We start from the raw sequence: 72,089 nt of genomic DNA on the forward strand, positions 1-72,089 counted from the left end.
TTCCTTGGATGAATGATCGTTCAATAATTGTTTGTAATAGCTGATTTTTTTCCTATAATTGTATGACTGTGCTAAGAGAGCTACAACAATTTGCTCATGCATTTATAAACGTTTTGCATGGTTCTTTTATGTTTGTGTTTGGTATCGTAAGAAACAGTGTCGATTCATGTAAATGCTGTCAGAATGACGTCAGCATTCAGTTAAAACTCCTTATCCCTAAGACCACAACTAGCTCCAGTGTTACTCGTTCGCGTGTTTCTTCTCACCATCGTTCATCCAACTGTTCAACACATTATAGGACGAGAGTAAACATATGTAATCCACATTATACTCAGTGTATAGTTGTATCTGTCCAATAGTGCTTTGTTGTTTATTACGTGATTTTTTTTATATAAAAGCTCAATTCCATTTACAAATTATCTATTCGTTCTTTCGCTGTAGAGGTAGTTTTCGCAAATTAAAAGTTAAGGACCATATCCCGCATACATGACAGAGATGTAGTTATCGATTAATTTGATAGTTCAAAGTATTATTGGAGGAGAAAATTTATAATGGTGACAATGGTGGCAAATATTTAAATCAAGAGATCAAATTAAGCCATAAAAACCTGACGTCGAGTTTTCTATATTTTTGTTTACTTCAAATTAATAATACCTTATTCCATAAGTAAGCATCATACAGCTATGAAAGCACATTACTGATATCAAACGTTTAGCGGGTCGTAAATCTCCTCATACACATGCTTGACAAAATGTGAATTTATTAAGCACCACCTTTGACTTCGTCCCGATGACTTGCTGTAGGTTCGGCAATTGCTTCAGTCAGCCTTGTGATGTCTGGTGGTTATCTTTCATTGTTGTTAAGATGACGTTGTTGTCAGGGAAATGTTGACCTCTTGACCATCTGTATGTCTGTTATGTGAACTGACCAGTGGCTTTGGTTACCGTGGCTTTAACTTCTGGGTGTCACCAGTGTTTATGTTATCCTGTAGGTACTGCAGGGCACTCACAGTGTCTTTATTTTACGTCTATTGCTTGCTAAATATCGTTATCGTCACGTTTTACAATCACTATGATATGATGATATATAATAACACCAGTATAACGCAAGGTACCACAAAGTTGAAATAAAGTTACAAATCTATATAAAGACACAAGTTACACAAAAAAGTATATTTCTCATATAACAGAGACGATGTGGAATTTAACACATAAGTTTGACATATTGGGCAGAAGGTACTGAAGAATCAATTTGTGGAGTGTTTTATAATGTCCAAATACATTTTACAGTTCTCTTTCCACAACTGTTCGTTATGTATTACTCAGATAAGAATATGTGTATTAACATGTGGTTCTACCATAAGGAAAAACATACGCTTTCACGTGTCTTTGTATCCCTCTCAGAAACACGAGAACATTAAGGTAGAGAGTCCCACCACAATTCTACCGTTTATATTCACGGAAACCTCATTTTCCTAATGTATCTAGGTTTTTTTTGTGTGTGTTTATTTATAATCATTCGTAGGTTGTGAACATTTTAAGGGAGTTAACTACTGTATTTTGAAATTATTCTCAGTAAGGTTGCAGAAAAGTACTAACATAACAAATATCTTAACTGGGGCCTGTTCGTTTATGCGGAGCAAACGGTTTGGCCGTTTATTAATGTAACAATTTCGAGTATAAATCCTGGCGGACCTGCAAATGTGTATGCAGGCCTTGCAAGGCTTTCTCAAGGCTCGCCTGAAAGCAGCATCAGATTACTAGGTCCCATCTTATTTAATAAACGAATAACAGTGGTCCGATCGGTTTGACCGTTTAAACGAAACCGGCCCTGGTAGAGCAGTGGGTAAAGTTCCTGCTTAATAATCGAAATGCGCAGTGATCGAATTTTCGTGTGAATTTTTTTATTATGATACATTTTTCGTTGATATCAATTTGCTTTAGTAAATGGGCAAGTAACTCCAAGTTAAAAAAGACGGAACTGCATTAGAGGTACAAGTATAGCGTTGGGCCTCTCTGCCTTAAGAATTGTCAAGATGAGAATTCAATACTCTGCAGTACAAAACATGTCCCGCTTATCTTTTTCTAGGCTGTCAATAAAAACTAATACATTACACTTAGTTGGTTGTTGTCTGTTTTGAATTAGAATAAATGTTTGTTTATTCTTACACATGAATACACATGACAATGATACAATGTTTAATATGCACGTGACAATGACGTCCCGTGCATATTATCCACGTGCATATCTTCCACGTGACGATGATACACAGAAAAAATTACACTCAAATGGATATTGATGTTGTGGGTCGGCATTCATTTGATACGGAAGAAATGTATGCTGATTCTTTTAATGACGAACTTACTGATCAATTCCTAACTCATTAATTTTAATGAACTTTCAAAATTGATATATATATATCGTCTAAAAGGCATTCGATTAAATAAATTTGGGACAAAACTTTACAACCAGATCGTAATTAGCAACAATTTGATGGGACATTCCTAACACAATAGGGCTGAAAAGCTGCTGTTCAATAAAATTCAACACATTCAGCTGACAATACATAAATATGCAAGACCACACACTTGTGTTTTTCTAACGAATCAGAAAGCACGAGTTCATTGCGCGGACGAATATATTAACGAGTGCGCGGAGTGTGTGATCTTGCTTTTATCGCACACCTTCCGTATTTGGTAGAGATCGATACAAAGATTTTATAAGCTTTGATATTTTTTGAAAATACCGGGAACTTTTCCCGGTAATTGGGATTGACAAGGGGATTTCCATAAAAAGTAGTTCCGGCTAGTTGGTAAATACAACATTCCGTATTGCACATGTGCAATACAGAACCTTGTATTTCATGGTCTGAATATTGGTTGTATTACTATAACAAGATTCAACAGGTATGTGATAAATAATGCGACAATTCTGAGTTATCGATCATATCGAAATATTTATTAAAGATCACAACATGAAATACAAAACATACATCTTTGTATATTCAATCAATATATCACAGTTAGAACGCCCATGTATACACACGTCAGTGTATGCTAACATGCACACACTCGCCCAAGAACACATGCATCGACTGATTTTTGCATTTTTAATGAACCTAAGGAGCATACAGACATATTGGAGATTCAACAACCCAGGCAGCTTTGTACCGATGGGGACCAGCTGCATTGCAAGATGAATTGATAAAAATTACAGTTTTTATACCTACGTAATTAGACCATGTTGAGAATGTAGTAGCGTGAAAGAGAAACACGTTGAATAAACGCTGTTTGGAAGTGAAACCAAGACAGGGATATATTTCTATATATAACATAGAGATGTTCACATCATGTCGTATTCTTTCAAAAGCTCCTTTCTTTCTAAAAAAAAAAAAAAAAAAAAGGACCAAAATATACATTTACGTTTTTTGAAGCATGTTTGTTTCATTTCTGTACCACGATACTCTATTGTGAAGTACACGAAAGGAATATTTATACCTCATTCCTATACTGCGATACACTTTCGTGGTATATTTTATCTATATATACACACAAAAAAAGGTTTCATTTGTGTACAACAACGATTCACAAATATTAATGTTTCGTATGTGTACAGTGGGAAAAGATACTACGATCCATAAACGAAATAAAAAAACACTTCAAATATGGCTTTGGCCTTCACGTCTCTGGTGTATTTCACTCATATCATTACGTATTAAATTTAAATAACTATTTTGAACTCTGATAACCTAACCCATAACGACATTATTGATCATAAGGACAAGTTATCAGACTTGAACATGAAACAGGTTTTAAATTGTTAATGTAAAGGTGTAATCACCGTGCTAGCCGTATATTTATAGATTCAGTGTCGGGTAAGGTAACATTTCTGTTTACTGTGACAAGTATGTTACATTGTACAGCATGCAGAAGTGCTATCTTGTAACAACCACCCATGTGTGCAGTAAGGAAAGCGCCAACGAGGCGGAAATGTTTCAACATTCAAATAGAACATCTTAGTAAGGATATAACATGAATACGGGCAAATCATAGTCTGTCGTCGTTGATCTGCAGTATACTACACATCAAAGTACAAATCATTATTCCTATGCCGATACAGTAAAAGTGATTGCAGTACTTAAAAGGATATGAGGATACTTAAATGTAATCTGATCTATTCATGACCAATTATCGTTCTTCGTGAAAAGAGCAAATTTTGTAATCGATGATACAGTGATCGTTTGATTAGTTGGTTTATTATTGTCAGGAGGGGCGGTAGCTCAATCAAAAATTATGTCAGTAAGGATCGTAAGATTCTCCTACCTGTCTAGGAACTGTCTCTAAGTTTACCTGTTCAATATTTCTCTATCACTCCCTGGGATATTATTTCTTTGTCACCCCCTAGGTTATGACCGCCATGACATGAAAAACAACCTGTTCTATGACGTCAGGGGAACAAAGCAAGCTGCAAATCAGGATAAAAACAGATTACAAATGCTAAAAACTATTGTTTTCATATAGTATTCGAGTAAAGTGAGAAACATAATCACTCTTTATCTTGATTGTGTGGGGGAAAAATCGTCAACCCTCGGGGCCTTAATGTAATTTCTTAGACAAAGGGAAATCACCCTTTAGTTTAGATATTTCTCTGTCACACCCTTAACGCAGAAGAAGATTTCTTAAAGAATGTTAGCCCAGTCAAATATTATATCGATAACAGATCAGACAGAAATTATTTGGATTGTAGAAGGATTGTTAGCTCAGTCAGGTTTATGTCGATAATAGAATGATTGTTAGCTCAGTCAGGTATATGTCGATAACATAAGGATTGTTAACTCAGTCAGGTATATTTCGATAACAGAAGGACTGTAAGGTAAGTCAAGTTTATGTCGATAACAAAAGGATTGTTAGCTCAGTCAGGTATATGTCGATAATAGAAGGATTGTTAGCTCAGTCAGGTTTATGTCGATAACAGAAGGATTGTTAGCTCAGTCAGGTATATGTCGAAAACAGAAGGATTTTTAGCTCAGTCAGGTATTTGTCGATAATAGAAGGATTGTTATCTCAGTCAGGTATATGTTGATAACAGAAGGATTGTTAGCTCGGTCAGGTTTATGTCGATAACACAAGGATTGTTAGCTCAGTCAGGTATATGTCGATAACAGAAGGATTGGTAGCTCAGTCAGGTATATGTCGATAGCAGAAGGATTGTTAGCTCAGTCAGGTATATGTCGATAACAGGAGGACTGTTAGCTCAGTCAGGTATATGTCGAAAACAGAAGGATTGTTAGCTCAGTCAGGTATATGTCGATAACAGAAGGATTGTTAACTCAGGCAGGTATATGTCGATTACAGAAGGGCTGTAAGCTCAGTCAGGTATATGTCGATAAAAGAAGGATCGTTAACCGAGGTATATATCGATTAAAAACTCATTTTTTTTTAGCTCATGAAGATATATGTCGATTCAAAACGGACCGTAATAACACAGGTAAAGATCTAGCATGAATAAACATATACATTTATCCACTTTGAGGTAACCTGTGAAGGCGATAGAGAAGCTTAAGTAAAATGTGCGTAATGTAAAATAAAAACGTAAATGTTTGTTGGTGACTGGAGCGTGACCACAGATATGACTAATTGTGTGTTACCTTAAAAACACTTAGCTGTCAAAAACGTCATAGGCAATTTATTTAAAAGGTATTTCACCTCCTACGATATCACATCGTCAACAAAAATCATATAAAATAATTCATACGAAATTTACATGCAATAAGAAAAAAACAGGAAACATTGCAGTTATTTGGTCTGTGTAATAGAGCACACCGCCATAGGAGTAGACACAAAATACACATTGGATCATCTTGTGGCAGATGACGTCACACTTAGTTTTGGATATTGTACGGTATAGTATAAAAGTGATCGGTCTGTAATTGCAGACATTTACTATCAGAAAAAGTTTTTATATTATAGTACAATCAAAATTCAGGTCCAATGCATGTTAATATTAATATTATGAACTTATAAGTATAACCAACGTACGTTTCCCTCTAAGAGAAGATTTTTACAAAGTCAAAAACGTTTTATAATCTTGAAAAACCTGTCTCAATTGCAACATAAGCTCACCTACACGCGTATTTTCTCTGTATCATGCATCAAACATAGAACGTTCTCGACTTCACTATTTCATACACTTATTTACACCTGTACCATACATCAGTCACAATTGTTATACCCTCCTATACTCGTATATACCTGTACCATACATCAGTCACAATATATACCCACCTATACTAGTATATACCTGTACCATACATCAGTCACAATATATACCCACCATTACTAGTATATACCTGTACCATACATCAGTCACAATATATACCCACCTATATTAGTATATACGTGTATCATACACCAGTCACAATATATACCCACCTATACTAGTATATACCTGTACCATACGTCAGTCACAATATATACCCACCTATATTAGTATATATCTGTATCATACATCAGTCACAATATATACCCACCTATATTAGTATATACCTGTGTCATACACCAGTCACAATATATACCCACCTATACTAGTATATACCTGTATCATACACCAGTCACAATATATACCCACCTATACTAGTATATGCCTGTATCATACATCAGTCACAATATATACCCGCCTATACTAGTATATACCTGTATCATACTTCAGTCACAATATATACCCACCTATACTAGTATATTCCTGTATCATACATCAGTCACAATATATACCCCCCTATATTAGTATATACCTGTGTCATACACCAGTCACAATATATACCCCCCCATACTAGTATATTCCTGTATCATACATCAGTCACAATATATACCCCCCTATATTAGTATATACCTGTGTCATACACCAGTCACAATATATCCCCACCTATACTAGTATATACCTGTAGCATACATCAGTCCCACTATATACCCACCTATTCTAGTATATATATCTATCCTACATCAGTCACAATATATACCCACCTATACTAGTATATTCCTGTATCATACATCAGTCACAATATATACCCACCTATTCTAGTATATACCTGTAGCATACATCAGTCACAATATATCCCCGCCTATACTAGTATATACCTGTAGCATACATCAGTCCCACTATATACCCACCTATTCTAGTATATATATGTATCATACATCAGTCACAATATATACCCACCTATTCTAGTATATACCTGTACCATACATCAGTCACACTATATACCCACCTATACTAGTATATATCTGTATCATACATCAGTCACAATATATACCCGCCTATACTAGTATATACCTGTAGCATGCATCAGTCACACTCTATACCCACCTATTCTAGTATATATATTTATCATACATCAGTCACACTATATACCCACCTATTCTAGTATATATATTTATCATACATCAGTCACACTATATACCCACCTATACTAGTATATATCTGTAGCATACATCAGTCACAATATATACCCACCTATTCTAGTATATACCTGTACCATACATCAGTCACACTATATACCCACCTATTCTAGTATATATATTTATCATACATCAGTCCCACTATATACCCACCTATACTAGTATATGCCTGTACCATACATCAGTCACAATATATACCCACCATACATCAGTCACAATATATACCCACCTCCTATACTAGTATATACCTGTACGATACATCAGTCACAATATATACCCACCTCCTATACTAGTATATACCTGTACGATACATCAGTCACAATATCTACCCACCTATATTAGTATATACCTGTACCATACATCAGTCACACTATATTCCCACCTATTCTAGTATATACCTGTAGCATACATCAGTCACAATATATACCCACCATACATCAGTCACAATATATACCCACCTATACTAGTATATACCTGTACCATACATCAGGCACAATCAAATATAACCAATCTATACTAGTATATACCTGTACTATACATCAGTCACAATATATACCCCCCTATACTAGTATACACCTGTACCATACATCAGTCACAATATATATCCCTATACTAGTATATACATGTATCATACATCAGTCACAATATATACCCACCTATATTAGTATATACGTGTATCATACACCAGTCACAATATATACCCACCTATACTAGTATAGCCCTGTAGCATACATCAGTCACAATATATCCCCACCTATATTAGTATATACCTGTACCATACATCAGTCACCATATATATCCCTATACTAGTATATACCTGTATATACCCACCTATACTAGTATATACCTGTAGCATTCATCAGTCACAATATATACCCACCTATACTAGTATACACCTGTACCATACATCAGTCACACTATATACCCACCTATACTGGTATATACCTGTACCATACATCAGTCACAATATATCCCCACCTATATTAGTATATACCTGTACCATACATCAGTCACCATATATATCCCTATACTAGTATATACCTGTATCATACATCAGCCACACTATATACCCACCTATACTGGTATATACCTGTACCATACATCAGTCACAATATATAACCACCTATACTAGTATACACCTGTACCATACATCAGTCACAATATATATCCCTATACTAGTATATACATGTATCATACATCAGTCACAATATATACCCACCTATATTAGTATATAACTGTATCATACATCAGTCACACTATATACCCCCCTATACTAGTATATACCTGTACGATACATCAGTCACAATATATCCCCACCTATACTAGTATATACCTGTAGCATACATCAGTCTCAATATATACCAATCTATACTAGTATATACCTGTACCATACGTCAGTCACAGTATATACCCTACTATACTAGTATATACCTGTACCATACATCAGTCACGCTATATACCCACCTATACTAGTATATACCTGTATCATACACCAGTCACAATATATACCCACCTATATTAGTATATACCTGTATCATACATCAGTCACACTATATACCCACCTATACTAGTATATACCTGTATCATACATCAGTCACACTATATACCCACCTATACTGGTATATACCTGTACCATACATCAGTCACAATATATACCCACCTATATTAGTATATACCGGTATCATACATCAGTCACACTATACACCCACCTATACTGGTATATACCTGTACCATACGTCAGTCACAGTATATACCCTACTATACTAGTATATACCTGTACCATATATCAGTCACACTATATACCCACCTATTCTAGTATATACCTGTAGCAAACATCAGTCACAATATATACCCACCTATACTAGTATATACCTGTACCATACATCAGTCACAGTATATACCCACCTTTATTAGTATATACCTGTACCATACTTCAGTCCCAATCTATACCCACCTATACAAGTATATACCTGTACCATACTTCAGTCACACTCTACCTGGCCTACAACAGTATATAGTAGCATGCGTCAGTAACACTATAACTCTAACTACATAACAATTTACCTGCACTGTGTATAACTCACTATGTAATATATTAACAAAAGTAGCATGCATCAGTGACAAGATATATCGACCGACACTTCATACCTGTAAAAATGATTCATTCTCAATATAAAACCACCCAAATTCTGACATTTAGCGTCTATCATTACCTACACCCACCTACGCTGTTAGACAGCATGCATCACGCACATCTGTAACATCCCTTTAACTAATAGAGGAACGCTTAACTACATATATGAGTGAAGTCATAGGTCAAACGAAGGAATAAAACAACCTAAATTAATTACGGTAGATATATTTAAAACAACCTTAACAACCTTCTTAAGATATCCTTAGTAGCCAAGAGTGAAATTGTCATCTCCATGTATAATTCTTATTATTTTTTGCAAATCTGAGTTTTGTGAGAGATGTAATATTAAAATGTACGTGTAATCTGATGTTGGCATTCATGGTTCCTACCCGCAACATATTGTAGATTGGACACACACAAGTTTTGAATGTTTATTCACCCATACCACCGCTTTTACTTCCCCTCCCCTAATTCCCACTTCATTTCCCCTTCCACACTCCACACTTTGCCCTCACAAATCCCATCAACTTCCCTCTCACACACTATACTGCCAGCACAACGCCGTTCTCTTTCCCTACCATACTCCACTAACACAACGCCGTTCTTTTTCCCTCCCCTACTCCACCAACACAACGCCGTTCTCTTTCCCTCTCCTACTCCACCAACACAACGTCTTTCTCTTTCCCTCCACATTCTGCTAAAATAAATTAGAACAATATTGTACAAACAAAATTATGAACATTAAATATTTTGTGTATTAAACAGTTTTACAATAAATATCACAAATATCAAATAAAATGTACACGATTTCCCTCCTTTTTATCGAAACTATTTCTAGGGACGCTAACACGTTACGGACGTTTGTCAAAGAACGCTATTCAACACGCTCGGTCCTACATATAATTGTCGTGCTCTGTAGACTGAACGATGTCATATTTACAATAAAAGGCCTGTTTTTATCAATTTTTATATGAAATTGTAACCAAAGATCATGCACATTGCTGGACAAAAACGAATAAAAACTTTTAACATAAATAACATAATAAAGTGAGCGAAAAAATCGTTGTTTATGAAAACACGTTCATTCGTATCACAGGTTAAACCAAAAACACTTTATCAGAGAGATTTGTTTTTGAAAAAAGTTTGAAGGAGGCACGGTACTCTAGTGGTAGGACACCGGGCTCGTGATCGAAGGGTTGCGGGTTCGAGTCACGGCACGGCACTCTGTTGTATCGTTGAACAAGATACTTTACTCCGCTTGTTGCAGCCTACTCTGCTGTAAATGAGTACGTGGTTTGGCAGTGCTAGAATTGTTGAATGCTAGCTATGAGCGCCGAAATGGCAGCACCGGCTGTATGCTCCCCAAGGAGTTGAGTTAAACTTAATCAAATTGTCGCAAAATTAGTCAAAAAATCATTATCAAAATAATTTCCCTCAGATTAAAACATCTCCACATTAAATTTCTAAGAGGAAGAGATAAAAGATGTTACTTTTTTTCTTAACACAAAGTACATTAAAGTTCTGTCAATCAAATTCTACCACTTTTTTATCCTTATATATGAAGATCATTTATAACAAAAGTACACAAACTTTGCCAAAAAATGATGAGCTAGCATAATTAAATGTTTATGCGGCGTATGCATAACTACACAGCGGCCCTATGAAGTTCCGCGCTACAAATTCTGTGCCACATGGCCCAATATATGTACTCTGTTACGAGGTCAGTCATTGACCTATTTGCCGAAGAGCATTACTCACGCACATGTATAATGTTATCAACCATTACGCATTATAACCGATAATCGCAAAACAAATTAAGTTGAACCCCAGAGTCACACATATCTTCAGATCAATTTCTAGGTGTCAAACACCTGTCTAGAATAATTTATATCAAACAAGAGATAACAATATCTATCTTTATCATGACGTTTGACAAGGATTTTTACACAAACGCTAGATATCAAACATATTGAACACATTATCCAAGCAAAAAAAATACCCGTATATTCTCTCTCTCAGTTTCTCCGTTTTCCTTTCTATCTTTCTCTCTTTTAATTCATGCTTCATTCTTTGGTCTTTCCTCTACGCTGTTTTCCGTACTTTAGCATTTATGTACGCACTGCCCTTGAAGGTCAAATAAAGTGTCTTGTTCCTGATGTTGGCAGTGATCACTACTAGATGTACTGAACGTAACCATTGGTTCGTCCTCGTCGAATTCGGAATGTGAGATTCTACTTATGTCCCCATTGTGGCCGTTATTAAGCAGACATTGTGAAACTTTGCTGCACACTTTCTGGTTGCTATTTCTGTCTTTGTGACTATGGCCGTTGAGATGTTGGTGGGATTCCTTCGATTCACCAGAATTTGAGTTCGATACAGCCGACTCTCGCCGTGTACGAGACATAAACGATGTTATTGTATTTGACTTCCGGTTTATACTCTCACCCCCTGTATGAGAAAGTCTGTATCTTCTCCACTTCTTCCGAATTTCCGATTGAACCTGAAATAACAAATGGACACGTACTACTTAAAACATCAACACCTGTTTCCTTTCATTGGAATTTGAACGATAATTGACGCGGTATTTAAGTGGAAAATATATTTTCTAATTTAAATTTTAATGAAGTACTTAGACAAAACTGGAAATGTAGGCCGTTCTTAAAGGAATGTCAATATATTTAACTATCATACTTCAGTCAGCTTAATAGAGACGTTTAAAAACATTTTGAATGAAAGAGTAAATCTACAACTGTTATAGCTATATGGAAAAAACTCCCTTCTTCATAGATAACAAAAAAGAGTATTTTCTGGTTACTTCCCCTGTCAGAGTATTCATCTCTAACTTTGTTGTAAGAATTACTCGATAGCAACATTTAAATTACAGGAGTTGTAATAAATGGGTCCTGAATTCGATACCTGTTTTTTTTTAAATAATTGATTAATTAACGTTTTGTTGAATCACAATTTATAATTTTCTGTTGAAATGACTTAAAAGATATTTCATAAAAGTGTCAATGTAATAAATATTTTTCAACTTTGTGATTGACAAGTCCCTTAAAAAGCTACACATACAGAACAGTTTGATTTTTTAGAATTAAAAAAATTATAATACAGTGTCCAAAATATATAAATGCATATGTTACCTCTCCGTTTAAGAAGCAAAACAGCATAGTCACAAATAAACCCTGTGGAACAAAATCATCGACATGTCTTACAGGTTAAAATATAAATAACCTATGATGTTTACATACTACAATAAATCGCCATTTTTATCAGTGATGGTTGACGTTATTACATGTATCTAGCTTGATGAATCATTCTTCATTAGAATGTATTATTGTGTAGCTACTGTCAAAGCTGTGTTTAGAGATACAGTCTGAAAATAGTTCAGAAAGGATTGTGTATTTTTTTCTGTTTTTATTTTAAGTTTCTTCTCCATGATAACTCATAACAATCGAATGCAGACATTTCTTTGAATATTCCTTAAGTTGTCTTTATGAATTACCTTTTGCTAATGATTGTATCCGTCCTTTCGTATTGCAGAGTTATCTGCTCTTGTGAGCAGGTATTGATTGTTACGTCATAAGTTTGTGTTAGACAATTACGTCGTTTTCTCAAAAACTGATGACGTTACTCTCACAAACAAATGACGTAACAATCAACACCTGTTATCAAGAGCAGATAACTCTGCAATACGAAAAGACGGAATAGGATAAGTTCCATGAAGGACTTGTTGCGCAATGACAAAAGAAGATTATACTAATATCGTCCGATTATAAACTCAGTAAGCAGTGTAGATTTAAGATTGACTTGCCTGGAAAGAGTTAAAAAACATCTCAAAATACAATTTGACGAGTTCTGCCATCTCACTGACATCTTCCGGAAGTCCCACGAATATAATGTAATGGACGCCGAACAGAGGGATCAGCACCAAGGTCGACTTCGCCAGTTTCCTGAAGGTCAATATCAAACTATGTTACCAAACATGCATGATGATGAAAGCAAAATTAAATCATACCACTTTTTGAAATATAAGTACAAACATGGAAATTGAGAAATGAATTCGAATACTGAGTGCTGTAATTGAATCAGAAATGTATAGCATGATCGATGGATTGCCCTGTATATAATGTATATAGTGTCAAATTGTTTCCCCTCTCCACTGGAACTAGCAATACTTGTGAGCTGTGTAACAGAAACTACATTTTTACTTTTAGCGTAGGTAACAGAAACTACATTTACTTTTACTCTAGATGATAGAAACGATATTCACGTGTACGCTAGATGATAGAGACGGTATTCACGTGTACGCTAGATGATAGAAACGGTATTCACGTGTACGCTAGATGATGCAACTAACGTTAGATGTACTCTAGGCGATACCTGTACTTTAGATGATAAAACTGGCTTCACGTATGCTATAGATGATAGAGACTAGCTTTAGTACTCTATAGATATAAATATGCTTAACTTGTACTAAAAGAAGCAGAGCAAGCTTCAGCACAGCAAAATAGATTATTTTAATGTTCAACAATATCAAAAACATAATTAAAGCAGTTTTAAGAAAACGTTCATAAAGCGTCATATAGTTTGATTTCATTGCGCAGATGAAGTATGAGTCATAGTATAACTTAACCATAAGTATCCCCGCGTACAAATAGAGCGTGCCTCGACCTTTGTCTGTACTTATCATTTGAAAAAGTGGTAAAATTTTACCTTTTTTTTTTTTGTGTGTGTATTCCGTCTTTGCGTATTGCAGAGTTATCTTCTCTTGGGAGCAGGAATTGATTGTTACGTCACTGGTTTGTGTGAGAAAATTTCGTCGTTTTCTCAAAAATTGATGACGTTACTCTCACAAACAAGTGACGTAACAATCAATACCTGCTCCCAAAAGAAGATAACTCTGCAATACGCAAAGACGGGATACCTCTTTGCTAAATATAATTGCTCAATAATAACTGACAAATAAAAGAGTTCCTGTCAAAAGGATCCATCATCAATATATAACAACAATTATATTGACATAATTATGGTGTTTAATTTTCAACATTATCAGTAAATTTTATAAAAACATTTTTTGGGGTATTTTGAGAGATATATAGAAAACGACAGCAGTGCAAGGGAGACAACCCTTTGAATTTAAATTCCAGGAGATAAATTTCAAGTTATTTTTTTAACCGGGGTCCATTGGACACAACGTCTTGTTCACCTGATAGAACTTGAAACAAAGTTTAATTCATGCCAAGAATATCGATCAAAAGTTGTTTTTGATGTGATAATACGACGAATGGTTCTAACGCATTTAGCAGATATATTAACTTTAAAATACCTTGGTTCATACCTGTAATTTATATAAATATTTTATGATGAAATCTTTGTGAATTGCTAGTTTTGTTTACAAAATACCTTCTAAAATCTAGATAAGTATCCAACTTTCTAATAATGTTGGCAGCAGCATATCTTCTTTAGAAGACATATTACATGTGGTGCGCAACTAATACCATCACCTTATACTACAATGTGTATCCAGGTAAGCAAATGTGTTGCTGGCATTAAAATCATCGAAAGAAAATGTTCAGAGAAATGACACTAAACAATAAAACGTGTGCAGGAAAGTAAGAACTGAACATTCTCTGAATATGACAGCAATAAAACAGCAGCAAACAGCATCAAATAGATTAACAGCATCAAATGGATTAACAGCATCAAATAGATTAACTGTATCAGAAAAGATAAAAAAGCATAAAAAACAAGAACATGAGAAAGTTGCAATAGCTTTCGTAACATAACAATGTGTATTGATAGACATTTCTGTTGCATATATATGACAATATACTATGCTAATTATAGTTCAAATTAGGTTCAATAATGTAACGTAATCAACACAGTTGTAAAAAAGCTTACAATAATTAACACACATTATTTGATCACTTTATAATTTCTAACATTAGTGGTCCGTATATTCATCTTAACTTTATGCTAATTTTATATTGTATTTATTCTAAAAGAGGCAACGCATGAAATTAGTAAAAGAAACACTGTAACTAATATTACGAGAGACAACATGAACTAAAAAGAATATGTGCATCATACAAACTACGTTATACTTAGAAATCTGTAAGTGAGTCACCTGCAATTCAATGACATATATTAGTACGTCACACGTGTCTGTCAGGGGTCAGGGGTCATGCTATGTGTTCAATGTGCAATGGTCGTTATCATGAGAAATATATTAGGAACCTGTCTGTGCTCTATTTTTCAGATAGGGAAGTTGTTGGGTGATGGAAACAAGAAATATCCGCCAAACTTTTAGTACATTTACTTCATGTGATACAGTTTTACAACACTCGAAACAATCTTGAAAGTCATAATAGGAGAAATCCAATGTAAAATCGACGTCCCGTTTAAAGCACTGTTTGTGTCGCCGCCATTAGATGAAATTGTAGAATATTGACAGCTGGTTGCTGCCACAGAATTTAAAGAAGAGGTTTCGGTTTTTAATATAAAATTGTATCATTTTGTTCAAATAATTAAGGAGGTCTTTGTATCAGATTAGTATAGACAGATATAAACTCCATATTTTGAAACTGTAAATGCATCACTCAGATTAGGTGTTAGTAAACAAGGCAGGCTATCCACATGTTGGTTACATGCTGACAGCGTTTTCATTTGTTAACTTTAACCCAACAACATGTGCAACGTTCCAAGTCCTTGCGACGCTATACTATGTAATATTTGTTTGTTGTGATTTTTTTAATGCTTCCTACTTTTCGCGAAACTTAATTGGCGTGGTATAAATTGGCATTTCAGGCATACTATAAGGTTATAAACAGGAACATGAACTCAAGGTAATCGATTATCATGTAAATCGAACGATACTTTTCACATCTTAAAAGATACTCTGTAATGTAAAAACGTGTGTTGTTTGACAAATTATACATGAACCGACAGGAGTTATAGAAACATGATAATCAACTATCTTTCGTGGAATATTACGATTTAGAGACGACAATTATTATATTCAGAAGTAAAGTGGCAGGAACAGTGTAGATTATACAATATATATATAGCCTATTCTACCGTCAATTATGCTATCCACAGGATATCCACATTCGGTAGAGTACTAGCATGCACATATAGATTACATCTACATTTATCAGTAAAAATAATATATAAGACATGGCAATTACACTGGGTCATGCTGGTATATCATTACCTATCTGGGCTATACATGTACATACTGTACATGAGGTTTCAACTATCGACAGTCTGGTGTCAGAACTAATTATAGGGTTATATAAACTACCGGTTGGGACTATCGAGGTGTATGACAACAGACATATACAGGGGTTACACGGACAAGATTTAGATATACATATACATATACACGAGTGTGTTTCCTTTATTTGTATATTCCGTCTTTGCGTATTGCAGAGTTATCTTCCCTTGGGAGCAGTATTGATTGTTACGTCACTTGTTTGTGAGTGTAACGTCATCAATTTTTGAGAAAACGACGTAATTTTCTCACACCAACCAATGACGTAACAATCAATACCTGCTCCAAGAGAAGATAACTCTGCAATACGCAAAGACGGAATATATGAATGCAACAATTGAGATTAAGGATATCAATGACATTTTTTGAAAACAAGAGCATATTAAAATATACAAAGGTCATACAAGTTTGTAACAATATTTATAAAAATGTTACAATTTAAAGTCCATTAGTAGATTAATAAGGATACCTACTTGTACCTGAATTGTCTCGCCTCAAAGGTGTTGAATGCTTTTAGCTTGGTGAACAGTATTCGTATAGTATTAAGGAAGATGACGAAGTTTATCTGAAAGTTGACAAAAGAAAGATCTTATCTAATACTGACATTGGTTAAACACATAAGATAACAACTAGAACTAAAGTCAATACAAAACGGCCCAACATATTTATCTATTTACGAATCCTTACAAGTACTTAAGGTCGGGAGAAGGAAAATCTAGGTATAAATATCCAAAATATATATTCACATATATATATAGATACGGTTTGAATACAGCAAGTTTTAGCGTACATTTCATGTATTCCGTGTCAGCGAATTGATTCCAGTTCCGGGATAACAATCTGCATAGCAAACCACCCTTTTTTATCGTAAAAAATAAATAAATAAAAAAACCGACGTAAATAATCGATTTTAACAACGCAATGAATCGTTTCAAATAGCAAAAATAATAAAAAAAATTCTTTACACTATATTCGCTACATATGATGTTTATCCAATGAGACTGCTCATGTGCTAGGTTAACTTTACAAACCGGAAATTTTACGATAAGTCTATCATCTTTATGTAAAACGCTGATTACTACTTATAAGTTTGCTACATAGGGGAAGTAACTCTTTTATTCAATTCTCCTTTACAAAAGTTGACCGACTATTGATTATTACATTAGTAGCCATACAACTGATCAGGATGATTTGCATCGATGTAGTGTAGGTAAACACAATTTGTTGTGTTACATGTCTAATAGCAGCCATGTGACGTAACAGGTAACACAGAATGATGTCATAGATTCCAAGGCAAGGGTGTAACATTAAGGTATTTCGCTAAAGCTCGTTAAGATACTTTTACGAGATGTTAACTCTTTATAGTCCTTTATGATGGAGAAGTATGTACTCATTGTATATTGTGATTTTGAGTCCCACCCCCAACCCCCGCAAAACATAGTTCTTTTTAAGTAAAAATTGATAATATCATGTGAAAACGACGTCGTATTTACACCATTCTTAACTGTTAATACTGTTATGAAAAAAGACGACGTGATTTCGCCTAAGTTACCATATCTGTTTACATTGATATGTACATTTATAAGCATTTAAGATAGAAATACTGACATTAATTCAAAAAGACATGTTATGATAACAAGACGTCGTAATTTCGCAACTGATAGCATGATTTTAATATTGTCATATACAAATGACGTCTCAATTTCATCCTAGTTAGCATGTGACAAAATTATATGAGTAATTAAGGATTGCACGCTTCGGATAATACAATTGATGTTAGATTACAATTTTCTATAGTAATAAAGAAAATACCACCTTTGTTAACGCCATACGTTACTTACAACGACAGATGCCACGATTGGACCCCTCATTATCCAGAAATATCCGGCAGTAGGATTGGTATTCCAGCACCTAAGAATTATAATAGAGAAAAAGTTTCCAAATAATGAATGACAATAATGACATCTCTACAACAAACTACTTAACAAACAAGACTAATTTCATATCTCGATCGTTTATTTTCATTTCTTAAATAGAAATATTCCAGCAAATGTTCCCGCTTATATAGTTTAGATGTCACGGTTGGTTCGCTAAGTACCAGGATTTCCCCGTCATGTGTAACAGTAAACAAGTTATCCAAGGTTGTCTACCAGTCGGGCTTAAATCAACGCAGAGGAAATGGAACAATGTCTTTTAGATATAATATCCAACTATGCATTTGCTACACTGATCAAAACGTGTGTGCTACATTTTATGATACTAAAAACTTACAGTAAATCCTCTGATGTAGATCGTACGATAACCCAAGGTACCACGAACAGGACAGGTGATACTGCAATCACAAAACGCCACTATCTTACGGACTGTACATACGTACGCGTAAGCACTTCCTTTTACAATGTGTACATATCTCAAAATCACAGTAAGTATTATAATTATGATTGTATGGTTTCTTAGACGAAGAACGGGCATGAACATGATATAACAATGCCTGATTTGTAATTTCTCTTAGTAAGTTTGATTTGTTAATGTAGCATGTTTATATACATAGTCTAGCGTCTGAAAATCAAATGTTAATGTAAAAATGAACTTGTGTAAGAAATTCGCTGATGTATGAAAATCAACTTGTGTTTAAACATCTTCTCGTGTATGAAAATTAAATGCGTGTGAAAATCAACTATATTTCGTAGTTATAGAGGAAAGAAGTCGATCGAAGATTGAAAATATTTCTACAAAAATATGTTTTTTAAAGGTACATGCACAGTATTGTTCATAATGTGACTTTGTTAATGTTGTGAAAATTCAAATCAAACCGCAAATATATAAACTGGCGAAAATGAGTAGTACTCACCCCATCCGAATAAAACGAACCAGACGATGCTGCTCCGCTCTGAGAACACGTTGACTGATATGAGGGTGTGGAGATACATGCCTTCAACAAATATCCACATGTAGTTGGTGCCGAGCAGGTAGTGGAACACCGTGAAGAACAGTTTACACTGCCAGTGCTTTTTAAAAAAACAGCAATAATCAGGTTAGCATGAATGTACGTTTTTTCCTTGTAAAAAAAAAAAAAAAAAAAAAAAAAAAAAAAAAAAAAAAAANATATCAAACACGTGGGTAAAATGTATTTAGTTTTATTTAATTCATAACAACGAAAGGTACAGCGTTATGGATGCTTTCGTGTAAGAGAACACTGGAGAACATAGAGAATACCAATACGGTTTGGCATGTGACCCAATACCGTTTCACGTCATAGACATATTGTGAACACTCAAAGATATTGAAACTTGTTAGAATTAAAACACCCAGAGAGTTAGAATAGATCTCCCTTTGTTATCTTGAGTTTAAATTCCATGGTGGCGCATCTCGGACAAATATTTGAACGGGACAGTGATGCATGCCATCATGAATGTTAAAAAGATGCAACCCAATCCATATAAACAGATTTAGTATCATAAAAATAAGTAGAAACTTAAATGATATTCCTTTTAGGTTAACTAGGGAATATCTTTGAATGAATGTTCCGTCTTAGTCTGTCTTGTACTCTGGTAATGAGTTTTGAAAAAATAATTATAAAACCAATAAATAATAGCCTAAAACAGGCTCTTTTAAAATAGTGCAAGACGATGGCATCATGAGCTCTAATTTAAATCGCCATTAAGTTAAATGTATCATCGCGTTAAAGTATATCTGTATGGGGACTCTTACCAAACATTTTTAAAAGATATAATATGTATGCAATATATCTCGCAATACATTTTATAGAGTAACAAGGTGATTTCTAAGGTTTAATATCTACTGTCGATTCTTCACTTCATCGAAGAATTGTAACGGAAATTTTCAAAATTCGATATTGATTCAACGGAAAAAGACTCTTAACACAGAAAACTCTCATTTGCTTACATTCAAAATTAAAAAAAAATCAGCCCTACTATAAAACTTTTCTATGGTGATGTAACTTTTGCAGTAGTTATACAACACCTGAGCCTAGAAACGTGAGATGATCATCCCAAGGGAAATACGACGACAAAAGAATATGTTACTCCTATGTGACGAATACAGAGAAATTTCAATCCGACATCAGGATTTTAGCAAGGAGGCTTTTTCAAGTGATGTCTTCAATGTTGACAGTTAATAGTTCTTTCTCTGTTTACACAGAATTCATTTAATTTTGTTTAAACCATAATTTTCTACCGTGAAAGTAATTGGAATGGCAAAGCAATGTTCCGCGCCATCATCAATACCGCTTTATGTATCGGACTCAAATGTGGTTGCTGACACAATCCTGTTCTGATACAGTTTCACTGCATAAAGTAATGATGCAAATCTTTTATGCAATGGTGTCGATTCCAGATAAAGACATATGTAACATGTCTTTTTCTTGTTTGGTACAGGCGGATTTATCATTTTTACCAGCGAAAAGGGAATTCATCTGTTCGGGATAATGAATGGCCTAAGCATAAGATATGTCTGCAATGAAGTTGACAATGCCATTATGTTCAATGGTCGTTGTGACCCTTACCGTCCCCTCAGGTATGAACTGGATTGCGCCAGTGTGCGTGGTTGTGACGTCAGCTCGGAATCCCACCCCTTCCACCAGCATGTTCTCCTTCATGAAGGATATGGCCGCCCTCAGCATGAACGACACGAACATATTAACGTGGATGGTATTTCTGGGGCACCGTAGCTTTCTGAAAGGTCATGTAATATTCGTCTTCATTTTATCATAATTAATGTTTCTGTAAATTTCTAATGACAATTATATGGGACAAAAGAATCTAATTAACAATGTAAGTTTCTTTGCACTTAGTTTCAGACAATTTGTCAAATTATCTAGCATGAAACATGCATTACGGCTACACACAGAACGTTTTGATATGTACATGGACATTTTTCGTTCGTTGTACAAAATCCATCTACGGACGAATATTTTCCTGACGGCACGTACAAATATGAAATTTAAACCTAAAAAGGAGACAACATAGTTGTTTTTAAGTTACCTCGGACATGACCAAGACCATATCATTTTAAATTGAACAAACATCAAACGATATCAACCATACTTAACGGGAGACACAGTCCAACAACAAATACCTGTGTGCCAAATTATTATAACACTTTAAAAACAAAATGAGAATCATATCTTTTAAACTATTTCCCTCGTGTTGACATGCATAGTCTAACACCATCCCCGCTATTCAATACTACAACTGACTTTTTCACAGTATTTGTAAATTAAGCATGAGCGGCATCATTCATTCGCCGAGGGAACTTCCATTAATTTAACTCCCAGTTTCTGTCTGTTCCACTTGCTCATGAAGTTAGCCAGATTACCGCCGCAAGTGTGAAAACATTTACGTCCAGTTTCGCACATTTTAGCATGTATTTACCCGTTTCAATTGAGACATTTGTTAGAGCATAAATAGAAATAAACAATTTTGACAACCTAAAACATTTTTATACATTATTTTTGTCAATGGAGATTTTCAGCATGCATGACGGACTATTTTTTTCAAGACATGGATTATGTGTAGACTTGCACACGCTCCAGTATAGCTTTTGACTGATGATATACTTACACATGCTACATTGATCAGTACAGGTTTAATTGAAACATAAAGTTTGAATATATTGTTTGCCTAAATCTAATTAAGCTTACGCTACGCCGCTTATAAATCTTCTGCTAGCGTGCACACAACCTGCATCATATCTTACGCTACCGTACAATTTTATTTTTTTCAATCTTATGTCTACGTCACTAACATTCATTAAGTCTACTATGTATACCATGTACGTACCGAAAGTAAAGCATGATCGCCACAGCCATCACCAGAGACACCAGTGAGGATCCGTACCCTATCGTGTACATCATGGTGATGCGATGCATATGTTCCTACAATGAAGCACCAAACGTAAACACATTTGTATATTTTTTTGTATATGGTGCATGGTTTTCATAGAGATTGAGTGAAAGTATATGCATAGCATAAAACAGATTGTTAGAATATAGAAAACAAAAACATATTTCAAAGATTTCAATGAGTGCAGCAGATCTGTTTTCGTCGCTTTTGTGTTCCAAAGTAAAGGACACGAAAGCAAATCACATTTCTGCAGGGAGTTCCCTCATTAGTTGCCTCTTACACTATGAAATGGATAACAGCTTATATGTTTTTTCCTCAATCCCCGATCCGTACTCTTATTACTCACAGCTATGAGGGGACTGATACTCACAGCTATGAGAGGATGTCCGCCGTTCCTGTGAATACACTTTGAGTAGTCAGACCACGTGGTGTTGTGGACAGGATGTATATACCACGTGCCTGACTCTGTACACGTCCGAGAGGCTAACTCTGTAAAGAAAGATCAGGTTTCAAATAATTTGATTAGGGTTTCACGAGCACTTTTTTTCATCGAAGACACTACGAACTGGTTATGTTACCACATTAGGTTTTAACCAGCCAATAGTGTTCCATTTCATCTCAGGAACTGTTGTCTCCTCGGAGGCATCCTCGATATCAAGAGGTTACGTTCACTTTCGCTCTCTGCACCCCTGGAAAATGTCATAGCAAAATTGAAGGTTCTGTGTACGCCACCTTGTTGAGGAAACAAGAAGATTAGTTCGATTCTTTGATGTACATCAAAAGAATCTCGCCGTCACGTAACGGTAAAAAAAGACAGGCTTTGAAGTCGGGCGTCTCTCCTTTGTAATCTTCAAAAGACAAGTTTCAACCTTGCGATTGGTCAGTTTTTTTTAACCTGATACAAATAAAACAGCTATCTTCGTGCTTTCAATTTTGCTATGGCATATTCCATGGGTGTAGAGAACGAAGGTGAGCGTAACCCCTGGATATCGAGGATGCCTCGGAGGTGGACAAATCGCAAGTGACTTATTCAAATGTAAAGCATGCTAGTACATTGAACATACACTCCATGAATTTGAAAAGGCAATTACAGGAATACGTTTCCATTTAAAAAAGCTTTAATGTACACTAGAGTATTGAATCAGGAAATCGACACAAAACGCCGTGGAAGTCAGAAAGTTAATAGATGTATTGACCGTACAAGATCTATTAATAAAGCATATTTCAGTATGCGTAAGACAGAACCAGCCAAAAATCAAAAACCTTTGTTTTGTACTAGCGACAACTACAATGGAAAGCACTGCTGGCATGAGGATCAACAAAGATATGTGTGAATGTTACCTACTATGATTTGTGAAAATAGAGCACCAAAACCAGGAACAAGACAGGAAGAGGGAAGGGAAAAAAATAAAATAAAAATAGTCATGAAGGTACCAGGGAATCAAAACCAGGAACAACAAAGGAAAAGGGGAGAAAAAAAATGATAGTAGTCATGAAGGTACCAGCTGTGATCCTGTATCACACTACATCATTTGCCAGGGACATGTACTAACTGTCGGATGGTGGCCCACTCGCACATAGAGCAGTTATGCTACATTGGCAAATGACACCAAACTGAAGTTTTAACAACCTATTTAGCTTTCAAGTGGTTAGAGATTAGATCCTAATGACACCATCAAGATCAACCAGCACATAGTTAATATTAAGTATATTAAGTATTTTCATCAATTTCGTGTTACCAATTAAAATAAGGTCGGCAATAAAAACTAATAGAGTGAATATCAGTGAAATACAGAACAATGGGTTTTACCTTTTGTAAACATATGTGACTATTTTAACGAAGAAACCAAACAATAAATGCCAAAACATATAGACGCAATTTACACATATATACTTGCACAGTATGATTTCGATCCAGAAAAAATATTTTCAACGTAAATGACTGTAATGTACAACAATAAAAATTTGGCACAGCAAGCAACAGTATACAATAGTCTATTTACTTAGATTTCTGTAAAGCGTCCATAAAAGTTCCGTTCATAAGTTAAAACAGTACGGGAAACGAGCAAAATATTGTACTGGTCAAGAACCTTTTTGTAACTGTGGTACAAAGGCTAGCAATATATCGTGCACACCAAGAAGAGGAAGTCTTTCACCTCTGGAAATGTCACGGCACTAAATCTTCATTAGCATATACATTATGTTATTTAACGTACCGGTAGACGGTAAAGGTTGGAACAAATTAGTAGAGAAATGGATAATTTTCTCAGATAGAAATGCTTCTACTTAATAGCCACTGGAATCATCACACCGAAAACACATATCTTTTAAAGCTTAATTTTAGCCAAGCAAAAAGAATGAAACCAGAAAAAACAGTGACTGAGACAAATAATGTAAAAAAGATTCACCAAACAATCTCCTTACTTAAAGCACACCCGAAACTTATTTTAATTACAACTCGATATAGAACAAATAATGTCGAGGGCAATGCAAGAATGACACATAACATACAGGAAAGAATACGGATACATCTTACACACTGTACATTTTCTATCCTGTGAATTGGATAACGTGACGCCTGACTTGTACATACCGGCACTGTCGAATAGATTAACATAACTCGGGCAGGGTTGACGCACTGTTTCACCACCCCGCGTGTACGGCCAGCAGGAAATGGTATCCCAGGCAACGCTGCAGTATGAACCTAGGTAAAAGGAATAACCAGTTTCAGTTTAAAAAGAAAAATATAAAAGCATGTTCCTAGCATATTACTATTGTCACCATTCTTTTAGCCGGAAATACGTTTCTATTCATATGAAAATAAACTTTTTTCATAACACCTTACTTGAATATGTCCACAAAATAACTCTTCGGAATATATTTGAGTGCTACTTGCTTTTTTGAGACGATTATAATATTGCTTAGAAAGGAAAATGTCGGCACTTAAACCCGTATTAAGGTATACTGTTTTACATAAACATGACCTCTGATCATTGTGTTTTCTTACCATTTTCTGGTTTTGGCGTATTCATGCTGTTGTTAAGACAAGTCAGCTCGGCCTGCATTATGAGCCGGTTCTGCTCGTCCAGGGAAATGGTTACCACCGTCTAAAACATATAAATCATAGAGGTTGAATGTCTCTTAAATCGTGTAGTGTGCTGATTATTGAAATTTAAGGGAAACTAAGAAAATCAGCAAATACACAAAACTGTCAATGTCTCGAGTCACTCTGTATTTCACGTAACACTTACTCTCTCATTTCAGTTATAGATGAAGGATGATGTGGATGATGATTATCGGAATTTATAATACATACCCCGATGATGATGATGATGATGATGATGATGATGTTGATGATGATTATCGGAATGTATAGTACATACCCCGATGATGATGATGATGATCAAACATTGTAATACATACCCCGCTCATGATGATGATGATGATGATGATGATGATGATGAGACATTGTAATACATACCACGCTGATGATGATGATGATGATGATGATGATGATCAAACATTGTAATACATACCCCGCTCATGATGATGATGATGATGATGATGATGAGACATTGTAAAACATACCCCGATGATGATGATGATGATGATGATGATGATGAGTCATTGTAATACATACTCCGCTCATTATGATGATGATGATGATGAGACATTGTAATACATACCCCGCTCCCGCTGGTACCGAATGCGACACATGAGACGAGCCAAGACATACACAACAACCGCATATGTTTATAAGTGCAAACGTGTGTCACACCCATCATTTACATCTGAAACAGACAAACGAAATAGAACGGTAAAGTTAGATAACACAGAAGTAGTACACAAGTGCGCTTGCGAATAGTATAAATACTCGTCCCTCGTAACAGTGGTCAGATACGTGTAACGTCTACACCTGTTGACTTATTGTTTTTGTTGTCATATTTTAAAGTTCGAGACAATAACTGCCAGAACCAAACATATTTAAACTGATCATTTTCCTACATCAAACACTATCACTGTTTTTTTTAATAAAAGGTATTCACTGTTCCTGAAGTTGTTTCAGCTTTATACAAGTAAATCGTTGTCGGTAACAATGATAACACTTTCCTCTAAAGCTTATATATAAACAGTAACAGGTTTCGCTTGTACTTAGAAAGCATGTCTTTGTGTCAGACGGATCCAATGTCATGTAAATATACTTAAGTAAACAGAAGCTTTCTTTGTGTTATTACGAGTACGTCAAGTGTTATGTTAATATATCTACTGGATCGCAAAATAAATATTTAATCTTCCGAAATTGTTATTATTGTTTTAATAGGAAACTTGATCTACAGAGAATCGGCTGCCTATTGAATGACGTTATCCAGTAGAAGTCTGGACAGAGTCAGGCAAATCTTTGGTTTGATTTGTGAATATCAAGTGGACTCCCACAATCTCTTTGACCAGTTGCTTGTATATTTACCTTGACATAATCGAATTTTGTACTAGTCCATACAATTTCTAATTACTTTTGTTTGTGAATATAAGAATAGTGTACGAATTGTTCTTTAAACCTGAAACTCCTTCGTTAAAACAGTATCGCTGACACATGTACCTGCGCCCTTTATAACTAAACTGGAGACAGTAGTAAACACCGATACGAAACTGTTTTGGTGAAGTGTTGATTACCCCTTTAATAACGACATTGGACTAAATAGCGGAAATTATGCATTACAGCTAAAATCAAAGTATATAAACTACAAACCAGACAACGTTTGTAACGTCTGTAACATTTAAATAGTGTAACAACATCAAAAGCACCACTGTATACACAAGTCGGTGAGTAACTAAATATTACATAAGACCAAAAGATACCGAATGCACATGTCGTTTTTGTTTTTAAATATTTATACTGGACACGCTTTACGCCATGGTTGTTTACGTTAAGGATGAGGTTTTAAGGAACAGCCATTTCATTTCAAGTAACATCTACAACTAAACACATCGTACTATAGTACAGGTTGTGTAAGGACCCTTGGTTCCTGGTTTGTATATATCCGTACAGGCTAGCTACAGGTTTGTATTTGAAGGCGGACATGATATATTGTAAATATGTCATAAAACTATCACTGTTTCTGGAGGTAGTTAAAACAACCCTTGGCTAATGCCAAATCATATCACAAACACGTAGCTTTGATCTCTGTGGGTGTGACAGCAGACTTGAGTAAGACTTCTGGCGTCCGGGAAACTTAGTTTACCTTCCAAGGTTCCCGGCGTTACCTTCCTCTCACCTCGTTAAACCTTAACGTTTTGCATTGTGTTTCCTTCTATTTAGGCATATCAAAGTATCTCAATGTAAGACAAGATTAAGACTCAATTTCTTATATGAAATACAACGCTCTGTTTTTTATTGATCGAATTATTTTGTCCGATGATTTTGCGGGTAACTTTGTTTGCGATGTGTATTTTAGTGTCCCCCGTTATGTACTGTTTACACAAACTGAATTTAAAATGTTAGATTTATTCACGACAGACACTAGATATATTTTAGTTGACTGATCCAGAAATAGACTGTATTAGATATCCTCTCAACTTTAGTAGAAATAAAACTGCCAATCGATGTCGGATGATATGCCTGTAATATTGGGGTTGACAAGGACATATACGGTTTTTCTTGTTATGAGGGCATTTGGGGTCATCGAAACAGATTATTTGATTATTTCCCCTATGCTGCCAGATATGTAAACAGTTTTGATGAATACATGTGGCTTTGATACTTTCGGTTTGTTACGTAATAAATAGTTACATGTTTGACCTAGAGATCAAGGCATATTGTTTGGGAGACATTTACGGTAATGATTGAAGTAGCGCAAGGTTTGCAAAACAGAGCATTAAATAAATGTCTATAATCTGTTAAAAGTGAGAAACAATGCAGTTTCAGGTAATAGTATCTGTTTTATGTAAAAAAGTAAAGAAGTAGTTGAGGAATAGGCAAAACTCGTGGCACAGGCTTCAGCACATTCGTGCTCCTCATTTTGATTATTGTAGATAGTACATGCATATTACGGAAGGCACCAGTAGGTGTTTGTTCATGGTTGCTCGTCCTCGGCTCTGCTCAGATTATTCAAAGACGTAAATTAGAGTTATAAAGGTTTACCAAAAGGCTTAGTTATAATGCTATTTCAACAAAAACATTTCATATTCTGAACACGGTAGTATCACGCTCCATCCGGTCATTTGATTCTTAGACTAAGCTTACCAGAGGTTTCTAGGGAGATACAACGAACAGTTAAGAGAGCAAGACAGTATCGAGGCCTCATGTGTTGCATTGGCACAGCAGATGAATTCTAGTTTATCTGTAAGCAGAAGACACAAACGAATATCCCATAATAACGGGGCCTGATATTAGTCGCAAAATGTTATCATGAAGTGGGATACAACAGGTCTAATTTTCGTGAATGTGCACACGAAAGAAGTGGTCTAAAGTGTCGAATAGATATGAGGTTGGATTGAATTAGGAGTATAGTTGTAAAATCGTTTTGAACTTTAACGAATTCGCTGTCTACAGTTTTTAGAACGGGCTTGGGTTCACATCAGTTGCTTGATTGAATATATAAAAGAACATGACTTTATATTGTGTCGGTAGAAATTCGCGTGGGAACGCTTACCTCCCACAGGAGTCCTATATTTGTTCTCCGAGTTATTCAAATATATCTCACGGGAATGTTAAAGAGTGTAAACAATTATTATTGTAGTATATATGTATACACCCAATACATTACTTTTCAGTTGGTACCTATTATCGATATGTATATTTGCTCTCCTACCGTTTCTATAAATAACCATATTACAATACAACACAATTAAGTAAGTACACATTCTGATATAATACTTACTACCTGAAATCTATATATAGCCTAGATTTTCAGTCACTATGTCAAACATGCCCCTTAAAATAGTGTTGATTGTTCGGTCGGTCGAACAGAAAATTAGACCAAAAGTATATTACACCGTTAACATACAAGAACAAAATATAACAGCGTTAATACACCAGGTCAAATGATAACATAACGTCAACTCAAAAAGGACAAATTGAAATGAAATTCTAATCTAACTATGTATAAATTAACATATTTTCCACAACAAGGACAAAGTATACCACAGCGTCAATACACAAGGACAAATTTAAACATAGCGTCATCACACAAGGACAAATTAAAACATAGCGTCAACACACAAAACAACGTCAATACACAAGGACAATGCGGGTTTATTTATGAGTGCATAACTGCAATGCTATATGCATTGTATCAATACATCTCCTGATCACTAGTGCTGTGATTGCATGACTACGTGCTCGGAAAATTGTTCTTTAAAAAGCATTATATAAACGTACCCCAGCACTTTAATCAGCGCTTATTTGATATGATTATGATATATATAAAACTGTTACCGTCTTTCATTTCTTAAAATTACAAAAACAAATGAGTCAGAAAAAAAACTTTTTTTTTAATTTGAGTTTTTGAGCGAGACAAAGCGTGGCATTACCTGTCAATTTGTAACTGTTCTAGTTATTGATCTGGCTTCGCCGATAACAACGGAGAATTTATAACCGAAGGAGAACATATCAATTTTAATTGCAATTTATTAATTAAAACAAAAATATAGGCACTTAACTGCATGAATGTCGCCGACCTACACTACACTGAACACTGAACTGCCATTCAGTTTGTCTACGACTTATGTGGTAGTTATACCAGTAGGTCGGCAACATGTATGCAGTATATTAGAACATCTCTGCACACAGGAACAACGCCAACACACAAGGACAAACATTATCACAAGGGCAAAATACAATACATCACCAACACAAAAGGACAAAACTCACTCCATCACATCAAGACAATATGACAAAATTATCTATGGGTGAACAACTGGTATTTGCTCTGCCGTAAAATGTACACCTATATTTCTGGAATTCCAACGAAAATAATATCCCAAGTGGCATTTTCATCCATATAAAACGTCAAGTTATTGATATGTTGATATCGACCGAAATAACATTTCAAAACAGACATCAAACAAAATGACATCCCAAACTCTCACTTCCTATTCCGCATTTGTTAAAGTTTTAATCTACCACATATTTTTTTGAACTTATACTTTTAACATAACTACTTGTCTGGCATACTCCACAATGTAATGATAACACATTCTCTATTGGATAGCATTGCATTCGAAATCAACTTAGGTAATTGGGTAGATTTCGCCAATTGAGTACGTTGGAGTACCTCGGTACGCGAAAGACTACTTTGTTTTTTTCCCCACCATGTCTTTCTGCTTTTCGTGTCTAATTCACGACCAAGGATCATTATCAGACATGAGGTTTTGTTATACACAATACAGTTCAATATCTCTTTTATTTTTAAATTTGTGCCGTGTGTTTGGATCGTAATAAGACTTTTGTGTTTGGTCTTTCGCGATAACGCTATTGATGTGTGTATTTGAAGTAAAATAAATTTTCATTTAGTGAAGTACATTTTGTATATGACATTTAGGGCTGAGTCGAGACGGTAATATCGACTTCATAGTTATAAAGATAAAGCATGCATCATAAATAACAATACATCTGTACCGGATCAATATGGACAGGAAAGGACAGGGGGCTAATGTATGCATGTTATATACAAAGGGAGGTGCCGATCTGATATAGGCTAATATATCGATAGGGGTTGGTCTGTTTTATAAATGGAGGAACCTAGACCATATATGCAGATAGAGGGACCGGTTGACAATATCGATATACGAAATTCCGATATGTATAAAGGGTTGACATCCAATGGTTCAGTGATGACTAGGCCCTCCTTTTGTAAATAAAAACATGGTCCCTCCATTTGCACAATCGACCAACTTTATCGATATATAGGCCTATATCAGATAGCTGACGCTATATAATATATAATTTGTCCTTGTGTGCTGACGCTATGTGTTAATTTGTCCTTGTGTGCTGACGCTATGTTATAATTTGTCCTTGCGTGTTGACGTTATGTTATAATTTGTCCTTGAGCATTGACGCTTCGATATATGTCTCGTGTATTGACAGTGTGATATACTTTGTCCTTGTGTATTGACAGTGTGTTATACTGTGTCCTTGTGTTTTGACAGTGTGCTATACTTTGTCCTTGTGTATTAACATTGTGCTTTACTTTAGCGCTGTGTATTGACAGCGTGTTATACTTTGTCCTATTATTGACAGGGTGTTATACTTTAGCGTTGTGTATTGCCTGTGTACTATACTTTGTCCTTGAGTATTGACAGGGTGTTATACTTTAGCGCTGTGTATTGACAGTGTGTTATACTGTGTCCTAAATTATTGAAAGGGTGTTATACTTTAGCGCTCTGTATTGACAGTGTGTTATACTTTGTCCTTGTGTATTGACGCTATGTGTTAATTTGTCCTCGTGTGTTGACGCTGTGTCATAATTTGTTCTTATGTGTTGACGCTATGTGTTGTCGAAGACTTAAAATGTGACAAAATAACAAGGAGTGTCGTTATGTTAGGAGGGGAAGTGTATACATAGAGTATATCTTAATAAGAGAGGGGATGATAGTCGGAGGCAGTCAAAACGATTTCGTTTGGGTTTATATTATGTAACGTCCTATCAACAGCTGATGTCATTTAAATACGTGCCTTTATGTGTGTAATAGTATAATGCGTGCATTTGTGTATGTGTACCGGAGACAAGGTATATTTGCCTCCTTGTGATAGCGCAGATCTGATGCCGACTTTATAGTGCTATTTCACTGAATTACCACGCCGAAGGCACCAAGCACATCATTCTGCCCGGTCACAAGTACCATTTTTAAAGACGTTGGTATGTCCCGGGCTGGGGACAGAACCTATAGCTTTCCTCACCTAAGCAAACGCTCAACATTAGTCGCCTTTTACGCTACATGCAGTGGGTAACAGTAGGTGTTTTCTTTCCTCGTTCCCCGATTTCTGTTATATCATACAACCTTAAGATATATCAGTGACATGGTACTGTTGATTGTTCAAATAGGGGGGAAGATGACGACTTGAACAAGAGGTACAACATACGACATGCACATCGGCTAGAGCGTCAACATGTACTACGATATGCCAGTTCAAAACAAAAAGGTCTATAAGTCTATATAAAAGGACAACTTCAGGACACACCGAAACAAAAGACCACATCAGAAGCAAAGTACAACTAAAAACAAGGCATTATCAGCAACAAAGGAGATACGAATCAAATTGCGTGTATAACTCATACAATGATTGGTTATTAGCTACAAAACATATACCATAAAGGAATATCAACATTAATGTGCATCATTGTCAATTAACTCCAACATTTATCCTTGTACTCCCAATGTTATAAAATATGTACGATAAAATATGTGAATACTTATACATAATTACTTTGTATAAGTTATATTTTATATGTGATAAGTGTCATGATATTTGCTTGTCTGTTCACACACCTTTCTGCACAGTTACGACTTCAGACCAATCTTAAGTATACCACTGTGGCTAGAAAATGTACCATGACTATATAGAGATATCAGACTTACCATGCTATCATATATCAAACCTCAGCTAGGTACATGTACCCTGGTAGTTAGATGTTGAACACACTTTACCGTAAACTTATTGTTGTAACTCACTTTCTCATATTTATCATAATGCTATTGTTGTCTCCCACAACCACTATTGGTTCCCAAACTGACGACTCTTTGATTAAACCTGCTCATGTTCATGTTAAAATACTTTGTGACGTCATAGGCCATGTTAATTGTTTCCACATCAGATACAGACGGTGCATGATTCAAGGGAAATATGTCATTTTCAAATACAATACGAACGTTTTTATGGAGTAACAGTTCTCCAAACTCTTGTATCAAAGTAACGTTTAGTACCTGTATAGTATTGTGATAGAGGCTTGTAACAACAATAGTAAAATACGAGAGGTTGGTTACAATAATAATATAATACTACTGGTTGGTCACAACAAAAGTGTATTACTAGAAGTTGGTAAAATAATATTGTAATACTAGAGGTTGGTTAAACAATAGTGTTATACTAGAGGTTGGTTAAACAAGAGTGTAATACTAGAGGTTGGTTAAACAATAGTGTAATACTAGAGGTTGGTTAAACAATAGTGTAATACAACAGGTTGGTTAAACAATAGTGTATACTAAATGTTGGTTAAACAATAAGGTATACAAAATGTTGAATAAACAATAGTGTAATACTAGAGGTTGGTTAAACAATAGTGTAATACAAGCAGTTGGTTGAACAATAGTGTAAAACTAGAGGTTGGCTAAATAATAGTTTAATACTAGAGGTCGGTTAAACAATAGTGTAATACTAGAGGTCGGTTAAACAATAGTATAATACTAGAGGTTAGTTTAACAATAGTGTAATACAAGAGGTTGGTTGAACAATAGCGTACAACTAGATGTTGGTTAAATAATAGTTTAATAATAGATGTTGGTAATAACAAAAGTAGCATACTAGAGGTTGGTTAAACAATAGTTTATACTAAAGGTTGGTTAAACAATAGTGTAATACTAGAGGTTGGTTAACAATAGTGTAATACTAGAGGTTGGTTAAACAATAGTGTAATACTAGAGGTTGGTAATAACAAAAGTATCATACAAGTGGTTGGTTAAACAATAGTTTATACTAAAGGTTGGTTAAACAATAGTGTATATTCAAGGTTGGTTAAACAATAGTGTAATACTAGAGGTTGGTAATAACAAAAGTATCATACAAGTGGTTGGTTACATAGATGTTTTCAAACGCGCCATGATAAGCTATCATGTTAATCTAACTCGAGTTAGTTAATTTTCAAATTGTATAAAGGCACGAGGTTTGTGGTTAGACAAACTAGATAGTTAATCATGACTAGATGGGGGTACTATATGTAACCAACTTCTATTATGATATCTTTGTTATTACCAATTATAAGCATGATACCATAGTGGTACTTAACGTTTTCGCGGTTCCACAGTGGTTAGATGTTTACCAAAATAGTGTGGTAACACTCTTTAATACCGTATAGTAGTAGTTAACAAACTCACCGTCTATTCCAGTTTATGTAATATATCAATATGTAAATTCCACTGAATGTGTGTCGACCAGATGATGAATAAAATGCCAGGTGTGCTCCTTGTAGATAATGAATATAAAAATAATTTGTCAGTTCTAAAAATAACACAGGAAGATAAAAACTTTTGCTATCTGGTTGATAGTGTACCTAACAATATGTGTATCTAGCTGACAGCCGGAGGGCGGAGCTGGTGAATCAATGAAGGCCTGACATAATGTAAACTATGTGGAGGAGCAGAGTGTGGGAAAGCCAAGAACACCAGGTTTTCTATCACAGAATATAAGTTTTTTTTCTGGTCGCACAATTATGGATACAGCCATTTCAATCAAAGTGTAGGATTTAAACTCGTTTGTACTTTTCAGCAATGTTTGCTATCTGAAATGGCTTTCCATTTTGAATGACATTGCTTAAACGTGTTTTAGAGGCTTTGCCGAGCAGAATATAAAATAAAATAAAACAATGATAAAAATTAAATAAAAATATAAAAGAAATAAAACTTTTAAATGTTAAAATAATCATCCATTTTATCACAAAACAAAGAAATCATGCAAAGAATCGGAAATTAATATTACTTTTCAGACCATCGTCAAGCTACTATCGCAGCTAGCTTTGACAAGATTAAAAGACAGAATTCGATACGGGTTTCAAAATTCTCATTTATATATGCGAATTGAAATGGTAGCTTTATGATATATACAGCATGACGAATGAGTCATGCAATAAATATACATAACACAGTAGTCATATCATAGATAGTTTTTGATCACTTCAATAGGTCTGATTTTCTTTAAACAATCTATCCATTGTTCAGGTTATTTGCTGTTTAACATTGTGTTCTCATTGCGACAACTTTATTAAAACCATAGGAATATAACCAAAATCTATTGTCCTCATGAAACTATACGCTACTTGTGCTCAAATGTTTTTTTTTTTTATTAAACATACATGTATTAATCCTAATACAGTATAACTTACCTGTATTCAAACCACTCTAGGTGCCCTTGGTCAATACTTGTCGAATCGCTAGTATAAGTATTCGTAGTCTGAGCATACAATCCACACTAGTTGCTAAGATGTATGTTCCTTTTCTTCGGAACGTATCACGATTTCGATTAAAACAGATTATACAGAATATCTATACACCTGGAGTCTCCCCTATAGAAACACAGCCTTTATAACAAGTCTCATCAACTTCAACGGTAGATCCCCGTCTTAATAGGGCTGTCAGCAAAACCAAACGATACGACTTCACAGAGTCATGAAAGTTCCTCGCTGCAATATGCCAATCACACCAACAACGCAGCGACTAACGAACACTTCTTCATAACACACCATTACATTTCTCCATCGATAATTTCTTCTTTCCTCCGTAAAATGGAAAAGCACTACCACGTCTGCGACTGACCTACGCACGGTGCAAATAATCCATTGACTCTAACTCCAGAATACGTTGTTTCCAGTGAAAGAAGATATCATAATGCCTGCTGACGTATATGGGGACAAACTACTCTCGAGTGTGATTCGAATGTCGACAAAAGAGCTGTTTCAGAGTGACAATGACGCCCACAGTACTAGTACCTACCTTGTACAATGCCTCTCCATACTGAAAAGCAACTCAGTTCAATACTTAACCCAAAGGTCTTTAATGATTTAGTTTTGTATCAATACGACATCCATTGAAAGAACGATAATTCCAATTTCATCGAGCGATACAAAGCATGTTACATACTGTTTGTTTAATATAGACGTGTTCTGGACCTCTACAAGGTATGTATATCACTTTGATGTCAGAAATGAAAAGCGAAATTAACCGTTAGTTAATGACCAATTCATCAGGTATCAGTGATTAGGTATTCGAAGCGTACCTAGGGAACACTAATCGATGTAGCGGTACATCCGAGACACATATTTAGGTTGTTGTAATTGTCGATACTTTCTTGCAAATGTCCATACCACTCCGTCACACCGATTCAAAAAATAAAGTATAACAGTTATAGATGTATCAGATTTCGTTTTCTTAGGTCGTCCACAAATAATCAGTAATATACAATCTGAAAACTGCGAAATATCACGACCAGTATCATCTCCAGCTTATATACACAGCCCTACTCTGGAACTGTCCAGCGGTCGTCTGGTATAAGTCGATGACCAACAACAAAGATACTGACCAGTACGTTATAACGGCTATCAGTTATCTGATATACAGAGTGTATACGTGTGCTCAATTCCAACCTTCGTTTAAAGTAAACACCAGACAAGAGGGAAATGTTTGTCTTTAAGAGAACATCCCGTATGAATATTGTAGAGGTGGTGTTTATTGTAAACAATGATTGGTACGTGTCACTACTGTATAGACAAATATACCACCTAGAAGTACTACTGACTCTGGGCTCTGTTGATACGTAGTCATTTTCAGTAGACCTAACGTATCACCGCGTCAACATACAAAAAACAATAAAAGATCAAATATTATGCTTATCTACATCAGCAGGAGCTGACGCGGTGCCATGTTCAAAAACGACATTCATCACGAACAAAGATCCGAAGATGAAACCATCTGTCTCAGAAAGATAAACAGTTCCTACACCACGTGTGATGTCATTTAGGTCGTCATTAGTCATCATTCATTAATGAGTACACTCAAATTTATTACCATAGCAGCGCTATCTATTTCATATTTAAAAGTAATGTGTTATCTACATTTCAGTTATTCTATTACTGATGACACACGGAGGTCAATAATGAAATTTACGTAACCTTTCTGCATGTGTAGCATTTCAACGATGTGAATATATGTTCGTAATAAGTATATAGGAATTATAGAAAGTAAATACTTAGTTACGTTGTTACTTCACAGACCCTTTTTTTTGAGAACGTGACGTTATTTGATATATATGTACATGACGCGTATCGGGAACGAGGCAGGGGACGTCTATCCTTATTAAAAAAAATGTTTTCTTTAGTTTTTTTCGGAATCTCCATGAAGATAAATATATCTTATTCTTTATATTTTTTTCAGTTATACATATGACATAATGACCTCATTGACTATCATGAATCATAACCGAATTTTCAGAATTCAGAGCGAATCATTAAAATTGTCAGCTGATATTTACACCGAGTAAAACGTTTAATCCCTCGTAGACACACCTTTATCAATTATAACGCCTACCTTACAACTCCATTGTGTTAAAGATACCGTAGATACAATGTCAATATAATACACGTACCGTCTACTTCCGCCACCAAAGGAAATCCACGGTTCGTTTACATTGTTGTTTTGACGTTGAACTCATCAAGGAGTGCCACGAAAAAGGTTATAGTTTGTATCAGACGGTTTATGGCTTTACATCTGTATAACAAAATCAGGGTAAATATTTGTTGGGTTATTAAAGTTTCAAAACTGTTCGCATTATAATTAAAACAAATATTTACCTTTTCATGACCGACATTAGACCATATAAAAACATTATATATACAAATAATACTTGTAGAAAGTATTGTCACCTTTAAGCATAGCTAATTTATTGCAAGAAACTTATAACCTATGTAGTATGAGAATGTTTTCATCGTAGAAAGCTACAAACATGTTTCCTAAAGGAAATAAAAAGAATGTCATTCTTTTTAGAGCGCATGCATACAAATGTATTGAAATGTATTCAATATAGTTATGGCATATGTATACAATGTTCATCATAGTGAAGGAATAGGTTGACCTACTATACGATAGCGGGTTATGGTTCCACTGTTAAACTTGCATATTATATGAAAATTTAATTAGCTTCTGAAACTGCGTTTATTTTTTATTAATGCACACATTTAACGTAATATTCATATTTGCTTGTAACGACCAGCTGATGAGGTTTTAAATGAATGGATGCATTGATGACCGTGATAACATCAATGCTACAACATGATTGGTCTAAATTTGTCAAGAGGGTAAGTTTGTCAAAGGTGACAATACTTAACATGTGTAATAATAATATGTATTGTATCCCTATCGCAATATAACGGGAGCTCAAGTGGTGAGTAGTATACTTAGTGGGGAAACCTGACAGTCCCAGCACTTTATACATTAGCGTGTACGCGGTAATGATAACACGCACATGTACCTGACAACAAGTGTAGATGTATTTAGACAAAACCCCTTTTCTGTATGCACATGTATTTAAGTTTTACAATAGCTTGTGTATGGCATCCAAAAACACTTTCTTAGTCTCCAGGTGTCTCCTTTAAATTAAAGAATCATAAATAATTTGAATGAAAGACATCTTTAAAGATCTTTTTTTTGTTTTCGAATTTAACGCTGTTGCTGGTATTTACAATGCGTTTGTACGTATCGTCTCTTGAACAAAGGACTCTAATAAGTTAATCGCTAACCATAGTGTGCGTCGCAATGGAAAGTAGACCATCGTGTCATAGCCAGGACCACGTGATAAATGTATTAATCATGGTACTATGACCAACATTTTCAATTGGTGACTACAGATATATAGAGTAAGCATACATTATGTGTAAATACATGTCCACATGTTTTTAATTCAAAAATACCTATTTCTGTATCTCCCCTCTTTTTTTCCTTTTTTCACACCAATCTCCTATGAATAGTGTTACGGTATATCCACTGTCTGTCCCGTACACATTTCGTTTCAAAGCGATAACTATCTTATATTTGATCAGATTTCTATAAAATGTGGTCAGCACATAAATGTTAGAAAGACTGAGACTAATTTAAATGATCATATATTACGTATCCACCACTTTGGTAACTGAATTCCGCCCCGTATGATTTATTTCTAAGATACCTTGTCAGAAAATACATAATGTATAGACCAAGGCAAGGTTTGATAACGGGAATGATTTATATATAACTGATTTGCATACTAAAGCCTGATTTTTCTGCACATTTTGCAGGGTAATAGCACTGAATATGATTGGATTTAAATGAAACTAGGCCAGTTGAAAATTAAGAAGGCCGTTGCAATAGGCGATGATAACTAAAAATCGTATTATGGTATGACCATCTTCTGTCTGTTAGAGAATCATTTTTCCACAATTTCTTTTCCGAAATATTACTGGACTTGCCTAAAACTTTGGCAATAACTACTATGGCTACCCTTTCAAGGCCGACATGCAACGCAATCTGTGCATTATTATACTTGTATATGATTGGGTTTTTCGATTCCTTGATGTAACATCTCTCACTACTGTATTACGGTGATCCATGGCTCTGTGGTACTTCACACATCAATCAACAAGTGATTACCTATTAAACATAAACAATTATCTAGGTCAAGGTAAACAAAAACAACCGCTGTGTCGGCACTTCGCACTTGTGGAATTTTTGTTCGGTAAATTCTGTAAAACATCCATTTCATTATGCACTTGTTAATATAATGTTTTCTGAAATTCAAATATTAAACATTGGATTTGGAGAAAGTCTTGCTAGTCCATCAAATTACAAGGAATATCATCATGGTGACCTCAATCTGTGTAAAACAAGTATGTAAATCTCCTTTTTTGCTCGATCGATATGCTCGTTTCGTTTTAAACTTTATTTTACAACAATTATGAAACAAATGATTCAACGTATATAGTCGGCCTTGCTGATCCGGATGGAAGGGCGCAGGGGTTGTTTATAATAGCGGAAATTAGAATGCCACGAGATATAACTGCCCTGCATCTTCCAACGAACATCATTATAACTTCTGACTGCTTATCATCTTCGTGATGCTGTTATTATATGTTCTCGGTAAATACCCTCGCTGTGATAATGTTAAAGTCTCCCACAGTTTATTACATTTTTTTTTATATTAAATATAATATGTTGTTGCCCTCACCTTTCTCTTACTGCGTGATCACTTTTGATAAGTAGGGATACTTGTTCCTCGATGAGTATATAGTGAATCACTGAATGACCACATGCAGGTAAACATACTACGATGTAATGCAACAAACAGCTGTCACCAAAAAGCCATGGACATGTCTTAATCACTAAGTGGTCGTATCTAACGTAGCGTGATACATTAAAGATATTACGTGTACATTGTTTTGTTAATAAACCTTGGTACCAGCTTACGATCTGTTGCATTGCGCATGATCGCATTCTGATATTAACTGATACGACGTACGTGCATGAACAAAATATAATTTCATTGACTTTGTTTTAATATTTATACAGAAAAAAACCCCTAACGTATTGACATTGATATAACAGATATTAGCAATGGCAAGGCATACTATTCTTAATCTAAAATCTCAGTCAAGGTACACAATGTTGGCGGTATGTGAAAAGCACCAACGCTGATCGATATTGGCCTAATACGTAATCCGTAGTTGGAAGACAATCCAGAGTCAAGGTTTGTACATTAAAATAGTAGAGGTTTAACATCATAAGCATACATCTAACGTCAATATATATTATACCATGTTCTTTATCAGGAATCAATTACTTTACATAACAAGGACATTAAAAACAGTCGAGAGAGACATCAAACAGTAAAACAATCAGACGCATGTCAGCCAGATTGTTTTGAATCAGTTCATTATCTTATATTAAAACTAAGGAAACATTACAATATATTTGCTTTAGATTACAACATGCATCGCATTGAGGGAAATAAGAGGAAGCAAGATAGGATTCTGCCTAATCTGTTTATCACAAAGCCGTTCAGTGTTTCCTAGAATGTAACAGTTGATAACAGTGTTTTAAACAAAATCTGTCACCTCGAATTTAAAAACTATAGGCATGTTTATTACCAAGAGCATCCCTGATTACAGTAATCATTAACGAACCACGATCATATCCGATTACATTTAATGTGTTCGTGACTGTGTTTAAGTAATGTCCGTAGGAATCGAAGTAAGCGGCGCAACAAAAGGCTATAAACAAGTTATTTATTAAAATATACGACAATGGTGTACTGTTACCTACAAGGCCAAAGGAGACTCGGTAAAGCGTCGGACTAACGATATGATTGTCTGGATTTTGCTCTCAAAGTTGACCTCGGGCACTTCCATGGAGAGAGATTATGTCAGTGTTAAACTAACTCGACGTCGGTAGAAATAGAACTACATCGTCTTTAACAAATACGTAAGCACATGATAAAAACACGACATTCCAATTAGAACAGTTTTCGAAGAGTATCAGGTCACAACGACCCTCAGCAGTACCGGTATCATAGACTTAACATATGTATTTTTTAATTTTCTATGTGTAAACAATAAATCATGATTTTTAAAATTACAACTTTTAATTCATGCATTACTTATTCAAGTATTTACCTCAACATATATACGACACTTTATTCAGTAAATAAACTTCACAGAAAATATCAAAAACCTCACATATCATCTACCAAATATACAAAACTCGAACTTCAAGTCGTTACAAAGAGAACTACATCGTCATTAACAAATACTACAAGATCCTATATAATAGTCGGTACAAACAGTTCTACGAGCTAATAATAAAAAATATAGCGTATCAAACGTCAATACAAAAGGTCAAAAACGTGACTATAACTTAATACAAACAGTAACACATTATCGATACACAAGGCCAAAATCTTAATTAAAAAATCGAAATAAAGAGTATTAAACGACAAAACACAAGGCCAAAAACGAAACTCAGAATCAATACAAAAAGGATCACATCCTAAATACATCCACTCAATACAAAACTTTTCGCATTGTCTGAATATACCCAAAGTAGATACAAGGAGTATCCAATCGTCAAATATGCACAATACAAGGCCGAAATCCGAACTTTTGAAAATTCTTCAAGAAAACTAAGGATTAATCTTTCGGAAGGTTAACGCCTTTGGTTTCATCGACAACACCGGTCATGCATATTCAGGGTAGATCCAAGTAATGTTACGTTCTTAAAGCGAGAACCACATCGAGTCTTCCCGAGAATAGGCAAAGGATGATCGTATACAGTACGAAGGTCCCTATACATGGGAGGAAAATATCCGACGTCAATTTTGAGAGTCGAATCCAGATCTATCATAATTAGTCCGAAACTTTACCGATGTTCCTTCGGCTTTCTAAGTAACAGTACACCATTGTGATATATATTTAAATGCATCATTTGTCTATAGCCTTTTTTGCGTCGCTTATTTCGATTCACATGGACAATACTTAAATACGGTAATGGACAAACATTTAATGTAATCAGGGATGTTCGTAGATAGTAAATGATTAATGTAATCACGGATGTTCGTAGATAGTAAATGATGAATGTAATCACGGATGTTCGTAGATACTAAATGATTAATGTAATCACGGATGTTCGTAGATAGTAAATGATTAATGTAATCAGGGATGCTCGTAGATAGTAAATGATTAATGTAATCACGGATGTTCGTAGATAGTAAATGATTAATGTAATCACGGATGTTCGTAGGTAGTAAATGATTAATGTAATCACGGATGGTCGTAGATAGTAAATGATTAATGTAATCAGGGATGCTCTTGGTGGTATACATGCCTATAGTCTTTAAACTCGAAGGAACAGATTTTGTTTAAAACATTGTTATCAAATGTTAGTAACTTTAGTGCATTTTACTACAATACGTACACAGTGGTGTAAATAATTTCTACTTAGTTTTATTATAGAAAACCATTAGTTACTCACCGTACTATACATCTTGGTTCTAATGGACGTCACGTGATCCAGAATGGCTCAAACTGGACCTCACTAATGCGGTTAGTCCTTGACAGGTCCGAATACATCTACCGTTTATTGACACCAACAAGCCTTTCTGGTATTAATTCTCCACGTCGGTAGCTATATCGAGATGAAACGTGGCGACATATATATCAATTTCACCATAGTATACTCCCGTTTCGTCCGTAATACATTCATTAGCTGATGTCATGTGTGTACTTCTACTTAGAACACATATCTCGTGTCAGTCGAATTACTTCGAAAATTTTATAAAAACCCCTCATTCCTGTTGTTACCCTGACACCACGCGGCTGTATAGGAATCTCCAGCTAGCACGCAATATCACACACACTCCACTCAGGCAGTAGGGCTTACCTCTCACAAGTGTACGGAGGTCCAAATAGGTTAAACGTTACGTATAGCAATGATTTCAGCAATAACATTTGTAAACTATCATTTACATTAAAACCGGAGAAGTTGGTAGTACACCGTCAAAGTGTCTGTAGCTGATGACAGTTACTACACTATGGTATAACACAATGTACTCGAATTTCTCCCAGGGTAAATTGCGTTTCCCTGTCTTGCCGAGATGGTGTCGGGATTAAACATCACCGCGTATACCACTCTGAAATATGATATGAAACATTTGTCTCTCAGTAAAAACGAATCACTGAAGAGACTTTATATGAATGCAATATTTGGAAATTAGATGGTCAATACAGAATTTATTGGTAGTGAGCGACTTCGGTATTTTTAAACAACCAGCATCGGTACCGCATAACGTTATAGCACACAGAATAAGTTAAAAACAACCGCAGTGTCACAGAAATATTTTCTCATCTCACAAACAGGAAGTACTTTGTCAGACATGTTTAACATTTATACTGTAGCGGGGTGACATACACTCCGAGTGCCATTGTATATAGCACCGAGTACCTATTGGTACGTACACAGCCGACGGTCGCTCAAAAAACAATTACAGAGTTATCCATCCCATTGTTTGAAGCAATGTCGAATGAGCCTTAAAAGTTGATCCCAAGACCTGTGGGACGACAGACTACTACCCCTACACAACAGGCTGTTTTGCATTAGATGAAACTAATAAAACTTTTGGTCAAACGATTCTTATACATCATTTATTTGAAAACAAATATTTTACAAGCTACAGGAAAAATAATTTATTTTATGTTTGCAGTTGAAAAATAGCAAATGAGAATAGATATAGCTTTAAATGTTGTATGTCTTATAACTGACAATAGATGTACGTAATTTGTATGTTATCTGCCGTATTGAAACGAAAACATAATTCCTTTGTGAGATGTTTCAGATATAGTCTGTTCAAACACAAATTAAGTGTATAGAATTTTAATTTTCAAACAAATAGATTTTTGTAAAATTTCTTCAAAATGTGAATGCTAGAAAGCACACCCTATGTTAGACTTAATGATAACCAGTGTGGTTTGTGATAACAGTGTTGAGGATACATTTTTTATACGACTTCCTGTTCAATACATACGTTTTACCTTCTAACTCAGAAGGTAAAACGTACGTATTCACCGGCAGCTTCGTTAAATATGATACCCAACAATATATTCACACAGTCCTTAGATACACATATACCAGTAGATATGTCTTTCCTTCATATGACAGTGGTCTGAATATAAACGTTAGTAACATTTGTAGTTTTTATAATTTTTCAATATTTATCGCAGTCAAAAGCCATTTCTTTGTGCATTTGATTTATTGCACTAATTTCTATAAGTGCGTCTAAAAATAAAGGGTCTCTTTTAATTTCGTTCCCAATCCTTGGTGATTTCAAAGTGGTCTGCCTAAAGTCCGGTCGTATACCACAAAAACGACAGCCGACTTATCATGAAATATATTGGTTGAACAAAGTTTTTAAAACACTGTACATGTTGAAGTATTTTTTTCAAATATAATACTGAATGACACAGAACTTTCCACGTGATTTATATATCCTGTCTTTTTCAATTAAAGTGAAGCCACTTATATTAGTAGGATATTCCGTTATTCTAGCTGACCTTAAAATGTGTATATCATCAAAAATATTTATAAACGTAAATTTAATGTTTTACAGTATTGGTCAAGTGCTAATGATTGCCTCTTAAATTTGTTTGAAAAAAAAATAAAAATCATATGCCAAACTATTTATTTAGTCAACATAGTTACTCTGTGATAGTAAGTCTGTTGGTTTGGGTTGTCATGACAAATGCATAATTGGAAACAACATGATCAAGCAGGTCGTATTGCCTAAACAACCATTGTATACAAACTAATTTGCCACTTTTTTAACAAACAAAAAATATATGTCATTATATTCAGTGGAAATAAGAAATTCTATATTGGTTTGCATAAAAAACTTTTCTTTCAATTGTCTCCCTACGTTTCACATTGAGGTTATGTAACCGGTATAGGTTTATGGAAATAAATTTGCTGCCGCTGATGAGAAGTGATTAGCGTATGCCCAATACAGATATAAGAGATAACTATATATCAAGGCTGATGTTGTATTTCTTCCATACAGATCTCTATAACAATTCATAGTGCATGTCCATGTATCAATGCTACCCCCCCCCCCCCTCAAAAATGAAGCATCAAGTCTCCGATACAGGAGGTCCCGTATCGTATATTTTGCATGGGAATATATTCCCAGGGATAAAGAAAACACAAGAGTATATAAAGTGTAAACAAATCTGTGAATAGGACTCTTAATCAATGAAACTATGGAAACGCATGAACGATGGTAAAGTTTGCATCCCCATCCTTGCAAAACTCGGGAACTACGACCAGGCGTTCCGAAAGGGTAAGCGTATTCTGCTTCATTGACGATAGCCGCCATATCAATCTAGGTCAAATCGTAGTAATGCAACGTTCTAAAGATCAGAATTGAGGTAGTGATAGCAAAATCACAAGACACATAAAATAGCTTTATAAAGAATATCAACCTTATCGTACAAGGAAATAAAATATTTCCAAACGATATAATGATGACGACCGATTTTTTGCAACCTGTGTGGTTAGTTTATCGGTCAGTCATCGAAATATATCACGGAAAGCATTATATTTGGTGCAAGGCCGTTGATATCGAATCATATATGACAAACAATGGTTTACGGAAAACATTCCGTGGGTCCAAGGCACACACGTGAAACAATGTGTTCCTTTTTAAATACACTGCAACTATATTGTACATACCCTGTGATTATAACTGAACGCCTGTCTACCTCCTGACAGCGTGTCGTGTAATTCGTCCTTAAACACTAGGTATATAAACTACCTTTGTGATTATCTACTCGATGTTCTTCCCTGTTGACTGTATTAAGTCTATTTTAAGCCCATGTGAATTTGATAGTGATAGATTGCATTGCATAATAAAGGAAGGCGACACCTGCGGACTCTGAAAGACATACTTAAATAAAGCGTATTTTTAGGATCAAAGCAGATATTTGAATAACTTTTTTTTTTATTTATTAATTTCTTTTAAATAAATAGTTAAAGCGGAACACGCACTTCAGTTGAACTATGTTGGGACTGAACTTTGCATTTTATACATAGGTTTTTATTTTTCGAAACTAGGTAGACATCAAGTGATAGTTAACTTTCAATGCAAGGTATTGTACTGAAATTCCCAGATGACGGGTACATTGTAATACTCGGTAGTGAGAAAGCCCTCCCAGGGTCAACATTTAATGATAGTGAGCTATAAATATGTGTGATCGATACGGATATTTATTTGTTGAATATATAATTAAAATCATATTTAAACATACATAAGAGAAAAGAAAAAAAACGTTGATCGTGTTTTCCATTGTTTTTTTTTAAATGTTACATTGAAGATCAAAATTAGGGAATACAGATTTCACACCACTATAAAAAAGAAACCTTTCAGAATCATGAGTAGTTTTCTTTGTTCTTCTCTATTAATCAGGGAGTCATATCGTAATCGTTTTGTCTGGGTTTTCCTTCTCGCTCCCATCCAAAAGCAATCCTAGCTGATGTACAAGGTATTTGAGCTTTAAATAACCTTTAGAAGCGTTTGTTAGCATCTATGCAGTTTTACTAAGATAATGTAACTAGAATATGTTTGTTGTACCTGACAAGGGCAGTGAGCTTTTTGTTCGAGTCGTTCCGATGACGTAGTTTGCTGAAAATGCGGTTAACACTTATCCGCACAAAAATTCCTCCTTGCATTATAACTTATATATGAATTTAAATATTTAAGAAAACAATAAGTGTGAAATTCTCTCTAACCCACCTTCATTCTCTGTTACGCCATCGCTGTGATACCTTTCCTCTCTCTGTCTTACACCCGCCCTCCTTTTACATCGTTCCCCTCCCCCGTAACACCCTCTCTCACGGCGCACTCCTTCTCCATCCAATACAAGACTATTTTCAATGAGGATTCAGGCTTAGATGACCTATCAATTTAGGAAGCTCTCATACCAGAATACAACAACGACAGTAGAAGTCTCCTACCGTACAATATATTAACCCCGCTACAGGCCAATTAGGACTTAGGGGACCTTTGATTACACGTCAGTACATATCAGCACTAGTGTGTTTACAACAAGAACATTTTGACTTAAAAAACAGCAAGGTATAAACCTAGTAAAATCGATCTTGCTAACTATACAGTTTTTAAACATAAATTATTATATTCCTGCAGCATTTAAACTTGCAGCCAATTAAAAGGCGCCTTTATTGAATGTGTTCTAAACATTCACATTTTAATATTCTTCAAATCGGCGATGTAAATTATTCAGTTATTATATACTTGGGTTTATCTCTAAAGTAAATATAGGGTAGGTAACCCGGGTTACCAAGGCCTTGGTTTGCTTCACTCTATACCACGTGGGTACAGTTAATCCCTCCTTAGTACCGCTACTAATCCCTGTAATTATCGCTACCACCTCCAATGATAGTGGTCACGTAATTAAACGGTGTACCGAATATTCTCTTAAAACACAACACTATGTTGATGAAGGTTGTTTTTATAAACTTTATTTATTTAACAACATTTATGAAACAAGGTTTAACAACTTTTACTATTCATTCTTGTTTGAAATCAAACATTAGCAGCACATGAAACCCACTACCACAGGGACCTGTATCATGATCCTTGCCTACCCTATATAACATAGCTACCACAGGGGACTGTGTTATGATCCTTGCCTAACATATATAAATAACATAGCTACCACAGGGACCTGTAGCATGATCCTTGCATACCCTATATATATATAAAATAGCTAACACAGGGGAATGTGTTATGATCATTGCCTCACATATATATATAACATAGCTAACACAGGGACCTGTAGCATGATCCTTGCCTGCCCTATATATATATAACATAGCTACCACAGGGGACTGTGTTATGATCCTTGCCTCACATATATATATAACATAGCTACCACAGGGGTCTGTGTTATGATCATTGCCTCCCCTATATATATATAGCATAGCTACCACAGTGTACTGTATTATGATCCTTGCCTCCCATATACAACATACCTACAACAGGGGACTGTTTTATGATCCGTGTCTCCCCTATATACCAAAGTTACCACATGGGCTCGTAACATGATCTTTAACCCCCTTTTATAACACAGCTACCACAGGGTACTGTATTATGATCCTTGCCTTCCCTATAAACCATTGTTACCACAGGGGCCGTAGTATGATCTTTAACCCTCTTTTATAGCATAGCTACTACAGAGGTCTGTAGCATAATCCCTGTCTCATGCACATTTATCCATGTATAGTATTACCTCATTGCCATCAAAGCAAAGAGTTTATTATACAACTCTTGTTTTATATTCGCATTTTTTTATACTTGTAATTAAACTTATTTTTAATTGAACATTTGGGGAAGATTCTTAAGTTGCAAAGCAAGTGGCAAACCTCGTTTTGATAACTTATGAAACTTCCCTCGGCTTGTGATTCACTCATCATTTGATTTATCTTACATATTTCGAGACGAAAGAAAAGCTAACGAAGAAATACTGGCGTTCATAGTTAAAACTTAGAAGGATACTTTGTACACATCTGTAGTGACCTGTGGAATGATTTTCCACATGCTCGTAATGAGAAATTGTTCCCACGACATATTCTTAAAGTGTGATAATCTCTATACGAATAAGTACCACCTACCAGTTGTATGAAAAACCAATTATTTTGAATAACCAGTGTAAGAAATAATTGATAAACAAGGTGAAAACGACTTGAATATTTTGGTATTTTTTTTTCAAACGAGAAAACATACAAGTGTTTCAGATCTACAGAAATAACATATTTATCTATATTTATATTGATTTATTCTTAAAATGTATTTTCTTAATATACCTGCAATTAACCCCAACCCACCCTATGTTTTGATACATGTACTGTACAATGACTGTGCGCACACAGGAAAAGCATGAAGAACTACTAGAGTAACCCAACCCACTAGTGTAACCACACCCACTAGTGTAACCACACCCTTTAGTGAAACCTCACCCGCTAGTGTAACCACACACACTAGTGTAACCACACCCCCACTAGTGTAACCACACCCACTAGTGTAACCACGCCCTTTAGTGTAACCCAACCCACTAGTGTAACCACACCCACTAGTGTAACCACACCCTTTAGTGAAACCTCACCCGCTAGTGTAACGACACACACTAGTGTAACCACACACACACTAGTGTAACCACGCCCTTTAGTGTAACCGAACCCACTAATATTTACCATCGTATGGCATTGCCACTATATCATCCAACCAAATTCAGTTGGCATCCATATAGGCTATGAATGCCATGGACTGATTGTTGACGTCATCATAATTATGATGTCATAATTGTTACGTTGGAAACTACTGTCCATCCCTGTGCGATCGCTGTTCTATTCATTGAAGAAGCATACACGATAAATATATAAATACATTATTTGAACTGAATGCTGAATAATAATAAGAGCAATTTTTTATGAGCTGAACATACTCTAAAAATGTTAAATATAAGTGTTGAACTGCTTTCAGTTGGCATTCATAGGCAATATGAATGCCAACTGAACAAAGGCAAATCCAACATGAAGCGCGCTAACCACACCCACAAGAGCAACCACACCCACTAGTGTAACCACACCTACTGGCATCACGTATGCACATAGAGCACCAAGTATACACTATGTATTAACTATCGAATACCAAGTTGTATCTCACCTACGTATACATTATGAGATATCACAGACTATCTCTTGCAGAACCCATTTCTCCCTGTTTCATTACCGTTGGTTCTTCATGTAAGACTCAATTCCGTAAGTCTGTATATCAATGCACATCAGATATAGTCTGTTGAATTCAAAAATGTTTTCAACAGCTTATTCACAAGCGAATCATATATATTTTAAGTGAAACAAGAAATTATTTGGATTCTGAAGGATAAAGTATTTAAATTTGAGAAAACAGAAAAACCGTAATTAAACAGAATCGCAACTTGAACCCGTCGACGTTCCCTATCGTATAGATTAAGGCCTAATCCAATTCCTAATTTCTTTTTGAATATTGAAGCTGATCAGTCTTACAGCCTCCCTATAAAACGCTGGGCTGCTAGCTAACGGTTCATGTCAGGTGTGAGCAGGAATAGCGTACAGACCGACACAGAGGTACGCAGTGTCAATCTGTTTTGTTTCGGCCGTAATTCCTAATAGACATTATCATTAATCTACCAAAATCAAGCTTATCTCTCCGGTTAATCTCACAAGACGTCGACAAGTTGATACAAATCAGCCTAATTAAGGCTTCTGTTGAAATTCAAAAGACAAGCCCAACCCATCATTATGTTTTTGTGGCGGGTCGTCTCGTTTCTTTCTGTAATTCAATAGAAGGGATCTCAACAAGCTATTTGTGAAATCTACACAATGAAACCTTGCTTTCTTAACGAGTAACACGTTCAAACTTTACCAATTCACATTTCACTCAAAGATTTGTATATTAAATTCATCTCATCTTATAAAGGAAGTACACTTATATAATCTTATAGTGTCATAAAATCGATGAAATCCATCTTCAAGTTGTAAGCCTTGTCTATTTTAAAATGAGTCTTCCAAAATGTCTAGTCCGATTAATAGGTGATTGTGAGTATTGTAAGTTTGTATAATCAATTTAAAATATGATATTGAGATACGTGTATGCTTGATTCTGAGGATTTGGAGAGAAGAAGCTGAGGCAGACGTGATTTCAGTGAGTGTTGGAGTTCACGTTACTGTGTTGGATACACAATAGTATACCATACTAGTCTGGTTATATGTCTCAACGTCAAGACGTAGAAGTTTTGACTTCCATTTTATGAATATCATTTTGTTGTTTTTAGCTGTGATTTACACCGTAATGACTTATACTGGACACATCATTGAAAGGATACATGTTTGTATTGTACAATATACATATATCTGGTGTTTAAAATGTAAAAAAGAAATTTCTGTAGGGTCTATATTCTAGACAAGTTACATTTTACAATCAAATAGCTGATAGCATTCTCCTATGTCTAACAAGGTTTAAAACCTCTGTTTGGGAGCGGGTATATATGACGGAGCTATAGAAACCTCTCCAGTTACATGTCCAATCTCAGTTAGTGGTCTCTGATCTTGTCTTCCATTATTTTCCCCAGTTGATTCATTTTGAAATGATAAGAAGTGGCATACTTCAAAAGCACGCTAAAAGAGGAAATACAGTATTTAATAAATGAGCACATGCTTCATTTTTGTGAGAAAAAAGGAGGAAACACTAGGGAGGATTAGTGCAAAAAGCTAAATTATTTGGGATATCTTGAACACTAAGATCTTTGAGCAAACGCCCAATACAACGGTTCTTCAGATATTTTAAACTTCCGAACAAAATATTCGTTTAAGAGTGTTTAGTATATCTTTTCTTGATAACATAATCAGTGCACGTGAGGATACACAACACAACGACCACATTAAGGCGAGCGGAAGTCACGTGTCATTTTCTAATGCTTTATGATAAACAATCGGAGAAAATGTCTGTAAATATGCTCATATAGGATGTGAGATAACTTGAAGACAGAATGTAAACTCATTTTTGAAGTATACTTTAAAATATCGAAGCGCAAGTTTCTTGTCTTTCAAGTACATGCCATCTTTGAATGATTATACGATACGTGTCTGGGATGAGATATAAATTTAGGGCAGATGACAGATGTTGACCAACATATAATCAAACTTCAGACATCAACCAGATGGTACACACTGTAGCAACAAACAACATATTGAAACGCATGCCGCCATTACTACAATATATATCGCTCTTGTTATACAGTAAGGTCATGCAAGGTCACACAGTAACGACGGATAGACGTGTGCGAACAGGGTCGTTTGAAGCTTACATCTGACAAAATGGAGATCCAGATTCTAGGGGTACTACAATTTGTATGGCATATGAATCTCTTTGTATTTGTTCTATGAAATATTTTATATCCAGACGAACGTTAAGAGCATCCCGATTCTACAGGAGAACAATGGACGTATGTAGCCTCTCACACTCAACCAATCGAATACAACATGCACCTGAAGGGCTTCCCACCCTTCGTAATACACATGTTTTGGCTGGTCGTATTTTCCTGTCGTCATTACCGTATTGCGTATCGGGCATTTCAATGCGGTAGTGTAAATTATGGTAACACCGGGTAAACAATAATACACGTGCTTGACCATGATATGTTAGAGTCATTGGAGTGTATTGATAAACGGAAACAGGAAGTACATCCCTAGTTGAAAATCCAATGTAGCCTGGAGACAGTATCACAATTTCCGCGAATTCTAATGTTTACTATTAAACTGATGAATATTGTATGTTTATAATCGACAGAACAGTGTGTTCTCTCAATATTAAAGTATTTCAAAGGAATCCAGGCATTAATTCAGGTTTTTTTTTTTTATCAATGAGTCACATGTGTCCATTTTTCTGTACTTCAGGAACCCAGCTACCTATTTCTATACTGTGAAGTTTTTCAAGACCGATAACTCTTACCTGCAATTACTATGTGTATATGGTTTTATTATAAAATGTCAATTTTTATATCGTGTATAGAGAATTAATTTTACACAATTTCAGCATTTATTAAATTGAAGAAATTCTACTGAGAAATGGTGACACAATCCTATTACCTTAACACCCGATATCGAGACTTACCTGTGAAATGTGTAATGAAATGAACTTCAGAAATAAAACTTCCGATACAAAGACATAAATTGACTCACACGAAGACACTGACATGGGACCAAGCGACTTTAAGAAGGTATTACTTTTGTGAAGCGCATTGAATGCGGACTGATGTGTTTTGTGTACCGACCTCAAATGTACATATCACGCGCTTACATCAGTTCACAAGCTCGAGGTCGTTAAGATTTGTTCTATAAAGCGAGACACGCTCTGTCGAGTAAATCCTTTTTTTTTTACAAATGCTGTACTCCGTGTAAATAGTGTTTTGTAATATATCAAGATCCCTATGAAAATGCATGTGTGAGTGAACGTGAAAAGGCATATATGTACGTGACATGTTAATATACCATGCGCTAGCGAGCTGTGGAATTATGTCCAAAGTGTGCATGATTGAGAGTAATTTTGTTCCAAAAAAGAACAATAAATTAACAATTCCGAAATCATAATTTCAATTAACTTCCATCATTTTCGATATATGTAAAAGAGATAACTGTCATTGGGTTAATTGTATCTCTCTGAGAAAAGTGTTTTTTTTCAAGGAAGACAACTCTCATCACAATCAAATTTATTGTAAAATGTAAAATCAATGAATTTTAAAGCCATTGTGTATATTTTGTTCAATTTTTCACTCTTTTTGTTTGACACTGTGTGTCCTGTTTGCCTTTAGCTTATGGATAATCATAATAAAATATTTGTAGGGTTGATTAACAATACTTCTTTTCATTTTTGTATTGTTGTTATTGGAACAATAACAATGAAACACCAAAATATAAGAAAATATTTAAATTGACAAAAAATCATTTTTTTGGTATTTTTTTCCCAAAAAATCCCCAGTCCATCGAAATGCTTAGATTTTCATAGAATAACACCTACAAAGTGGCATAACCATTGTGTGAAAGTTTCAACGAATTCTGCTGGTTAAATGCGAACGGGTAGAGCGTCCTTAATACTGTACCCTTTAACTGCAGTGTATAGAAATGTCTAACCCAAAACATACAATATATTTTGTTTTGTTTTGTGTTCAAATTGATTACTTTTCTGTACAAAGAAAAAAATCTCCGTTACATATGAAATACCCTTCAGGTTGTGAAAGGACATAAATCATAACAACTTAAGCTTCATTACCAAGAGCAAAAACAGCTGACAGTGACTAAATATAATCTATATTTATAGTTCTTTCAACTTATATTAATCGCTCTTGTTGGCCCGGATGTTAGCGCGCGGGGGTCTTATGGTAGGAGGAAACCGGAGTACCCGGAGAAAACCCATGTGATCGGGCAGGTGAATCTATACCTTTTCACGTCGGATCGGGGAATCGAACCCCGGCCGCCTTATTGAAAGGCAGGTGTGCCATCCACTGCACCACCCGACCACCCTACACTGACCTAAAACAGTGTTATAGATCACACGTTAGATATCTATATTAAATTCAATTCAGATTGAGACGTTTCACTGTGTTACTCACTCCTTCACTCCTAGTATATTGATGGCCGTTATATGTTAAGTGTGTGGTAAACCTTTGATTTGTACTGGCAGTGGAACTGTGTTTTGGACTGAAACTTCTTAAATATGGGACAAAGTATTACAACTTAGTGGCATGTTGACTTTTGGATAATATTAATCCACTAATTCAGTACAATGGTCTTGCTTAAATAGCTAATTTAAAAGAAATCAATTGAAAAATAATTATTCAATTTGAAAATGTGGCCAAGGACGTGAGTTATATAAAGTATATATCAATTTTATCCCCAAAAAAATCACAAAAAAACATTTATTAATTCAATGCAGAAAGCTAATCAAGGGAAAACTTTCCTACAACATGACGTCATTAAGTCTTTTTCTCCGTGGTTATAGGGTCTTTGCAACCAGTCAATAATTCCAGCACTGCCGAACCACGTACTCATTTACAGCTGAGTAGACTGGAACAAGAGGCGTAAACTATCTTGTTCAAAGATAAAACACAGTGACGTGTCGTGACTCGAACCCGCAACTCATCGGTAACGAGCCCGGCGTCACGTCATACCACTAGACTACCGTGCCTCTTGTGTGACTTGGCTGTGTCTTTGGGCTACCGTGTTGCCCTCTTTGACTTTTTGTGTGTGGATGGGCAATTAAGTAAAGCATGTAACCTGTTGATTAGCTAGTGAACTAATGATAATTATATTATAATTCTTTCTCATATCTCTTCCCCTTACATTTTTACCCCTGCAGGTAGGGGATCGGGAAAAGAATACACCTGCTGTTGTCCACTGCATGAATCGTAGGAGGCGACTAATAAGGAACCCCCCTGCAGAATTGGGGATTTATTTTGGTGTCCTCTATTTGGGGACACAAAACCGACCAAAATAAATCTGCTGCAACCTTTGCAATATTTGGGATTTTTATCTTTCTTTGAATGATAGGTGTTATTCCCTGCTTAACGTTCAGCATTAAGGGGAATGGCAACAACTGGTTCACCCGTTGTCAGTATAATGTGACCGGGCGGAATGTTGTGCTGGCACCCTCTTCGGCATGGTATTTCAGTGAGATAGCACCAAAATACCATGTCTTCTGCATACACACACGCAGGCACGCATACACAACACACATGGAGGCACATCCTTAAATGACATTAGCTGTTAATAGGACGTTAAATTGATAATTGTAAAAATTCCCCTTCCCTCTTGAAGTGTATATACTCTATAAATCATAAATACACTGACAAACTACGATTAAAAAGAGCAATTTAATGCATTAGGAATATCTAACGTTTGGTCCAAATTCTCTTTAGTAATAAAGATTATTGACATTTAGACATGAGTATTGTTTATTGTCAGGAAGACGGTGGGAACAGAGCATTTGGACGTGCTTGTATTGACATTTATACATTGACACTGCTGTAAACCGCCGTAAAATACAGGTGAATGGGGTGGGGTTAACAATAGTTAAAGGTGTCGTTAATCAAGTGGTCTATAGGATCAAGGAGAAGAATATCGGCTTGCCGGTTAACACCTTTCAAATATGGCTCCTTTTTATTGGAGTCGCCGTCAAACAACAGCCAACAAAAATAGCCTGCAATATGTACAAAAAGCTGTAATTAGTATGTAGGTATCACTGGTGCTAGGTTTGCTGCATTTTGTTTAAGAAGTCATATTGTAAGGTGGCGGTATTTTTAAGTCATCGGGATCAGTTAAGTTAGTTACAAAGTGTAAATTTACTCTATCAACATAGATACAATGTACTTTATAGTCGCGCATTAAACGCTGTACAGAATGATCGCTCTGATTTATGGGATGAGCTTTGTGTCTCGAATGGTGTACCCGACAAACTGGTATGGTATTTCTCTCATCAGGTCGACTGGAGTGTCGCCAAGTAGTTCATTTATCATCGTAGAGATAGCTGATATTCACCTACTGCATATATTCGGTTTCAAAGTTATGAATAATTAAAACGTATGATCAAAGTTCAGAATGTTGGATACGACCACAGTAAACAGTACAATACTGTATGTGTTTTACTAGAACCTACTGTAGTAACGCAAACAATATATAAGTTTACTTAGGATAGAGTATAGTTCTCATCTTGTTCCATATTTATAAATGTACCCTTTTCAATGAGATATACATTGGTACAAATGTTACATTAGAACTCGTAGAGAGACGTCATGAAAATAAATGTAAATTGAAATAAGAATATGGAGTTGATATGTTCTGCTATATAATATATAAAGCAACTGTTATAAGGTCGTGATCACATCGTGTCTATTTATCAATAGAATACAACGACACCAAAATAAATATCAACAGAAACACAATCTGTAAAAACAAGTAAATAGGTAACGATGTCAACAATAGGTAATGATAAGTATAAAGAGGTACCCTACCTTGTGTTGATTTCAGTATAATGTGATTGTGGATCAGTGTCTATACGACTCTTGCCTGTCTTCTTACAACTTGTATGATACAGTCACCACACAGTGTTGATATACAGCGCTACCCGGCTATTGACAGGAGGATACCGCGTGTCACAATACTTTTAATAAATCACAACTTGTTTTTAATTTCCTGCTCACTTGTAAAAAGTAAACATACATTTATCCGGACATGAACTCTTAAAATAGCACACTGCACCCGTGACCGGAAAGACATATTAGTGAAACCCATGTTCTCTTGGACATTGACCTTAAATTACTACAATAGAAAACATGAAGCTTAGCCGGCATTAAGACTTTATTTAATCATCAACTAAACATAACTATATTTAGTCAATCAATCCTTTCCTGACGAGGACGAAATCCATGTTAAATTGAAGAAAAGTAGCTTAATGACTGTTCCTTGTCGTTATGTAAATCGTACCTGTGAAACCAGCATATTTTCTTATGTCTAATGCTATTTTATTGCATACTAGCCGAACATCCTATGCAATCACTAATCACCATTGCATGAAATATATTGAGTTACGAGCCCACATAATTCACTTTAGCCGCAAATCATGTTCCTTACAATGCGCGAGATATAATTTACACACCACTTCTAGCCGGGATTCACATACGATTTGCTTTCAGATCTTTTGTAATGCTATATATAGATTTAGTCTAGACTCGGGTAATTTTACTAGTCTACAGTGTGTAGTCCTACCACACACAACTAGGGGTGTGTATTTGTAGGTATAATGTCTTAGTAAGGCCAGAGTACACGACATTATAATATTGACAATTGTGCTAGGTGACCCTGTCGTAGTTCTGTAGTGACACAACTTTGACCACATTCCTTTAACCGTGGGAAGATGTAATTACCTTCAGCATATTTATTGTCATGGCGAATGCATGTAAGTGTTCATTAAAAAAAGGCCCTGCCAGCATGTAGAAAAGTGCCACAAAGAATATTTAGAATATCAGTTGCATTACTATTTCCTCTTGTCTACACGTGCTTTTCTTGCATTCTCAAACCTTTAGGTTTATCGGGAATTAAGTTGTCTGCTGTATCCCATTACATGATAACTATAGGTTATTAATACTGTAATTATTGACAAAATGGCTGTTCTCCACGAGGGCGAACATTGAAGGAACAAATATCAATTTGTTACATTCTATGTAAAACCGTTTTCTGTTCCTTTATACTTCCCAAGTCAAGTCGTTAACTGATGCATCTGCCGTTACCCAACTCCGGACGTGTTATGAAATTACAATTTTGTTTCATTGTTTTCTATCCCGGTATCGTTCATTGATACAGTTGAACATCCTTGACAGCACCTAGTAATATTCAAGGTGTGGTAGATATGATTCCAAATTAGTCATAAGCAGTTTTTATGTGATTCAATGAGCTTAAATTGCCGACGTTAATTACTTTACCCAAGGTCATAAGTGGAGTTACACCTTCTACATTGCTTTTATCAACAGCATGCAAAAGTAAATATCTTTATTGTCTATTTTTTTTTTTTTTTTTTTATAGATACGTTTAAAAAAGACGTGTGGGCTTTCTTTACTTGTATATACCGCGAACGTTGTCTTTATAGACCAATAAATGGAGAATTGCAAAAACGAGTTTTGTTGTTAAAGGGTCTAAATAGACCGGTTTTAAATATAACTAAACCCCGTTGAGAACGCAATAGGGGGATAGGGTTTAATGTTTAACATAGGTCTGATTTAATGGCAGACGTACTTTGTGAGAATACGATGACAGTACTATAGTATACTTCTAGAAACGTCAACACTTTAGTGAAGACATTTATCTTTTGGGAATAACTTAATATTTTCCTCTGACGGGAGGCTGGTTAATGAAACAGTTGACATACTTTTATATAAACATACATGCAAATTAAATACCATTGTATAAAAAAATGTTTGTTTGCATATTAATTAATAATGTAACGTGTTTTTACACACGCGGTGGATTTCGTGTTTTAAACGTCATGTACATGGCGTTTATCATCCGAAACTAATATAAATGTTAAAATACAACCACGTTCCAAAAACCATGCTCTAGATATCCTCATCGTTTGTGTTAGATATCCCTCAGGCAATGTTAAACTAGCCCTAACATCAATTTTCATGTATGAACACCATCTTGACATTGCAGTTTACGAGAACTCGTAATGGGTGCTGTTGATACAAAGATATTGATGTATAAACATATATGTGTCATAAAACCTACATACATATGTTTGGTTATATTTAAGCACCTACTGTAAGCACAGTTATAAATATATGTAATATTACACAGTATACACCAAACGAAATCAAAATTACACCATACATCAATAAACCAATACAAATATAGAGTCAACACGCACATAGTAAACGTTGTTATCAGATACTAGCACAACTTATGTTAACAAAGGTATTGAAACTAAGCAATAAGTGCCAAAATGAAAAAAAAGAAATCGTATAATTATTTCTCGCACAGAAAAATAATGTACTTACTTGCCAGGGTTCTGGTTTAGACAGTTAGTCAATGTTGATGTCCTTTCCCTAGATGTTTATCTCTGAAATGACGAAATCCTTGATAACCAGATCGTCAACAAATCACCGGTTTGCTATATATAATGCAACGACCATTAATGCGGCGACAGTTCCCAACAATGAGGCTACAGCCTTCGACGCAATCAATTAAATTTGTATCTATATCTGGTGCATCGTGGACTCAAAGAGCTTTTGTGCAGTATAACGACCATTTTGTATAACAAACAGATTGTTTATGAAGTGTCACACAAATATGTTTTTACAGTTGTACTTAAGTATGTTTTTACAGTGTTACTTAAGTATGTTTTTACAGTGTTACTTAGGTATGTGTTAACATTGTTACTAAAAAGTTTGTAGTAACAATGTAACTTAAAGTATGTGTTTACAGTGTTACTTATAGTATGTGTTTACAGTGTTACTAAAAATTTGTGTAAACTGTGTAACACAAAGTTTGTGTTTACAGTGTTACTTTAAGTTTGTGTAAACTGTGTTACTTAAAGTTTGTGTTTACAGTGTTACTTAAAGCTTATGTTTACAGTGTTACTTAAAGTATGTGTTTATAATCATACATACAGTTTGTGTTAACAGTGTTACTTAAATTTTGTGTTAATAGTGTTACTTAAAGTTTGTGTAAACTGTGTAACACAAAGTTTGTGGCAACAATGTAACTTAAAGTATGTGTTTACAGTGTTACTAAAAGTTTGTGTTTACAGTGTTACTTAAATTTTGTGTTAACGGTGTTACTAAAAGTTTGTGTTTACAGTGTTACTTAAATTTTGTGTTAACGGTGTTACTTAAAGTTTGTGTTTACAGTGTTACTTTAAGTTTGTGTAAACTGTGTTACTTAAAGTTTGTGTTTATAGTGTTACATAAAGCTTGTGTTTACAGTGTTACTTAAAGTATGTGTTCATAATCATGCATACAGTTTGCGTTAACAGTGTTACTTAATTTTTGTTTTTACAGTGTTACTTAAATTTTGTGTTACATGTAACGGTGTAACCTAAAGTTTGTGTTCACAGTGTTACTTAAAGTTTGTGTTTACAGTGTAACTTAAAGTATATGTTTACAATGTTACTTAAGTATGTATTTACAGTTTTTTTTTTACATTGTTGAATACAGTTTGTGGTTACAGTGTAACTAAAACAACACTTTTTACAAATACGTTAAGTTACACTGTTACTTTAAGTATGTGTTTACAGTCTATTGAAAGTATGTGTTCGCAGTATAATAAAAAGTTTGTGATTACAGTGTTACTTAAAATGTGCATTTCCAATGTTACTAAAAAAAGAACACTCCCCGTAGTGTAACAACTAGTTTGTGTTTAAAGTGTTACTTAAAGTTTGTGTGTTTACAGTTTTACTAACTTTAAGTTTGTGTTTGCAGTGGTTCTTAAAGTATGTGTTTACAGTGTTACCTAAGTTTGTGTTTACAGCGTAACTATTTCTGTTTACAGAGTTACATAAATCATGTGTTTACAGTGCAACTAAAACAACATTGTAAACATATATTTCAAGTTATACTGTTACTTAATATATGTGTTTACAGTGTAATCAAAAGTTCGCTGTGCAGTGTTACTGTTAAAGTGTTACTGAAGGTTCGTGTTTGAAGTGTTACGTACATTTCGTTTGTTTCTTACAGTTACTTTCTTATTTACAGTTAGTGTGTCCAGTCGTACTTACAGTTCATGTATTACTTACGGTTTGTGTGTTACTCACTGTAATTGTGTTACTTACAGTTAGTGTACCCCGTCGTACTTACAGATAGTGTATCCATTCGTACTTACAGTTCGTGTGTTACTTACAGTTAGTGTGTTCATTCGTTCTTACAGATAGTGTGTCAATTCGAACTTACAGATAGTTAGTCCATTCGTACTTACAGATAGTGTGTCCATTCGTACTTACAGTTCGTGTGTTACTTACAGTTAGTGAGTTCATTCGTTCTTACAGATAGTGTGTCAATTCGAACTAACAGATAGTCAGTCCATTCGTACTTACAGATAGTGTGTCCATTCGTACTTACAGTTCGTGTGTTACTTACAGTTAGTGTGTCCATTCGTACTTACAGATAGTGTGTCCATTCGTACGTACAGATAGTGTATCCTTTCGTACTTACAGTTCATGTGTTACTTACAGTTTGTGTGTAACTTACAGTTAGTGTACCCCGTCGTACTTACAGTTCGTGTGTTACTTACAGTTAGTGTACCCCGTCGTACTTACAGTACATGTGTTACTTACAGTTAGAGTGTTACTTACAGTACATGTGTTACTTACAGTTAGTATGTTACTTACAGTTAGTGTGTTACTTACAGTCAGTGTGTCCAGTCGTACTTACAATTCATGTGTTACTTACAGTTAGTGTGTCCAGTCGTACTTACAGTTTATGTGTTACTTAAAGTTCGTTTGTTACTTATATTTAGTGTGTCCAGTCGTAGTTACAATTCATGTGTTACTTACAGTTAGTGTGTCCAGTCGTACTTACAGTTTATGTGTTACTTTCAGTTAGTGTGTTACTTACAGTTAGTGTGTCTAGTCGTACTTTCAGTTCGTTTGTTACCTACAGTTCGTTTATTACTTACAGTTCGTTTGTTACACATATTTAGTGTGTCCAGTCGTAGTTACAATTCATGTGTTACTTACAGTTAGTGTGTCCAGTCGTACTTACAGTTTATGTGTTACTTTCAGTTAGTGTGTTACTTACAGTTGGTGTGTTACTTACAGTTAGTGTATCCAGTCGTACTTTCAGTTCGTTTGTTACTTACAGTTCGCTTGTTACTTACAGTTTGTGTGTTCAGTCGTACTTTCAGTTCGTTTGTTACATACAGTTAGTGTGTCCAGTCGTACTTACAGTTCATGTGTTACTTACAGTTAGTGTGTCCAGTCGTACTTACAGTTTATGTGTAACTTTCAGTTAGTGTGTTACTTGCAGTTAGTGTGTTACTCACAGTTAGTGTGTTTCTTACAGTTAGTGTGTCCAGTCAGACTTTCAGTTCGTTTGTTACTTACAGTTCGGCTGTTACTTTCAGTTATTGTGTTACTTACAGTAAGTGTGTAACTTACAGTTAGTGTGTTACTTACAGTAAGTGTGTTACTTACAGTTAGTGTGTCCAGTCGTACTTACATTTCATGTGTTACTTACAGTTAGTGGGTCCAGTCGTACTTACAGTTTATGTGTAACTTTCAGTTAGTGTGTTACTTGCAGTTAGTGTGTTACTCACAGTTAGTGTATTTCTTACAGTTAGTGTGTCCAGTCGTACTTACAGTTCATGTGTTACTTACAGTTAGTGCGTTACTTACAGTTAGTGTGTTACTTACAGTTAGTGTGTTACTTACAGTTAGTGTAATAAGTCGTACTTTCAGTTCGTTTGTTACTTACAGTTTGCTTGTTACTTACAGTTTGTGTGTTCAGTCGTACTTTCAGTTCGTTTGTTACATACAGTTAGTGTGTCCAGTCGTACTTACAGTTCATGTGTTACTTACAGTTAGTGGGTCCAGTCGTACTTACAGTTTATGTGTAACTTTCAGTTAGTGTGTTACTTGCAGTTAGTGTGTTACTCACAGTTAGTGTATTTCTTACAGTTAGTGTGTCCAGTCGTACTTTCAGTTCGTTTGTTACTTACAGTTCGGCTGTTACTTTCAGTTATTGTGTTACTTACAGTTAGTGTGTAACTTACAGTTAGTGTGTTACTTACAGTTAGTGTGTTACTTACAGTTAGTGTATTAGTTACAGTTAGTGTGTTACTTACAGCTCGTGTGTTACTTACAGTTCGTGTGTTACTTACAGTTAGTGTGTTGCTTATAGTTCGTGTGTTACTTACAGTTAGTGTGTTACTTACAGTTAGTGTGTGCACTTGTACTTTCAGTTCGTTTGTTACTTACAGTTCGTTTGTTACTTACAGTTCGTTTGTTACTTACAGTTTGTGTTCCCCGTCGTACTTACAGATAGTGTATTACTCACAGTTAGTGTGTTCAGTCGTACTTACAGTACTTGTGTTACTTGCAGTTAGTGTGTTAATTACAGTTAGTGTGTTACTTACATTTAATGTGATACTCACAGTTAGTGTGTTACTTACAGTTAGTGTGTTACTCACAGTTAGTGTGTTACTTACAGTTTGTGTGTTTCTTACTGATAGTGTGTTACTCACAGTTAGTGTAATACTTACTGTTAGTGTGTTACTCACATTTAATGTGTTACTCACAGTTAGTGTGTTACTTACACTAACTGTAAGTAACACACTGCCTGTGAGTAACACACTAACTGTAAGTATCACATTAACTGTAAGTAACACACTAACTATGAGTAACACATTAAATGTGAGTAACACACTAACAGTAAGTATTACACTAATTGTGAGTAACACACTATCAGTAAGAAACACACCAACTGTAAGTAACACACTAACTGAGAGTAACACATTAAATGTGAGTAACACACTAACAGTAAGTATTACACTAACTGTGAGTAACACACTAACTGTAAGTAACACACTAACTGTGTTACTCACAGTTAGTGTGTTACTTACAGTTAGTGTGTTACTCACAGGTAGTGTGTTACTTACAGTTAGTGTGTTACTTACAGTTAATGTGTTACTTACAATTAGTGTGTTACTTACAGTTAATGTGTTACTCACAGTTAGTGTGTTACTTACAGTTAGTGTGTCCAGTCGTACTTTCAGTTCGTTTGTTACATACAGTTAGTGTGTCCAGTCGTACTTACAGTTCATGTGTTACTTACAGTTAGTGTGGTACTCACAGTTAGTGTGTTACTTACAGTAAGTGTGTTACTTACTGTTCGTTTGTTACTTACTACAGTTAGTGTGTTACTTACAGTAAGTGTGTTACTTACTGATCGTTTGTTACTTACAGTTAGTGTGTTATTTACTCTTCGTGTGTTACTTACAGTTAGTGGGTTACTTACAGTTTGTGTGTTACTGACAGTTAGTGTGTTACTTACTGTTCGAGTGTTACTTACAGTTAGTGTGTTCCTTACAGTTCGCGTGTTACTTACAGTTAGTGTGTTACCTACAGTACATGTGTTACTCACAGTTAGTGTGTTACTTACAGCTAGTGTGTTACTTACAGTTCGTTTGTTACTTACAGTTTGCTTGTTACTTACAGTTTGTGTGTTCAGTCGTACTTTCAATTCGTTTGTTACATACAGTTAGTGTGTCCAGTCGTACTTTCAGTTCGTTTGTTACATACAGTTAGTGTGTCCAGTCGTACTTTCAGTTCGTTTGTTACTTACAGTTTGTTTGTTACTTACAGCTAGTGTGTTACTTACAGTTAGTGTTTTACTTACTGTTCGTGTGTTACTTACAGTTCGTGTGTTACTTAAAGTTAGTGTGTTACTTACAGTTTGTGCGCAACTTACAGTTAGTGTGTTACTTACTGTTCGAGTGTTACTTACAGTTAGTGTGTTCCTTACAGTTCGCGTGTTACTTACAGTTAGTGTGTTATTTACTGTTCGAGTGTTACTTACAGTTAGTGTGTTATTTACTCTTCGTGTGTTACTTACAGTTAGTGTGTTACTTACTGTTCGTGTGTTACTTACAGTTAGTGTGTTATTTACTGTTCGTGTGTTACTTACAGTTAGTGTGTTACTTACAGTTCGTGTGTTACTTACATCTAGTGTGTTACTTACAGTTAGTGTGTTACTTACTGTTCGTGTGTTACTTACAGTTTGTGTGTTACTTACAGTTAGTGTGTTACTTTGAGTTCGCGTGTTACTGACAGTTCGCGTGTTACTTACAGTTCGGGTGTTACTTACAGTTCGTGTGTTACTTACAGCTAGTGTGTTACTTACAGTTAGTGTGTTACTTACTGTTCGTGTGTTACTTACAGTTAGTGTGTTACTTACAGTTAGTGTGTTACTTACAGTTAGTGTGTTACTTACAGTTCGCGTGTTACTTACAGTTAGTGTGTTACCTACAGTTAGTGTGTTACTTACAGTTAGTGTGTTACTGACAGTTCGCGTGTTACTTACAGATAGTGTTTTACTTACAGTTATTGTGTTACTCACAGGTAGTGTGTTACTTACAGTTAGTGTGTTACTTACAGTTAGTGTTTTACTTACTGTTCGTGTGTTACTTACAGTTAGTGTGTTACTTACTGTTCGTGTGTTACTTACAGTTAGTGTGTTACTTACAGTTAGTGTGTTACTTACAGTTAGTGTGTTACTTACAGTTTGTGTGTTACTTACAGCCAGTGTGTTACTTACAGTTAATGTGTTACTTACAGTTCGCGTGTTACTTACAGTTAGTGTGTTACCTACAGTTAGTGTGTTACTTACAGTTCGTGTGTTACTTACAGTTCGCGTGTTACTTACAGTTAGTGTTTGACTTACAGTTATTGTGTTACTCACAGTAAGTGTGTTACTTACAGTTAGTGTGTTACTTACAGTTAGTGTGTTACTTACAGTTCGTGTGTTATTTACAGTTTGTCGTACCCAGTAGTACCCGCGGTCCATACTCTACGGCTGTAAACGTACCAGGACTCGCACTCTTATGGCGTCAGCAAATCGATTCTGCGGTGACAAATTTATCCACTAATGGCTTTTACATTATCTAATGGGTCCTTTCTAATCAAATATGATGCTACAAATACCACAGCTGTTGCTGTTGTTATTAAGTCTGTAGTAACCAATGTTCACTACAGTATTATGGAGCTTTTTTGTTCTAAAATTACACCAAATGTGCAACGCATATACAACACTATTTTTCCTTAAGAAAAAATCATAACATTATAGCTAATAGCATATAAACATATAACATCTACGAAGTAACATATATATACATGCCGTGATGTTCACTATTGTTTTAATAAAAAAATCGATGCTGTACCTAAAGATATTCCGCTTAGATTGGTGTTTATTTGCTGACAGATTCTCCAGCCACAAGCTAAAATGATGTCTAACTATGTGTGTGATAAACTCCCGAAAATTATATTTTGCTACTGAACTTTGACGTTTAATAATAATTTGTAACTGAAGTTCGGCGTCTAATGATATTTTGTTACTGAAATTTGGCGTTTAATGATATTATGTTATTGAAATTCGGCGTTTAATAATATTTTGTTGCTAGAGTTCGGCGTCTAATGATATTTTGTTGCTGAAATTTGGCGTTTAATGATATTTTGTTACTGAATTTTGGCGTTTAATGATATTATGTTATTGAAATTCGGCGTTTAAATGATATTTTGATACTGAAATTCGGCGTTTTCTTTTTCAGAAGTATGTTTACTTATTTCATAGTTTATAAACTCTCAAAGATAAAAAATTTGTTACCAGAGTCATGAGTATCTATTCTGAAAAAAAAGTGTGCATACCGTAGCCTATTTACTCCATATACAATGTTTTATTACCAGATAATAGCAGTAAAAACACGATTTAACATGAGTATTGTGACTCTCAAAACAGTTGGATTCGGCAAACACATAGACACCCAAAACAATGGGGTTCGGCAAACACCTAGAGCAGAAATGTGTGTATTTAGTCCGTTCTCAACACTTGTGCCTATACACTTGTATGTAATGTGAACTTTTGGTAGCTTACAATGTATTTGTACACGTGTTTACTATAAAAAGTGTATACACACCGGCATGTTTGCTGTCAAAACATGTAGCGAACGGCAAACAATCCAAACAATTTGGATACTTTTCTTTTCTATTGGGGTCATTGAATCCGGGGAAATGATACTAAATAAGTATATACAATAGACGGATTGGTCTAGGTATTAATGGGGAATTGTATGTCAGCGCGAGGACATTGGGTACATCGATGACATATGTTTGGCTAATTGTTCCAATCTTTGTCCATGCAGCAAGTATCAGGTAGTCCATAAAGCAGGTATAAGGGGGTCTTAGTCAATATATAACACAACAAAAGTCCTCAAACAGGACAGAAAGTCGGTTTATAATTACGTGTTTCAATAAAAACGGTCTCAGTGATTGAATACAGTGTATATTTACCGAATACTTTCAAGTTAAGTTTAAACAAATTTTATCGCATAAATATTTACAAACGAAATGAACACAAGTTATGCCAACTGATAGAGTCCTTTCCTGTACATGTACAACGGTAGCAAGATTATATAAATTTACAATCAAACACTAGTCTTACAAGTACTTATTTAAAACATTTTGTAAATAAACAGCAAAGAAAAAGGATAAGAATAAATGCGGGTGGCAGAGAAACAAAATACACATACAGGTGATTTCACTTTTAAGATTTGTTATAGATACAGTATACTAAAATGTATTACACTGCATCATACAGATGCAGGATCGGAATTTCTTACATTCCATCTATTGTGCGTTAAGTCAATTTTGGATAAGTATGACGTGACGTCAGAAAATCAGGAACCTCTGGATGTTGCGAAGCGGAATGTCGACAGATGTTTTGTTTGTTTTCGGAACTAATTTTTCTGATTGGAATGAAAGAACAGTAATCTTTCATAACCAGGTGTGCAGGATAGAGGACTTCCAACTTCGGGATTTTTATGTTTGCGAAAAACCCTCGGCAAGTTTCGGGCTTATATGAAAAACACGGGGGTGCTATTTCTCTCTCCACCAACCCTAGTCGTGAAGAAGTCTTATATTTCCACATATTTTGCTTTTTTCTAATCTGTCTTCTTTGCAATGCATTGGTCCTCTGTGTGTTCTTTTCTTATCTTCTTGTCCTTTATTGGAGCGTCTCTTTGGGCACTTCTGGTCAGCCATATTATCACTGGTGTCTCATTTTTGAACTATAGTTTTGATTTATGAGTTTAGTGATACTGGAATGGTCTCTGAATAGTTCCTTTCACAACTGACGACCTTTGTGATAAAATTCAGAAGCTTCACGCACGTCAAATCAAAACAAACAAAGGAGATACGACCTTAAACTTATGTTGTCTTAAAAGTGAAGTTTTATGGGGGTAATGTTAATGTTTGATAATATATTATCGTGAATGTTGGGTATTATATGTCCATCAGTGCTCTTTACTTGTACTCTTGCATTAAATTTCTACTTCAGTCTTTAATAGATCTCGCGACTATAGTAGGTTCGGAGGAAGAATATGTTCTAAACATGATCGTAAGAAGCGACTAATCGGTGGTTCCTCTTCTGTTCCTTCCTGTTAAAATTACGTCGGAGAAACCTTAATTGGCATGCTGACCAATGGCAACACTTGGAATCAAGGCCTATTTTCTTTCCTACCTTTAAATATGTTTCCTTGTCATCCGTATTTAGATTATCTTGTTTGTTGGGAAGAAGTCAAACACTCAGCAAATCAAACCAAAATATTGAATCAACCAGTGGACTCGTTGGTACAATATTTCGTACACAGCTCATTCATAGTGTCCTGTGAAGATTTATTTTACCTCATCGTCTTAAGTTTAACATCTGAATTAGAAATTGATTTGTTGAGTAACAAATGAGACAACAAAGAATATAATACAATGCAGATTCTGAAGAAAGGAATTGATTCGTAGTATCGTTGTTCGTTATCATTTAATGCAATTAAATGTAGGTACGCTGAATCAATGGAAATATTCTCCGTGCTTTTGCTGGATGTGATGCTAATATGGGTCTGCTGTAACCATTGTTATGTTACATATCTATATAACCTCTTACTTCGATTTCTCTATATATCTTCCTTTATTCGAGTTTCTGTGGTTCTGTTGGGCATTATTGAGTTTAAGACCTTTAGGACTTCAGGATTTTGTAGGCATACAGTGAGGTGATGTCGTAAATCACTCCACTGAAATCGTGAAAATTGTTTAAATACCATGCGTCACTATCGTATCTTTGACATTCCCAGAGAAAAGGCTAATGATAAACCGATAACATCAGTGTGAGATATTCAAGTATTGAGTCACATGCAATATCGATTTCACTAAGCATAAATCATATAACATCTCTTACATGTTAAGACATCCAGAAGCTTTTGATGGTGAAGCCGCCGATGTTTTATTACTAGGTAAACATACACTCAACACAATGTCGAAGCACTTTCTTAAACTTGGTCGGCTGTCACCTGTGTGATGAGAATTTATACCTTGATGTAAATATTTGCCAAATTTTCCCGTCCAATCACCAATTATTTATTCATCCCAGATATATCGTCTAAACAGAGTACGGCCTCCCAGCACTGCGTCAACATTTATATTACAACACCTGTACATGCATCTGACCACATACATATCTACAGCAAGTCTAAGAGTACATCTCCTAATTAGGGGATTACTGAGGTTACAGAGGGATGAGGATTGTATCAAGAATTCATTATCCGGTTAAAGAATTTAATAACGGTTTTATAACATAACCAATAAGAACCGATGATTTGTTTCTTTATTTGATGATGTTATTGTTTATATAAAATAATTACAAAGATGTTATTGTTGATGGATAGAGCGGTTCGTTATCCTCGTGAAACAAATAAAGAAATATAAGAATGATGTTATTGTTGATGTTTACTATAACAAAGATGTTATTGTTTATGTATACTATTAAAGTGATGTTATTGTTTATGTATAATATTAAATTGATGTTATTGCTTATGTATAATATTACAATGAAGTTATTGTTTATGTATACTATTACAATGATGTTATTGTTTATGTAAAATATTACAATGATGTTATTGTTTATGTAAAATATTACAATGATGTTATTATTGATGTATACTATTACAATGATGTTATTATTGATGTATACTATTACAATGATGTAATTGTTAATGTTTACTATAACAATAATGTTATTGTTGATATATAATATTATAATGATGTAATTGTTTATGTATTTTATTTCAATGATGTTACTGTTTATGTATAATATTACAATGATGTTATTGTTTATGTATAATATTACAATGAAATTATTGTTTATGTATTTTATTTCAATGATGTTATTGTTTATGTATACTATTACAATGATGTTATTGTTTATTTATAATATTACAATGCTGTTATTGTTTATGTATTATCTAACAATGATGTTATTGTTTATGTATAATATTACAATGATGTTATTATTTATGTATAATATTACAATGATGTTTTTGTTTATGTATACTATTACAATGATGTTATTGTTTATGTATTATATTACAATGATGTTATTGTTTATGTATACTATAACAATGATGTTATTGTTTATGTATTATATTACATTGATGTTATTGTTTATGTATACTATTACAATGATGTTATTGTTTATGTATAATATTACAATGATGTTATTGTTTATGTATAATATTACAATGAAATTATTGTTTATGTATAGTATTACAATGATGTTATTGTTAATGTATTATATTACAATGATGTTATTATTGATGTATAATATTACAATGATGTTATTGTTAATGTTTACTATAACAATGATGTTATTGTTTATGTATAATATTACAATGATGTTATTATTGATGTATAATATTACAATGATGTTATTGTTAATGTTTACTATAACAATGATGTTATTGTTTATATATAATATTACAATGATGTTATTGTTTATGTATAATATTATAATGAAATTATTGTTGATGTATACTATAACAATGCTGTTATTGTTTATGTATAATATTACAATGATGTTATTATTGATGTACACTATTACAATGATGTTATTATTGATGTATAATATTACAATGATGTTATTGTTAATGTTTACTATAACAATGATGTTATTGTTTATATATAATATTACAATGATGTTATTGTTTATGTATAATATTACAATGAAGTTATTGTTTATGTATAATATTACAATGAAGTTATTGTTGATGTATAATATTACAATGATGTTATTGTTTATTTATAATATTACAATGATGTTATTGCTTATGTATAACATTACAATGAAGTTATTGTTTATGTATAATATTACAATGAAGTTATTGCTGATGTATAA

The 72,089-nt window shown here is 34.8% G+C and overlaps 2 protein-coding genes across 7 annotated transcripts in view; one reads left to right on the plus strand and one right to left on the minus strand.

The window, feature by feature from the left end:
• LOC110461783 overlaps positions 1-1,298 on the plus strand; it is a 31,642-nt gene extending 30,344 nt beyond the window's left edge. For all 5 annotated transcript variants that reach the window (XM_021515444.1, XM_021515443.1, XM_021515445.1 and 2 more), the window contains one exon: positions 1-1,298. This exon is cut by the window's left edge. The gene's annotated coding sequence lies outside the window, so the exon portion shown is untranslated.
• Positions 1,299-10,922: 9,624 nt separating this feature from the next.
• LOC110461771 (secretin receptor-like) lies at positions 10,923-57,686 on the minus strand. Of its 2 annotated transcripts, none has more exons than XM_021515414.1 (14): positions 57,624-57,686; positions 26,415-26,519; positions 25,736-25,835; positions 25,322-25,432; positions 23,099-23,217; positions 22,666-22,760; positions 21,390-21,558; positions 19,716-19,872; positions 19,136-19,196; positions 18,706-18,775; positions 17,344-17,429; positions 13,403-13,541; positions 12,732-12,773; positions 10,923-12,088 (listed from the first exon to the last, which is right to left on the minus strand). In XM_021515414.1, exons 2-14 carry the CDS (start codon positions 26,511-26,513, stop codon positions 11,690-11,692), a joined length of 1,647 nt encoding a protein of 548 aa, XP_021371089.1. In that variant the 5' UTR covers positions 26,514-26,519; positions 57,624-57,686; the 3' UTR covers positions 10,923-11,689. The 2 variants fall into 2 exon arrangements, with proteins under 2 accessions (XP_021371089.1, XP_021371088.1); XM_021515413.1 differs by having other exon boundaries at positions 17,338-17,429.
• Between the last annotated feature and the right edge of the window lie 14,403 nt (positions 57,687-72,089).

Source organism: Mizuhopecten yessoensis, unplaced genomic scaffold (assembly GCF_002113885.1).
Source record: "Mizuhopecten yessoensis strain PY_sf001 unplaced genomic scaffold, ASM211388v2 scaffold10661, whole genome shotgun sequence".
Lineage (NCBI taxonomy): Eukaryota > Metazoa > Mollusca > Bivalvia > Pectinida > Pectinidae > Mizuhopecten > Mizuhopecten yessoensis.

Bases quoted from the DNA above. Each gene is read 5' to 3' on its own strand.
- LOC110461771 (XM_021515413.1), bottom strand. From the start codon at position 26,513: ATGATGGGTGTGACACACGTTTGCACTTATAAACATATGCGGTTGTTG. The intron at 23,218-25,321 runs GTATGTACAAGT...CTTTCTTTACAG, and splicing joins TAATCTATTCGACAGTGCCG to AGTTAGCCTCTCGGACGTGT. The intron at 22,761-23,098 runs GTGAGTATCAGT...GCTTCATTGTAG, and splicing joins GCGGACATCCTCTCATAGCT to GAACATATGCATCGCATCAC.